Source organism: Manis javanica, unplaced genomic scaffold (assembly GCF_040802235.1).
Source record: "Manis javanica isolate MJ-LG unplaced genomic scaffold, MJ_LKY HiC_scaffold_30, whole genome shotgun sequence".
In the NCBI taxonomy this organism is placed as follows: Eukaryota; Metazoa; Chordata; class Mammalia; order Pholidota; family Manidae; genus Manis; species Manis javanica.
Window position 1 is genome coordinate 826,786 of NW_027332176.1, and position 59,908 is coordinate 886,693.

The 59,908-nt window shown below is 47.9% G+C and overlaps 1 pseudogene; it reads right to left on the reverse strand.

Annotated features, from left to right (window-relative positions):
- Positions 1–32,942: 32,942 nt before the first annotated feature.
- LOC140847662 (laminin subunit beta-3-like) lies at positions 32,943–58,520 on the reverse strand (annotated as a pseudogene).
- Between the last annotated feature and the right edge of the window lie 1,388 nt (positions 58,521–59,908).

A 59,908-nucleotide genomic window follows, 5' to 3' on the forward strand; every position in this document is an offset into this window, starting at 1 on the left:
GATCCTGTTTCCTGAGTTTTAGGGGCCCTGGAGACAGTTGTTGCTGGTAATGAAAGGCCCTGCTTGTGGGGTCCAAGCCTGACATGGAGCAGAGGCCTGCCCCAGAGGTGCCAGATGGCTGCTCAGGGCTGGTGTCCTGGCTGAGTGTGTGTGGGTCCAGCCCACCTGCCCCTACTGCCCTCTCACTGGGTGGTCTGTTGCTCCTCCCATAGCTTCCTCAGGTCACCGGTATGGCCTTGTGGGGTGTCCACAGGCCCCAGGAGCCCACATACTGCTCTGCCTTGGGCCCATATACAGAACATATCCACAGGCAGCTCGGTCCCCTCTGTGTGCATCCTGATTGCGGGCTTGTTCGTGGTGCAACTGCCCTCCCAGGCCCTGGTTCAGGCCTGGCCAGGCCCTTCTGGGTCAGGGACTTGGTTCGTGTGAGGGGGACACTGTCTACAGTGGTCAAGGGGCAGGGTGTGCTGTTGGCTCCAGGACACCCCTCACCAAAGGCCTCCATGCATCTAGCCTCCCCATGGACACAGGTTGGGTTGGCAGGTACCTGCAAGGCCTCTGGGCAGCTCCCCAGATGCTGCTCTGTGTCCATCTCTACCCTTCTGGTCACTGCCTGCTGTGGGGTGGTGGCTGCAGGGGCCACAGGGCATGAGCCGTGTCCTGGGCCCTGCACCCCCATCTTTAGTCACTGGGCGTGTCACGTTGCAGGGCCAGGTCTGCTGTGGCCCCAGGGGCAGCCCAGAAGGTATTAAAGGGAAAAAGATCCAGCATTCTGGCTTAAAGCCATTGTCTGGGTCCTCCTACCTGTGGCTTCCCTGCTCACTGGGAAGTTTGGGAAGGAATTGCATCACTGGGGCTACAGCCCCTGGGGAGAAGTGGGCAGTCTCGGGCCCTGTGCTTGCTCCCTCGTACTGCCATCCCTGGGTGCTGGCAACAGGGTGGCTGGGCAAGGTGGACCAGGGAACATCTCAGTGCCATGAGTGAGGAGGGTCATGGGTACTAGGGATACTTGCTCCAGGCCCAGGGTCTTCCTGGGGACTCCTCAGGTTTTGCTGAGAACAATGAGCTCCACACCAGGCCATCTGGCCCTGCAGGCAGGTCTTTGTGTGGCCCCCTGGCCTGACGCTGAGCACAGTCTCCAGGCTGCTCATCCCTTGTGTGGGAAGTGTCTCCCCTTGGTGAGTGATGGGCGCTTGAGCCCCGTGGGCCCTCGATGGTGGGATTATGTGACTGCCAGCCAGACACCCCTCTGCTCCTGCCCTCTGCCCTCTGCTGCTCATTCCACTGCAGGAAGCAGAGCAGACCTGTAGCAGGCCAGGCTGGTGCCCAAGGGAATAAGAACTCACCTGTGTGTTCCACATCAGTCTCCCATTCCTTCTGCTGGGGGTCAGCTTGGAGAACTCCCCCAGCCGACCAGGAAGGCTTCCAGTTTGGGGGAAGTGTTACACAGCGGGCCTCCAGCAGCTACCTGCAGGCAGAGGAACAATAGGCCTCACAATTCTGAGCAAGGTATGAGGAGGTGGCTTTCTTTCCCTCTTTTTGGAGAAGGAATGTGTTGGCTGGTGGGATGCAAGGTCCAGGCGCACACCCAAGGGGACTGCTCTGCAGGGAGCATTTCTAGGGGACTGTGGCCAGAGACAGAGGGCCAGGGGCAGGGGCTGTACAGGTGAGCCTGTGCCTCAGCCCCGGCTGCAGGCCGGTGATCCATCACGTAGCCAGGTGTTCTGAATGTGGGACAGGCTGGAGAGCCTGGCAGTGAGCAGGGAGTCCGTCATGCACGCCCGCCCAGTCTCTGACCTCAGCCTGCACAGCTGCACACCGGGCAGCCAAGGGAGGCTAAGCCACCGCCATCTGTCCCCAAGGGGTGGAGAAAGTGTTCACACTCACCCATCTGACCAATCCCTCACTTTGTGAGCTGCACCTTTCGACATGGGTCGCGCAGGGCCGTGTGAGTGTGGCAGAGTTGGGCTCATTGTGCAGGCACCTCTAACTGGCTATGGATATGAAACACAGTGGTGCCAGGCAGTGGCAGAAACTGGGGGCACAGCCATTCCAGCCAGTAGTGGGGCTTGGTTCCATGCATGGCCCTTAACGGGGGCATGGGCCCTGACACTACACAAGGTGCCAAGGGGCACTTGAGTCCCGCCACTTCCACCCCTCCCCAAGGCCCGGGGCCAGGGTCACAACCCATCCCCTTCTGTAAATTGCTCTCACAGTGCCTGATTCTGGGCTCCATCAGTCTTTCACTGCACATCACAAGCGGACCCCATCCCCAGAGGCCCCTCCACCTTGCCAGTGGCTGTGTAATGTGGCTTTGTGGATCCACTGGGATGTCCTATGGGCCCCCCATGCGTGGGCACCAGGGCAGCGCTCTGGCAGCTATAACGTGCTCATGGCAGGGGCTGCTTGTGCCGGTCCCCCTCAGGCCCCACTGGACCTCCGGGGCTGCCTGCCTCTCAGGCCTCTGCTGCTGCTGGCCTCCTGGCTCTGCCAGGTGAGAGGCGCACTGTGACGTGGCTCTGGTTTCTGCCCATGTGGCCCTCAGGAGGAGGTGAGCAGCCTGTTGCCATCACTTGGGAGCCATCGTGAGCTCTCTGTTCACATCATTCCCCATTTGGCCTTTTAGAAACTTCTCCCACGTTAAGAAAATTAGAGCTTTAAATGTCCCGTTTTGTGTTTCCCTGAGTTTAGGTGACAGATTGTTCCCAGGATGCTTGATTTTTGTGTTGTAGAATTTGTTACTTTTTGTAAGTGCTTTCTGGGATGTGTCCCACTTAGAAAGGCTTTTCTCTGTATTCTGATAATATAAAAAGTATGTGTTTTCTTTATACCTAAAAGTTCCATTTTTGTGAACAGTCTGAATCGTTTGGAAGTCATACTGGCATGAAGTGTGAGATGGGGACCGGTTTAATTTTCCCCCATCTGTCTACATCCTGCTTTCAGAATGACTTGCCTCTGACTAGAAATCATCAAGGTGGTCATGTCCCATGCATATTTGGGGACTGTCTTAATTGTTAGAGCATCACAGTTTCATTTAGGGTTTCATAGCTGCTAGGGTTACATCCTCTTGGGGCTCTACTACAGGCTTTCTCATTTTTCCACAGGTGTGAGAGTAAGTTGTCTAGACCATACACCCCTGCACACCTCCCCTGGCCTCTGTGGGCACTGACTCATCTCGATGCAGCATCCTGGAGGCATCCTCAAGAAGACATGACTGCTGGGGGCCCGTGAGCTGGGTGGGCACTTGGAGGCCCTCGACCTCCCCATCCCTGGAATGGGGGTGCTACCTGCTCCATCCCCATAATCATTTAGACTATGTCTCATAAGGCTTTGGGGCTTCCTGAGTCTTGGCCCACCACCCAATAAAGTAAACCAAGCAATGAGCTCACAGACCCTTGAGGAGGCCTCCAGGGTGGCGTGTGCTCACGCCTTCCTGCATCTGTCTCAGCTCACCTCCTTGGTGAGCCTTTCCCAGGGCCTCCGAGGCCCCAGCAGCTCACAGCCCCACAGGCCCAGGTGGACTTTTATCAGACCCCAGAAATGCCTTATCATAGGCATTTGTTGTTATATCTGCATCCACCAGAGTGTAAGGTGGAAATTGTTTTACCATCTCTGAATCCCCAGGGCTTAGCATTTTGTATGGTAGTTACCTGCAAATACTTATTGTTAGGCTGGAAAATAGATATACAGGGGGGTGGAAAGGGAAAAAGGCCAAAAAAAAGACCCAAAATGAATCAATTAAAGCTCTAAAAGCCAAGAGCAACTTGGCCTGGAATGTTTGAATATTTCCCAGATAAAGGAAGGTACCTCAGCATAGCCCAAGTCTTTATTGTGTTAATCATGCAGGCCCAGCTTACTTTCTTTACCTTTACCTCTATGCTGATTTTTTACTCCTTCTGGCCCAAATTAAGTAGTTTGTAACCTAGGCAACTAATTTAGCATGCAGGCCCAACCATAAACAACATAGTGAAAGGCAGGAAAGATTCCATCTTAAAGGTTGTATTTTAATACCCAGAAAATTAAAAATGTAAGATTCTTAACTTTTTAGCAAACAGACAATTGCTCAGCCCCCCTTGGGGGCTGGACAAGCAGCCTGTTTGATCTGCTCCCAGACCAAGAGGCTGGTGTCCCAGGGAGAAATCAGAGCGGGAACTTCCTTGTGTTAAGTTCATTCTAAGTATTCAAAGCCCACTTAGCAAGTCTGCACTCCCAGCCCTTAGTCACATTCCTAAAGAATCCTTAAAAGGGGAAACCCCCAACATTTTGGGGTGCTTCTCTCTCTGAGGTCACCCGCACTGAGTGCATAACCCTTTACCTTTAAACTCTCTCTTTTCAACCTTTCAGTGCGTGCTCCTCTCTGAGGTCACCCACACTTTCTAAGTGTGTAACCTTTTAATCTTAACTTTCTCTCCAACCTTGTAGGGTGCCTCTCCTTGGCTGTACTTTTTCTCTCTTTAAGTAACTTTAAGTGAAACTTTTACTCTTCTTCACTACTGTGCCTCTGCCCTTCCATTCTTTGTTGTGGCGGGAACAAGGGACTGAGAAAAATGCGCACACTCCCCCAACATTTATAAAGTGCCTGAATGAATGAATGATTTCCTGCCCTGTACCTAAAAACACTTTCTCCACCCAGCCAAACAGTGCATACAATTGTAATAGATATTATAATATGATATTTTCTTCTTTTGGTTCAAGAATTGGTGCTTATTAATGGATGAAGGCTCTTCAGATGTTTCAGCCTTAGGGGAGATGTATGGATGTTAGGAGAGATGATTGCTATGGGGCCTAATAACGGGCAAAGGAAGGGGAAGGTGCAGAAAGGTAATCAAAAGATGAGAGACCCTCTCGTCCAGTTTCTTAGCAGAAACTCGTCAAAGCAACAGCAGCCATTTGTGGTACTTCTTCCAGCTTCCTTCCTGCTGGTGAGGAGGAACTGAGAGCCACAAGCTCTTCACACAGCAGGGCATTCTCCTGGCATCTCAGAGTGGAGCTGGGGTCAGACTCGGGGAGACGCAGCTTGAGCTGGACCAGCACAGGCGGCCAAGGGAGAAAGCTGAGCTGCCAGGAGGTGAAGTGAAGGCTGCTGGGAGGTGGAGGCTGCCGGGAGATGGAGGCCAACTCAGAACGAGTTTCACAGGAGTTGGGGAGTCGGCTGCCATGCTGGCAAATGACAGTTGGGCAACAGCCCTCAGAGGAGATTCCCCAGAGATCTTCTGACTTCACTGATTCTATATGACCTGCTGACTGCAAAATGGGGAGCCTTGAACAGCAATGGCAGTTTTCAAAGGCAGCTGCTGACTCCAGTGGGCACCCCACACAGCATTGTTTGCCGGAGCTTCCAATGACTTACTCATGACAACAGGGCCAGAGAATCCTGTTCTAAACAGGAAATGAGAAGAACGCCAGATCTGTGAATAGGAAATCGTGCATGAGGAGGAGTCTGTGTCCGTATAGTGTGGAATTTGTAGTCCTAATTACATCAACGGCTTTATTGCAAGATTTGCCAATTTTTGCAGCAGAAATATGATTTAAAAATGCCAAAAAACAGTTATCTTTTTATTGTCTCCTTTCTGCTTATTCTAAACCATCTCGAACCAACAGTCCTTTATTTGCAAGGATTGAGGAAAGGCAGGAATTGGGGTAATCATAAATTACATTTGATAGATTTATTGATCAATATAATTTATTGCAGTGTAACAAACAACAGAAATTGAAGACATAAGGAAATTGTGAATTCACAAAAATATTGGAACTTATAAAAGTTTTCTGTTAAAGGGAGTTACCTGTTCTATTAACACCAAAGGAAAACTTCTCCACACAATTCCTGGCGCTGATCACGGCTCCCTGAGCAGCAGCACCGCAGGAGCCTGTAACCCCACGCAGCTCCCACCACGTGCAGCCTCTCATTCTCAGCAGCAAGCCAAGGAATCTACCGAGCAGCCTGCTGTCGGCATTTATCCTCAGTCATTCTCACGTCTGCTTCTCCAAGTATGATGCATTTCATAAACATGTTTATAAGCCAATGATTTGTTTCTGGCACTATTTTTGCTTCTTTTTACACAAAAATTCATTCATGGAGAGGAGGTATGTTAATTGTCTCATTGTTAAGTGACCTTTCTTACTATGTTGTTATGAGATTTTACAGAGCATGTGAATAAGCATGGTCTAAAATCAAGCTGCAGGTTGGCATTTTAAACCACAACAGTCAGAAGTGAAGCATCCAGCCGAGGGGGTGGGAGGGAGACCCCCTCAGAGCATTCCCTGAGGACATCCCAGAGTTAAATAGCATCAGGAAATAGCTCTGAGTGTCTCATGATCTCCAGATGACAGTGTGGTGTTTCATTTTAAGGCTATGTGTTAAGATGGAAAACCAAACAGAGCTAATTCAATTTGGTTTATAAAATAGTCTATGATTGAGGGGAGATAAAAAGGAGGGAGGCTGAGAGGGAGACAGGTAGAGAGGACACAGTCTCTCCTGACCAGGCTGGAGCACCCCTCTGGCTCACCCACCACACTCTCTCACCTGCCCTTTTCATGGGGTGTCTTGAGTAATAGATGAGGTGGTCTCTGTGTAGAATTCCTACAACAGCTCACGAAATGTCCTGAAGCAGATAGACGATGTAATAAGAGGTCTGCCGCCGAGCCCTGTCTTGGCGCTGTCCTTCATAAGATGCAGACTCATACGCTCCGTAGAGAGGAAGCCAGTACTGACACGGGGAGCAGGGAGCGTCACTTGAGATATTTGAGGTATTTACATTCTGTGCCATGTTCCACACAGCTTGCTACAAGAAAGCATACACAAAAATGCCAACATACTGTAGTAAGAACAAAGAATCAGGGCTAGGACACAAAACCTGATAGGAGATGAACACCCAGGGTTAGGGACTTATGTAAGGGACAAGCCAGGAAGATGAGGCTATGGCTACACTCGAGTCTTGTTTGGTTCTGTATTTCCTGGCAGGACAGTAAAGCAGGATGTGTTGCCCACGTGTGGCACAAGCTGACCGGTGGAGCTGGCCTGCTGGCACACGCCCACCTCTCACCTCTGTGCTGCCTGTGGAGAAGCCCTGCAGCAGAGGGCCCGGGCCTTAGGCCTCATGGCCTGTGAGAGCTTCTTGACGGTGGCGTTTCAGCAGTGGCCTATTGGAGGCAATGGCTAGGGACAGAGCTTCAGGCCAGGGGCAAAGAAGGTCTTCAGGCATGCAAGGGTCTTCTGGTGCTCCAGGAGCATCCTGACTCCCTCTGGTCCTGGCCTGCACCCTGTGTTTACATGAGCACATGAGGAGAGAGAAAACATAGGGCTGCTTTAGAACACAGCCCAGCAGCCTCGTGATACAACAGGCCCTTTAAGAAGCTTCCAGAAAGAAATGGCCTCCTGGTGGGACCTCATCCCCCCAGTGACTCAGGGGCCAGGAAGCTTATACCCTGAAGCCCAGAGCCAAGGATAAATCCCATTGCTCCACTGCCGACACTCCATTGTGTCTGACTTTTTATTTAATGTCCAGCCAGAGACTGACATGATACACTTCTATGTTTTCATCCAGAGAGCAAACAAATACAAGTCTTTGAACAAGAGAAAACAAAAAGAGACAAATGTGGCTATTGTTCCTCATCCAGAGTTAAATAACATCAGGAAATGGCTCTGATGGGTCTCAGAGGGTCAGGCTCTAAACCCCAAAGAAGATGCTGAGGCCATAGCGGTGAGACAGGGACCATGGATGCAGTCAGAATAGGGTGAGGGCCTCTGGAGGGGGCAGGGCGGGATATTTGCAGTCAGCAATGTAACTACATGCAAAGAAACCCCCCTGCTAAAATTCTATGTTACATTGAGCTCTAGAATCATTCTTCAGTGAAATCAGTTAATGTTCCCCAGATAAAGAAGAGTAGCATGTGTTTTATTATGCTAACCATTTATAATCATGTGTAAGGTTCTCTTTAGCATACTAAAAGGCCCAGGCCTATGTGCTGTCTTTCTCCTTCAGATCTGATGAAGTGATTTTGCCAACTGTGCAACTAACTTAGCTAGTAAGCCCAGGCATTAACAACAGAGTAAAAGGCAGGAAGGATTCCACCTTAAAGATAAGACTGCGTTTTAATATCCAAGAAGTTAAGACGTGAGAAATTCTTAACTTACTCTTTAGCTAACAATACCTCAGCCCACTTTGAGGAGAGGGCAGATGATGCAAGTCCGCACCCCTAAGTTTTTTGTGTGTTCTTGAAAAATCCTCAAATGCCTATAAAACCCCCTAGACAATGCACCGCTACGGACTCTCTTGTCCCCTCCTCGCGTGAGCCGGGAGCTCTGTCCTTTCGCCTTCTCTCTAAATAAAAGCCTGTACCTTGCTCCCCTGCCTTGACTGTTTGTGAAGTTCATTCTTCAGCTCTGCAAACAAGAACCCTGGCATCAGTGGGAGACTTACTTCCCAGGAAACGCAGGGAGAGGTGAAGAGAAGCATGGAGGCTTTGCCTGTCTCTCTTGACATTTTCCAGGTCTTGCTGTGGGGATCGCGGGCTGTGGCAGGAGTTCCCATCATGTGCCCAAGGCCACGTCCGTCACCCTGCAGCCCTGCTGCTACGTCCCAAGGCCCTCGGTCTCTGCCTCCTTCATGCGAGGAGGGATGACGTGGGTCCTGTCTGCACAAGGGACCTGGGGAAACATCGCAGACTCACCACTAACAGAAACAAAAATGCCCTATCTCGTTTACTCTTCACTCCAACCCATTCTAAGGGCCTCTCCATCCCCATTTGGTATGTGAGGAAACTGAGATGTAGAGATTGCGTAGCTTGAAAGTGATTTACAACTGTTGGGGGAGTGTGTGTATATCCTCATCCTTGTCCCGCAGCAACAAAGAATGGAAGGGCAGAGATACGGCAGTGAAGCAGAGTAAAAGCTTTATTTAAGGTTACTTAATGAGAGAAGAGGTGCAGCAGGCAACCTCAGCTAGGAGAGGAGCCCTGAAAGGCTGGGGAGAAAGTTTAAGATTTAAAGGTTACACACTTGGAAAGTGCAGGCGACCTCAGAGAGGAGCGCCCCGAAAGGCTGGGAGTTCCCCCTTTTAAGGATTCTTTAGGAATGTGACTAAGGGATGGGGGTGCAGATTTGTTAAGTGGTCTTTTGAATACTTAGATTTAACACAAGGAAGATCCCGCTCTGATTTCTCCCTGGGACACCGGCTTCTTGGTCTGGGAGCAGATCAGACAGGCTGCTTGTCCAGCCCCCAAGGGGGGCTGAGCAATTGTCTGTTTGCTAAAGAGTAAGTTAAGAATCTTACATTTTTTACTTTCTGGGTATTAAAATACAACCTCTAAGATGGAATCTTTCCTGCCTTTCACTATGTTGTTTATGGTTGGGCCTGCATGCTAAATTAGTTGCCTAGGTTACAAACTACTTAATTTGGGCCAGAAGGAGTAAAAAACAGCATAGAGGTAAAGGTAAAGAAAGTAAGCTGGGCCTGCATGATTAACACAATAAAGACTTGGGCTATGCTGAGGTACCTTCCTTTATCTGGGAAATATTCAAACATTCCAGGCCAAGTTGCTCTTGGCTTTTAGAGCTTTAATTGATTCATTTTGGGTCTTTTTTAGTGGACTTTCTGGCCTTTTTCTCTTTCCATCCGGCTCATTTCTATTTTCCTGCCTAACACAACCATTAAAAGATGACTCAGGATGCAATCACGGTGCCTCCTGTCCGGGGTGGAAGTGGAAATGGCAAAAGCGCCCCTTTTAAAAAGACATGTGTTTCCTACATTTTCGAGTTGCTCCTGAGTAGCAAGGGGGTGGAAACCTCCAGAAGGTGTGAGGTAGTGGATGGAGGCAGTGTCCCTGGGGGCATCAGGTGGATGGGATTTGCCATCAGTCCACATGGCATCCCTGGGAGGCATCGGCATCCTCCCCATTTGCACACAATGGGCTGAAGCTTCTGCTCCACATGGGCCTCAGGCCACGCAGGCCGGAAATGGAGTTGCTGCAAGGAGAGACCTGCCCACTCTCATCAGCTGCCCCTGAACTCTCCCTCTCGTGGAATATGCCCCAAGCTGCACTGTGTGCCTATTATTTACTTAGTGCTCACGGCAGCCTGCCTACCTGGTGTGTCACTGTGCATTTACAGCCCCCTAGTGTTAGAGCTTTGATAGGCCTCATGAAATACAGTCTCTTTACTTTTCAATCCTTGCATCGTTTCTAAGTTTTGGGCATTCTGAGAACAGTCATGCAGGGGACACATTTTCCGTTTTCACAGTATTTCAGTTCTGGGTCTGAAAGACCTAGATTAGAAGAGGAAAAAAAGTTAAAAAAAATGCGGAGAAGATTAAACTTCTCTTTTTTTTAAAAGGAAAATGGAGAAAAGCTTATTTCTCAGTTGATTCAACTATCCTAGGAAACAAGCAGTACCTCAGGTCACCTCTTTACATCACTGCACATGACTGCAGACAGCCTCCCCAATGTTACCATTGGTCATTTGAGGCTGGCACTGAGGTTATTCTAAATAAAGTTTGATTTTTTCATCTCACCATGATAGAATTATGCGTTTGCACCTTTTATGACTTTATGTTCTTGAAATTAGCTGTGAATCAGGAATAAGCTTGCCTGGAGCTGCTGCATTTACTTGATATTGTAAAGTGAGAGTCACGTGTGTAATACACATGTCTGAGTTGTGCTGTTCTGTGAAAGTTTGCAAATAAATCTTTCTGAACCAAACTGAAAATGTAGGATCTTCCTTTTGTGGGGCAAGGTAATGCTCAGAAGAATGTTGGGGGCCGGGTTCTGAACTCTGCCTCTGCTCCTCACAGTGGCATCTGAGGCCCTGCTCTTGGGGAGGGTGAAGTGGTGAGCGTGGGCCTGAGAGACTTCCCGCTGATTGGCAGGGTTCTGGGTTCTGTGGGAGGTGGGGGTGTTACTGCCTAACAATTCATTAATCTGTCCATGTGTTTTAGGCAGTTTTCTGGGTTTGTGTTATATTTAAACAGTTTTAAAAAGTTGGTTTGCTTTAAAGAGACCTACTGTGGACAAGGCAGGGTGCCAAGCTCCACAGGTTTAGGATCCTTTGTGTATGTTTTGTTCAGAGTTGAATCTTCAGCACCTAGAAAAGTTCCTGGCGTGTAGTAGCGGCCTGATAGCTATTTGTTGAAAAAGATTACAATGGATGAAAAAGTCATTCATTCACTCTTTCCTACATTGAGATGGGATATTCGGTAAACTACAGGTGCCAGCAAGGATTTAGGTTCATACAGTAGGTCTGGGTTGGGGCCTAGGGATCAGAATTACTATTAATTTTTTATCATAAATATTTTCTAACAGACAGGAAAATAGAGAATAGTGATTGCACATATATCCATTACCTATATCAATAGTTATTAATAGTTTTCCCATGTTTACATCATCAACTTTTTAGCCAAAATATTTTTAAAAATTAAATGGACACCATGAAAATCAGAATATTTTGCTTCCTAAAATCAATACCATTGTATAGTTAACATAATTAATGGTAATTTTCTTTTTTCATCATCCAATACCTGATCCATATTTAAAATTTTCCAATTGCTCCAAAAAATGTATGTCACTCCCACTTGAGTCATACTCCCCACTGTGTTTGGTTGTTCCATCCCCTGTGTCACTTATAATCTGGAATGGTGCTCCCCCGCCCCTTTCTCTGGCATGACATTAACTTGGTGAAGAGACCAGGCCAGCTGTCCCTCAGAATGGCCTAGTTTCTGAATTTGTCCAGCTGCTGAATTTGTGGTGGCATTTACATTATTTCACTTACCCATGAATTCCCTGTAACCTGGAGTGTGGATACAGAGGCTGGATTACATTTAGGGTAAACATTTCAGGCAAGTCATCATCATTGATGCCGTATGATAATTGCATTCCCTCATGAGGCACATCTAACTGAGTCTTTATCAGTAGCAAAGACAGCCTCACGTCTCCCTCGTAAAGTTCTATTTCTCTTTTTAAACCATCAGATAATCTGTGGAGTCAGATTTGAGCAGCACTAGGGGCTGCAGCTCTCAGGCAGTGTATCACCTAAGCTTAATCATCCATTGATGATTCTTGCCTCCACTAATGACTTCGCCAGGGGTTGCAAAATGTGGATTTCTTAATTTCTATCATTCCTTTTGTATTCATGTCTTTGTCAGACAGTCTTTGTCAGAAGGAAAGAGCAAGGGAGAGATTTAGCTTATCAACTGCTTCTTCTGGAAAGGCAAGGTATATAGTTATGCATTTGAATTGTTCCTTTAATAGTAAGGAAGAGACCTCAAATGTGTTTTGCCTGTTTTGTCTTTGGTTTTCTCTTTTCTGAGTATCATTTTATAGATTTACTGGGTTGAATATAGTCAGTGGATTTCATTCATTTTGAAGCTGCAATTTTCCCATCTTTGGCCTGTAAGAGCCCCTTCAAACTGCCTCTTTCCTGGCCCAGGAAGGTGTCCCCGGCTCACCAAGTGCACCCCCTCTCCCAGACCCAGAACCAGCCACTTCTCTAAAGAGCCCTGGTTCCGTTCCTGGGGAAAGTAGTTAGACACAGAACTCTGGCTCACTGCCACTGGGTCATCAATGCTTCTAGGCACACCAATGGGCAAATATAGGGGATGTGCTGCCAATGGGCTTCAGCCCCGGGCAAGTTCGCTATGGATTCAATGTGACCAAAGAAATTGACAGCAAAACATTCTTGAGGTGGAAGGGTTATACCCAACTTTATTTCCAGGTAGCAAGTCAGTAACTAAAATCCTGTTCACTCAGAGTGAGTCTGCATGCAGCAAGCCAGTCTCTGCCTCAGGGCCCCCCTGTCCCAACAGCCATCCTCTGGGCCTCTCTGCCTGTGCAGCAATCCCACACAACCGTCCCCTGGGCCTCTCTGCACAGTCATCCTGCAAAGCCATCCTCTGGGTCTCTGACCTCAGCGCTGCCACCACTCCAGCCTCTGTTCTGCACTCCTGTAGCCTAGAAAGACAAAGTGAGAAAAAAAACCAAAAAGAGCCTTGGGAACCACAGGTAATCTAAAGAGGTTCATGGGAAATCAAACTCCTGAGGCCTCACAGAAGACCCCAGGTATTAGAAGAAAATGTTATATTTTTCAGCTTTAAGACTATTTTTTTTCATGACCCAACCAAAGGTGTTAGGGAATTGTTTACCATTTTATATGCAGATGGGTTTACACAATACAGCTTCACATTAGAAAATGTTTATCACAGAATAAGAAACTGTATCTGACTTGTAAGTGCTATATTGTTTCAAAAGTGGTTTTTTTTGATAGGGTGTCTCTCATATTTATTGATCAAATGGTTGTTAACAACAATAAAATTCTGTATAGGTGAGTCAATGCTCAATGCACAATCATTAGTCCACCCCCAGCCTAATTCTCGTCAGTCTCCAATCTTCTGAAGCATAACAAACAAGTTCTTACATGGTGAACAACTTCTTACATAGTGAATAAGTTCTTACATGGTTAACAGTACAAGGGCAGTTATCACAAAAACTTTTGGTTTTGATCACTCATTATGAACTATAAACAATCAGGTCAAATATGAATATTTGTTTGATTTTTATACTTGATTTATATGTGAATCCCACATTTCTCCCTTTATTATTATTATTATTTTTTTAAAATAAATTGCTGAAGTGGTCAGTAGATGCAAGATAAAGGTAGAAAACAGTTTAATGTTGTAAGAGAGCAAATGTAGATGATCAGGTGTGTGCCTGTAGACTATGTGTTAATCCAAGCTACACAAGGGCAGTAAAACATCCATGGATGCAGAATATTTCTCTCAAAACAGGGGAGTGAGGTTCTAAGCCTCACCTCTGTTGATCCCCAGTTTCTCACCTGATGGCCCCCCTGCGACTGTGCCTGTCTTAGGTTGTTCCTCCCTTGAGGAATCTTACCCGTCTCTGGCTAACCAGTCATCTTCCGGGGCCATACAGGGAGATGCAAAGTTGGTAAGTGAGAGAGAAGCCATATTGTTTGAAAAGGTTAGCTTTTTACTTCTTTGCAGATTTATGCCCTGTGGCTTCTATGCCCAGCATTTGTCTTGAGGTATCTACAGCACTTGGAGGAATTATGATACTCGGTAAATTCGATATGAGGCACGAATTCTATTTAAGGGTTGTAATTAGGAAGGAAGAAGAAAAGCTATAGAGGTAGCATATGGAAGAAAACATGGGAAGATTGATTATTTCTTTGACATATCTTCTTGTAGAGTAACTTCAGCATGTATAGGTTTTAAACTACTAATTAAATTGTGCACACACATTGACATAATAGGAATACAGCTACATAATCAAATCAGACCTACAATTACCAGCCATCTCCAGTGAAACCACGAAAACCAGTCAGGCACCCTAGGCATTTGTGAAAATTTGTCTATGATATAATGGATATTGTCCAACTGTACTTGAACATTCTGGGAGAAATAAGACAAATTAAAACAACCCATTCCTGGGGACTGTTCACATCCCATATGTTCTTTTAACAGTAGATAGTCTGTAGTTGTAAGATTTTGGAGCGCTACAACTTGCACTTCTCCTAATTCTTGGTTGAGTTCCAACAGTATAGATCCAGTCAAACTTGTTGTTTTACTGAAAGCACAGGCCAGCTTAGATATCTCCTTCTTCATTCCAATGGCAAGTCCAGGAACCAGTGGGATGGATGCAGCTACAACTGCAGCATCGCCTGGATCTTTGTTGAGGTTTTTTGATGATCATCTTCTCGTATGAGTCTTCCAGAGAGTGCTGATGTTGGAAGTTCTTCTTCATATCGTATCTTAGTTCATTTTCTGGGTAGCCAAATTAGGCTTTGATCCTCTGTTAGTCCATTCTTGGGTTCTGTGATTCCACTACTGTTTTGTTCCTTCAGTTTTTCCTTTGTTCTTATACTCCATGGATGAGTGAAATCATTTGGTATTTCTCTTTCTCTGCTTGGCTTATTTCACTGAGCATAATACCCTCTAGCTCCATCCATGTTGTTGCAAATGGTAGGATTTGTTTTCTTCTTATGGCTGAATAATATTCCATTGTGTATATGTACCACATCTTCTTTATCCATTCATCTACTGATGGACACTTAGGTTGCTTCCTATTCTTGGCTATTGTAAATATTGCTGCGATAAACATAGGGGTGCATCTGTCTTTATCAAACTTGATTGCTGTGTTCTTAGAGTTAATTCTTAGGAGTGGAATTCCTGGGTCAAATGGTAAGTCTGTTTTGAACATTTTGATGAACCTCCATACTGCTTTCCACAATGGTTGAACTAATTTACATTCCCACCAGCAGTGTAGGAGTGTTCCTCTTTCTCCACAGCCTCACCAACATTTGTTGTTGTTTGTCTTTTGGATGGTAACTATCCTTACTGGTGTGAGGTGATACCTCATTGTAGTTTTAATTTGCATTTCTCTGATAAATAGGGATGTGGAACATCTTTTCATGTGTCTGTTGGCCATCTGTATTTCTTTTTTGGAGAACTGTCTTTTCAGTCCCTCTGCCCATTTTTTAATTGGATTATTTGATTTTTGTTTGTTGAGGCATGTGAGCTCTTTATATATTTTGGACATCAAGCCTTTATCAGATCTGTCATTTACAAATATATTCTTCCATACTGTAGGGTTCCTTTTTGTTCTATTGATGGTGTCTTTTGCTGTACAGAAGCTTTTCAGCTTAATATAGTCCCACTTGTTCATTTTTGCTGTTGTTTTCCTTGCCTGGGGAGATATGTTCAAGAAGAGGTCACTCATGTTTATATCTAAGAGGTTTTTGCCTATGTTTTCTTCCACGAGTTTAATGGTTTCATGACTTACATTCATGTCTTTGATCCATTCCAAATTTACTTTTGTATATGGGGTTAGACAATGGTCCAGTTTCATTCTCCTACATGTAGCTGTCCAGTTTTGCCAGCACCATCTGTTGAAGAGACTGTCATTTTGCCATTGAATGTCCATGGCTCCTTTATCAAATATTAATTGACCATATATGTTTGGGTTAATGTCTGGAGTCTCTAATCTGTTCCAGTGGTCTGTGGCTCTGTTCTTGTGCCAGTACCAAATTGTCTTGATTGCTATGGCTTTATAGTAGAGCTTGAAGTTGGTGAGTGAGATCCCCCCTACTTTATTCTTCTTTCTCAGGATTGCTTTGACTATTCGGGTCTTTGGTGTTTCCGTATGAATTTTGAATTATTTGTTCCAGTTCATTGAAGAATGTTACTGGTAATTTGATAGGGATTGCATCATATCTGTATATTGCTTTGGGCAGGACAGCCATTTTGAATATATTGATTCTGCCTAGCCATGAGAATGGGATGTGTTTCCATTTGTTACTTTATTCTTTAATTTCTCGTAAGAGTGACTTGTAGTTTTCAGAGTATAGGTCATTCACTTCTTTGGTTAGATTTATTCCTAGGTATTTTATTCTTTTTATGCAATTTTGAATGGAATTGTTTTCCTGCTTTCTCTTTCTATTGGTTCATTGTTAGTGTATGGGAAAGCTACAGATTTCTGTGTGTTAATTTTGTATCCTGCAACTTTGCTGTATACCGATATCAGTTCTAGTAGTTTTGGGGTGGAGTCCTTAGGGTTTTTTATGTACAATATCATGTCATCTGCAAAAAGTGACAGTTTAACTTCTTCTTTACCAATCTGGATTCCTTGTATTTCTTTGTTTTGTCTGATTGCCGTGACTAGGACCTCCAGTACTATGTTAAATAGCAGTGGGGAGAGTGGGCATCCCTGTCTAGTTCCTGATCTCAGAGGAAATACTTTCAGCTTCTCGCTGTTCAGTATAATGTGGGCTGTGGGTTTATGATATATGGCCTTTATTATGTTGAGGTACTTGCCCTCTATGCCCATTTTGCTGAGAGTTTTTATCATGAATGGGTGTTGAATTTTGTCAAATGCTTTTTCAGCATCTATGGAGATGATCATGTGGTTTTTGTCTTTCTTTTTGTTGATGTGGTGGATGATGTTGATGGACTTTCGCATGTTGTACCATCCTTGCATCCCTGGAATGAATCCCACTTGGTCATGGTGTATGATCGTTTTGAGATACTTTTGAATTCGGTTTGCTAATATTTTATTGAGTATTTTTGCATCTACATTCATCAGGGATATTGGTCTGTAATTTTCTTTTTTGGTGGAGTCTTTGCCTGGTTCTGGTATTAGGGTGATGTTGGCTTCATAGAATTAGTTTGGGAGTATTCCCTCCTCTTCTATTTTTTGGAAAACTTTAAGGAGAATGGGTATTATGTCTTCTCTGTGTGTCTGATAAAATTCCGAGGTAAATCCGTCCGGCCCGGGTGCTTTGTTCTTGGGAAATTTTTTGATTACTGTTTCAATTTCTTTGCTCGTAATTGGTTTGTTTAACTTTTGTGTTTCTTCCTTGGTCGGTCTTGGAAGATTGTATTTTTCTAGGAAGTTGTCCATTTCTTCTAGTTTTTCCAGCTTGTTGGCCTATAGGTTTTCATAGTACTCTCTAATAATTCTTTGTGTTTCTGAGGAGTCTATTGTGATTTTTCCATTCTTAATTCTGATTCTGTTGATTTGTGTTGATTCTCTTTTTCTCTTAATAAGTTTGACTAGAGGTTTATCTATTTTGTTTATTTTCTCAAAGAACCAGCTCTTGGTTTCATTGATTTTTGCTATTGTTTTATTCTTCTCAATTTTGTTTATTTCTTCTCTGATCTTTATTATGTCCCTCCTTCTGCTGACTTTAGGCCTCATTTGTTCTTCTTTTTCCAATTTTGATAATTGTGATGTTAGACTATTCATTTGGGATTGTTCTTCCTTCTTCAAGTGTGCCTGGATCGCTATATACTTTCCTCTTAGGACTGCTTTCCCTGCGTCCCACAGTAGTTGGGGCTTTGTGTTGTTGTTGTCATTTGTTTCTATATATTCCTTGATCTCTTTTTTAATTTGTTTGTTGATCCATTGATTATTTAGGAGCATGTTGTTAAGCCTCCATGTGTTTGTGAGCCTTTTGTTTTATTTGTAGAATTTATTTCTACTTTTATACCTTTGTGGTCTGAAAAATTGGTTGGTAGAATTTTAATAATTTGGATTTTGCTGAGGCTCTTTTTGTGGGCTAGTATGTGGTCTATTCTGGAGAATGTTCCATGTGCACTTGAGAAGAATGTATATCCTGTTGCTTTTGGATGTAGAGTTCTATAGATGTCTATTAGGTCCATCTGTTCTACTGTGTTGTTCAGTGCTTCCGTGTCCTTACTTATTTTCTGCCCGGTGGATCTGTTGTTTGGGGTGAGTGGTGTGTTGAAGTCTCCTAAAATGAATGCATTGCAGTCTATTTCCCCCTTTAGTTCTGTTAGTATTTGTTTCACATATGCTGGTGCTCCTGTATAGGGTGCATATATATTTATAATGGTTATATCCTCTTGCTGGACTGAGCCTTTTATCATTATGTAGTGTCCTTCTTTATCTCTTGTTACTTTCTTTGTTTTGAAGTCTATTTTGTCTTATATTAGTACTGCAACCCCTGCTTTCTTCTTGCTGTTGTTTGCCTGAAATATGTTTTTCCATCCCTTGACTTTTAGTCTATGCTTGTCTTTGGGTTTGAGTGAGTTTCTTGTAAGCAGCATATAGATGGGTCTTGCTTTTTTATCCATTCTATTACTCTGTGTCTTTTGATTGGAGCATTCAGGCCATTTACATTTAGGGTGACTATTGGAAGATACGTACTTATTGCCATTGCAGGCTTTAAATTCGTGGTTAGCAAAGGTTCAAGGTTAGCCTCTTTAGTATCTTACCACCTAACTTAGCTCGCTTATTGAGCAGTTATATACACTGTCTGGAGATTCTTTTCTTCTCTCCCTTCTTATTCCTCCTCCTCCATTCTTCGTATGTTGGGTGTTTTGTTCTGTGCTCTTTCTAGGAGTGCTCCCATCTAGAGCAGTTCCTGTAAGATGCCCTGTAGAGGTGGTTTGTGGGAGGCAAATTCCCTCAGCTTTTCCTTGTCTGAGAATTGTTTAATCCCGCCATCATATTTAAATGATAGTCGTGCTGGATACAGTATCCTTGGTTCAAGGTCCTTCTGTTTCATTGCATTAAATGTATCATTCCATCCTCTTCTGGCCTGTAGGGTTTCTGTTGAGAAGTCTGATGGTAGCCTGATGGGTTTTCCTTTATAGGTGAACTTTTTCTCTCTAGCTGCCTTTAAAACTCTTTCCTTGTCCTTGATCTTTGCCATTTTAATTATTATGTGTCTTGGTGTTGTCCTCCTTGGATCGTTTCTGTTGGGGGTTCTGTGTATTTCCATGGTCTGTTCGGTTATTTCCTCCCCCAGTTTGGGGAAGTTTTCAGCAATTTTTTCTTCCGAGATACTTTCTGTCCCTTTTCCTCTCTCTTCTTCTTCTGGTACCCCTATAATATGGATATTGTTCCTTTTGGATTGGTCACACAGTTCTCTTAATATTGTTTCATTCCTGGAGATCCTTTTATCTCTATGTCAGCTTCTATGCGTTCCTGTTCTCTGGTTTCAATTCCATCAATAGCCTCTTGCATCTTATCAGTTCTGCTTATATATCCTTCCAGAGTTTGTTTCATTTCTGTAATCTACTTTCTGGCGTCTGTGATCTCCCTCCGGACTTCATCCCATTTCTCTTGCGTATTTCTTTGCATCTCGGTCAGCATGTTTATGATTTTTATTTTGAATTCTTTGTCAGGATGACTGGTTAGGTCTTCCCCCCTCTCTGGTGTCTCTGTGATCTTGGTTTGCCTGTAATTTTGTCTTTTCATGGTGAAAGGAATAGTTTGCAGAGCTGGGACTGGTGACGGCGGCTGGAAGAACTTCCCTTCTGGTTGGTTTGTGGCCTTCCTCTCCTTGGAGAATAGCGACCTCTAGTGGCTTGTGCTGGGCAGCTGTGTGCAGACAGGGCTTCTGCTTCCAGCCCAGCTGCTATGGAGTTTATCTCTGCTGTTGCCATGGGTGTGGCCTGCCTCAGGCTGCTGCTCCAAAGTGGTGGAGTTGTGTTAGAGAGGGAGCGGCCAGGAGGCTATTTATCTCTGTAAGGGGCCTCCATGCTCCCTGCCGCCCAGGGGATTAGAGTGCCCAGAGATCCCCAGATTCCCTACCTCTGGACTAAGTGTCCCGCCCTGCCCCTTTAAGACTTCCAAAAAGCACCCGCCAAAACAAAATGACCACACACACACACACAAAAAAAGAAAATGGCCGCCCATTTTTCTTTATTCTCCAGTGCCAACCTCAGGCACCCGCTCACCGGTCTTACTGCCCTGTTTTCCTAGTATTGGGGTCCCTATCCCTTTAAGACTTCCAAAAAGCGCTGGCCAAAACAAAAAAACAACAACATCAACAAAAATGGCTGCTCGCTTTTCTTTTGTTCTCTGGCACCGGCCTCCAATACCCACTTGCCGGTCTTGCTGCCCTGTTTCCCTAGTATTGGGGTCCCTGTCCCTTTAAGACTTACAAAAAGCACTTGCCGCAACAAAACAACAACAACAGAAAAAAAGAAAAAAAGGTGGCTGCTCGTGTTTCTTTTGTTCTCCGGCACTGATCTCCAATACCCACTCGCCGGTCTTGCTGCCCTGTTTCCCTAGTATTGGGGTCCCTGTCCCTTTAAGACTTCCTAAAAGCACTCACCACAACAAAACAACAACAAAGAAAAGATGGCCGCTGGCTTTTCTTTTGTCCTCCAGTGCTGGCCTCCAGTACCGCTCACCGTTCTTGCTGCCCTGTTTCCCTAGTATCCAGGGCCCTGTGCTTGCACTGTGTCTGGGCTCTGGTGTGGATGGCTGGGGCTGGGTGTTCAGCAGTCCTGGGCTCCTTCTCCCTCCCCCTCAGACCTCTCTCCTCCCACCAGGAGCTGGGGGGAGGGGCTCTCGGGACCCACCAGGCTTGGGTTTGTATCTTACCCCCTTTGCGAGATGCTGGGTTCTCGCAGGTGTTGATGTGGTCTGGATGTTGTCCTGTGTCCTCTGGTCTCTATTTTTGGAAGAGTTGTCTTTGTTATATTTTCATAGATATATGTGGTTTTCGGAGGAGATTTCTGCTGCTCTACTCATGCCGCCATCCTGGCTCTGCCCCCAGAAATGCTATTTTTGTATGTTAATTGTGTAACTGAAACTTTACTGAATTCACTAATTAGATTTAACAGTTTTTTGGTGAATCTTTAGGATTTTCTATATATAAAATCATGTCAACTGCAAATGGAGACAATTTTACTTTTTCCTTTCCAATTATGACACCTTTTATTTATTTTTTCTGCCTGATGCTCTAGCTAGAACTTCCAGTACTATGTTGGAATAGGAGTGGTGAGAGTGGACATTCTTTTCTTGTCCCTGATTTTAGAGGAAAAGCTTTCATTCTTTCAACATTGAGTATGATATTAGCTGTGGGCTTGTCATATATGGCTATTATTATGTTGAGATATGTTCCTTCTATGAAAAATTTGTTGCGAGTTTTTATCATGAGTGGATATTAAATTTTGTTGAATGGCTTTTTTGCATCTATTGAGAAGATCATAGGATTCTTTTCTTTTATTCTCTTAATGTGGTGTATCTCATCGGGTTTGCATATATTGAACCATTTTTGCATCTGAGGGATCAATCCCACTTAATCATTGTGAATGGTCCTTTTATGTGCTGTTAAATTCAGTTTACTATATTCAGTATTTTGCTGAGAATTTTCACATTTATATTCATTACGAATATTGGCCTGTAGTTTTCTTTATTAGTATTGTCCTCTTTTTGGTTTTGATATCAAGGTGATGCTGCCCTCATAAACTGAGTTTGAGAGTATTTCCTGCTATTCCACTTTTTGGAAGAGTTTCAGGACTGGTATTAATTCTTCTTTAAATGTTTGGTAAAATTCACCAGTGAAGACATCTTATCCTAGAATTTCCTTCATTGGGAGATTTTTTTATTACTGATCTGATTTGTGATCCGTGACATTGATATCTGTACATTTGATTAATTGGGCTCCTCTTCCATATTTTACAGGTTTGCCTTGGCAGAGACAGTTCTCCACCAGTCAGTTCTGTTGGGATTTCTGTGTGTGTCTGCTGGTAATGTGTTTTGGCAGGTGGGGTGTCCTATTACAGACTATTTTTGGGTGAGGCAAATGTTTGAGCTCTGAGGATGGGGATGGGGGTGCCACAGGCTAAGAACAGTTGGATAGGTATACTGGCTTGGTTCCCCATGTAGGATGGTCTCCATGATTGCCTGAAATTTCTGGTCAGGTGTATGAGATGGTTGGGACTAGGTACTCTGCTCAATAGTACATGGGGTTATGAGTTAGAATCTCTGCCCTGGCAGGGAAGCAGGCCATGATCCAAGGCCTATACAGCTTATTGTTTTGGGGCCCAAATCGGTGTTCACTGAATTCCCCAGTCTGGTGAGACCACCACTGTTGCTCTGCAGATGGGGGAAGCCACAGTCTGTACACTCTGTTCAAGGGCTACTATGCATTCACTGCTGAATGGGCTATGTAGTTTGCTGTGTGCTCTGCTTAGGTTTTCCCTGGTCAGACAAGCTGAAGGATATATTCTGATAAGCAGGGATATGAATCAGATTCCCTGCCCAGGTACAGTGGGAGAAACAGCTCTAAAATTGGTAAAATTCTTTGTTGTCTCAAATCAAGCTGACCCATAGCCCAAGTTTCCTGGCCAAACAGGGTCACTGGCTTTGCTGTGCAAACTATAGGCCCTGTCTGCCCTTCTCAGCTTGACCACCACCAGGTTACATAGCTTTCAGGTGGTTCCACCAGACTTGTGGTCAGATGAGGCTGGGAGACACTCTCCACAGTACATGGGGCTCTGTCTCAGCCACTGCTCCAGGCCACACTCAATTTCCAGCCTCTTTGGTTGGAAGGGGCCAGGAAGTACCCTCGACCTTGGCTATGAATTAATCCCCCTGCCTGTACATAGCACAGAAGCCTTCACACCCAGTGCTGGCTTTACTCTGTGGGTGATCAGCTGTGACTGCCCACCTCTCAGCTAGAATGAAACAGGCCATTCAGTTTCAGAGTTGTCACCTGCTCTTCTGTTCCTTTGGGGCTGAAAGGCACTCTAGAGAGAGTGGCTGGGCCTATGACTCAGCACCTTGCCTGGACATGGGCAAATGGGGCTCTAGGGCAATCAAACTCATTTGAGGATCTGAATCGGGCAAATATGCACTCCTCCAAGTTCCCAGGGCAGAGTATGCCCTAGCATTGGTTCGGCAGATTAGCCAAGCCAGTGGTTGGGGTTACTCCTTTGGCCCTGCAGGAATGAACTCAGTTGGCCAAGATCCAGTGCTGGTTGTTGCAAGCTCCTCTCCCCTGTCATTGTCAAATGCCTGGTGGCTGGGCCCCAGAGAATCCCCTGCAATCTCTGTGGCACAAGAACAGAGTACGGGCTCTCAAAAGTGATGCACAGTGCTGGGGGAGGCTGGTCGTTGCTCTGGGGATCTCTTTGCCTACTAGAGGAGCTTGGGGGTTAGGAGGAGACCTCTCTGCGTGGTGCTGCACTGTCCTGGGGGATGGGTAATGCAGTCAGTGTGTAGCTGCTCCTTACCCTTCTAATGCAGCTCTCCTGCATTAGAGGTACAGAGGGTGCTTCAGCGTCTTCCTGTGTTCTAGGATTCTCTCAGTGGTGTCTTGTGTTTGAATAGATGTTAGTTTTTGTACTTGTGAAGGGGAGCAAAGTCAGGAACAACCTATATTGCCATCTTGCTGATGACACCTGGAAATTTGTACTTTTAAAAGACAGTTGAAACCAGAAAAGAGCTTCTTGGACCACCATCCTACCTGTCACCTATTAAGTCATATACTGAGAATTGACTTTATGTTCAGTCTCATATCAGAAGGTAAGAATTCATTAATAAGCTTATGTTGATTATCATTTCTCAATTTTAATAACAAAATAAGGGACATTATGAATATTTTTTAATTTTATAAACCTTGATTTACTTACTTTAGATAAATACTCCTATATAACATTGATTTCTTCTGTCATCTAATATTATTAGAAGACTGATATTACATATTCAGGAAATAAAGTCTAAAACCCCTCCCCAGTTTATTTTGGAGTCACTTCTACATAAACTATACATTAACTATGTTCTTTAGAGCATTATAATATCCTAATTTAGGCATTAGATTTTTATTGGAAAATAAATTATACATGTTTAATGTGTACAACTTATATAGAGATATACAGATGGATTATATATATACTTATGCAAAGATTGTGAAATAATGACCACAGATAAGATAATTAATACATCCTTTAGCACAGCTGGTACTGTTTTCCTTTATCCCTATGATTTTTTTCCCCTTTCTTTTTCCCTGCCCTTGTCTCTCCCGTCCCATCCATCCTCCCCAGTCCCTTTCCCTTTGGTAACTGTTAGTCCATACTTGGGTTCTGTGCTTCTGCTGCTGTTCTGTTCCTTCAGTTTTCCTTTGTTCTTATACTCCACAGATGAGTGAAATCATTTGGTACTGGTCTTTCTCCACCTGGCTTATTTCACTGAGCATAATACCCTCTAGCTCCATCCATGTTGTTGCGAATGGTAGGATCTGTTTTTTTCTTATGGCTGAATAATATTCCATTGTGTATATGTACCACCTCTTCTTTATCCATTCATCTACTGATGGACACTTAGGTTGCTTCCATATCTTGGCTATTGTAAACAGTGAAGCAATAAACGTAGGGGTGCATCTGTCTTTTTCAAACTGGAGTGCTGCTTTCTTAGGGTAAATTCCTAGGAGTGGAATTTCTGGGTCAAATGATATTTCTATTTCTAGTTTTTTGGGAACCTCCATACTGCTTTCCACAATGGTTGAACTAATTTATATTCCCACCAGCAGTGTAGGAGGGTTCCCCTTTCTTCACAACCTCGCCAACATTTGTTATTGACTGTCTTTTCGATGGTGGCGATCCTTACTGGCAGGGGTGATATCTTATTGTGGTTTTAATTTGCATTTCTCTGATGACAAGTGATGTGGAGCATCTTTTCATATGTCTGTTGGCCACCTGAATTTCTTCTTTAGAGAACTGACTTTTCAGCTCCTCTGCCCATTTTTTAATTATATTAATTGCTTTTTGTTTGTTGAGGTGTGTGAGCTCTTCATATATTTTGGATGTCAGCCATTTATCGGATCTGTCATTTATGAATGTATTTTACCATACTGTAGGATAACTTTTTGTTCTATTGATGGTGTCCTTTGCTGTACAGAAGCTTTTTAGCTTGATGTAGTTCCACTTGTTCATTTTTGCTTTTGTTTCCCTTGCCTGGGGAGATATGTTCATGAAGAAGTCACTCATGTTTATGTCCATGAGATTTTTGCCCATGATTTTTTCTAAGAGTTTTATGGTTTCATGACTTACATTCAGGTCTTTGATCCATTTTGAATTTACTTTTGTGTATGGGATTAGACAGTGATCCAGTGTCATTCTCTTACATGTAGCTGTCCAGTTTTGTCAGCAACATCTGTTGAAGAGACTGTCACTTCCCCATTGTATGTCCATGGCTCCTTTATCATATATTAATTGGCCATATATGTTTGGGTTAATTTTTGGAGTATCTGTTCTGTTCCACTGGTCTGTGGCTCTGTTCTTGTGCCAGTACCAAATTGTCTTGATTACTGTGGCTTTGTAGTAGAGCTTGAAGTTGGGGAGCAAGATCCCCCCAACTTTATTCTTCTTTATCAGGATTGCTTTGGCTATTCAGGGTCTTTGGTGTTTCCATATGAATTTTTGAACTTTTTGTTCCAGTTTGTTGAAGAATGCTGCTGGTAATTTGATAGGGATTGCATCGAATCTGTATATTGCTTTGGGCAGGATGGCCATTTTGACAATGTAAATTCTTCCTAGCCAGGAGCATGGGATGAGTTTCCATTTGTTAGTGTCCTCTTTAATTTCTCTTAAGAGTGTCTTTTAGTTTTCAGGGTATAGGTCTTTCACTTCCTTGGTTAAGTTTAGTCCTAGGTATTTTATTCTTTTTGATGCTATTGTGAATGGGATTGTTTTCCTGAATTCTCTTTATATTAGTTCATTGTTGGTGCATGGGAAAGCCACAGATTTCTGTGTGTTAATTTTGTATCCTGCAACTTTGCTGAATTTTGATAATAGTTCTAGTAGTTTTGCAGTGGGGAATCTTTAGGGTTTTTTGTGTACAATATCCTGTCATCTGCAAATAGTGACAGTTTGACTTCTTCTTTACCAATCTGGATGCCTTGTATTTCTTTGTTTTGTCTAATTGCTATGGCTAGGACCTCCAGTACTATGTTGAATAACAGTGGAGAGAGTGGGCATCCCTGTCTTTTTCCCCATCTCAGAGGAAAAGCTTTCAGCCTCTCACTGTTTAGTATGATGTTAGCTGTGGGTTTATCATATATGGCCTTTATTATGTTGAGGTACTTGCCCTCTATGCCCATTTTGTTGCTAGTTTTTATCATGAATGCATGTTGAATTTTTTCGAATGCTTTTTCAGCATCTATGGAGATGGTCATGTGGTTTTTGTCCTTCTTTTTGTTTATATGGTGGATGATGTTGATGGATTTTTGAATGTTGTACCATCCTTGCATCCCTGGGATGAATCCCACTTGATCATGGCATATGATCCTTTTTATGTATTTTTGAATTCAGTTTGCTTATATTTTGTTGAGTATTTTTGCATCTATGTTTATCAGGGTATTGGTCTATAGTTTTCTTTTTTGGTGGGATCTTTGCCTGGTTTTGGTGTTAGGGCGATATTGGCTTCATAGAATGAGTTTGGGAGTATTCCCTTATCTTCTATTTTTTGGAAAACTTTAAGAAGAGTGGATACTATGTGTTCTCTGTATGTCTGATAAAATTCCAGGGTAAATCCATCTGGCCCAGGGGTTTTATTCTTGGGTAGTTTTTTGATTACCAATTCAATTTCGTTGCTGGTAATTAGTTTGTTTAGATTTTATGTTTCTTTCTGGGTCAGTCTTGGAAGATTGTATTTTTCTAGGAAGTTGTCCATTTCTCCTAGGTTTTCCAGCTTGTTAGCATATAGATTTTCATAGTATTCTCTAATAACTCTTTGTATTTCTGTGGGTTCCATCATGATTTTTCTTTCCTCGTTTCTGATTCTGTTGTTGATGTGTGTTGACTCTCTTTTTCTCTTAGTAAGTCTGGCTAGAGGCTTATCTATTTTGTTTATTTTCTCGAAGAACCAGCTCTTTGTTTCATTGATTTTTTTCTATTGTTTTATTCTTCTCGATTTTATTTATTTCTTCTCTGATTTTTATTATGTCCCTCCATCTGCTGACCTTGGGCCTCATTTGTTCTTCTTTTTCCAATTTTGATAATTGTGACATTAGACTATTCATCTGGGATTGTTCTTTCTTCTTTAAATATGCCTGGTTCGCTACACACTTTCCTCTTAAGACTGATTTCGCTGTGTCCCACAGAAGTTGATTCTTTGTGTTGTTGTTGTCATTTGTTTCCATATATTTCTGGATCTCCATTTTAATTTGGTTGTTGATCCATTGATTATTTAGGAGCATGTTGCTAAGCCTCCATGTGTTTGTGGGCCTTTTTGCTTTCTTTGTACAATTTATTTCTAGTTTTATACCTTTGTGGTCTGAAAAGTTGGTTGGTAAGATTTCAATATTTTGGAATTTACTGAGGCTCTTTTTGTGGCCTAGTATGTGGTCTATTCCGGAGAATGTTCCATGTGCACTTGAGAAGAATGTGTATCCTGTTGCTTTTGGATGTAGAGTTCTGTAGATGTCTATTAGGTCCATTTGTTCTAGTGTGTTGTTCAGTGCCTGTGTGTCCTTACTTATTTTCTGTCTGGTGGATCTTTCCTTTGGAGTGAGTGGTGTGTTGACGTCTCCCAAAATGAATGCATTGCATTCTATTTCCTCCTTTAATTCTGTTAGTATTTGTTTCACATATATTGGTGCTCCTGTATTGTGTGCATATGTTTATAATGGTTATATCCTCTTGTTGGACTGGGCCCTTTATCATTATGTAGCGTCCTTCTTTATCTCTTGTTACTTTCTTTGTTTTGAAGTCTATTTTGTCTGATACTAGTATTGCAACACCTGCTTTTTTCTCCCTGTTATTTGCATGAAATATCCATGTGAGGTGATTTGTGAATAATTACAAAAGCAACCAATCAGCAAAGTAGGTAAATAACATCTTGAAACACTTCCTTTCTTCATGTTACACACCTGTTCAAGAAGTCACTCTAGCTCCCCACTTCCTGCCAGAGCAAACTAGATTCCTTTGTGTTTCCCGGTTTTCCTTCTTCTGGGCCTGACCCTTTATCTCCAACTTCATTTCCCAGGATTCCCAACACACCTTCTCTATTCCAAAAAGACCTAAAAGTTATCTTTCTCTCCTTCCTTTCCTCCACCCCACATATGAAACTTTCTAAACCACACCTCGCGCCATGTCATTCTCACCACCTAGCATGTCCTGCGTCTTGCCTTGTATGTAGCATCCTTCAGGATCCCGAGCTGCCTCTGCCCTTTTGTGATGCCCTGGCTCTCCTGCAGTGCAGGCAGGCCTCCCCATCTCTCTCTATTAATCACAGGTCTTACAGTGTTCAATGTCTTACTCTAGTTCAAGGCAAGCAACTTGGCTGAATACCTACTCTGAAATCCCATGTGGATTAGGGCCATTCTGTTACTTCTCTGGGTAGCACTACAGGTAGTACCTAGAAAGTAGCATGCACATGGGGAGGGTCTGGGAAACACTTCGAGATGAGTGAATAAGAGTCTGAGGGCACAGGAAAAGGCTGCCTGTATCTGGGGCCTCATTCAGGAAGGCTTCCTGGAGGAGGTGGGTTTTGAGCAAAATGGATATATTCTGTAAAAAGCCAGATAGTGTGTATTTCAGGCTTTGCTAGCCATACCCTCTCTATGGCAACTACTCAGCTATAGTTGGAAGAACAGAAGCAGCCATAGCCCATTCCTGAATGAATGGGAATGTGTCCCAAGAGGACATTATTTACACAAGCAATGGGCAGATTTGGCCACAGGCTATAGTTTGCTGACCCTGCTCTAAGCAAGTCTTTGGTTTTGCCAAAGCATAGGCCCCCTCTGACCAGCCCAAGGAGACAAAGGAGCCCTGGTTCTAGCCCTTTCCTTCTGTGGACCACTCTCCTTCTGGGGCACTCCACTCAGCTTAACCTCAGCCTGCATTCACAGCCCCCAGGCCAACCCATGGCTCCCATAGGTACCCACTAGCCAGGCATCTGCTGTGCATCCATAGAATTGATGGGAACACAGCCCTCCACCGAGACATCTACCCATCTGTCAGCCTCCAGCTCCAGAAGAACTTTGCCAAGAGCAAGTGGAGGGTAAGTCGTCCTCTCCAGGAGGTGGGCATGCTGTTCTGGGATGCTGGAGGCTGGGCTGGGGCAAGGGCTGGTGTAGGGGCTTCCTTGGGTCTCCCCAGCAGACACTGGAAATACCTTCTCTGGTCTGAGCTCTGCCTCAAGAAGCTGTGTGAACTTTGGACACACTCGGCCTTCTCTAAGATGAGAGTTAAGCACAGAGATTTCTGGGGCACAATCAAGGGGAAACCTTGAGCCCTGTGGCCTCTGAAGCTGGAGACAGCTAGGGGTTCGTCTTGTGTCTCCTTACCAAGCCTTCAACACAACAGCTGTGGTACATCACATGAGGAAGTTGCACATGAACTTGCACAGCCCAGGGGGCTGCCCATGTATGGAGAACAGGCCACCTGCCATGCAAGCCTCAGAAGCCTCTAGCCTCAGCTCCCCTGTGATCACCGTCACTGAAGCACTCACCCTGGAGCAGAGTGTGTGGCTCCCTTCCCTGTTCTTGCTGCCCTGCCAGCACATCCTCCGACCCAGCGCCCCTGGTGGCAGATCCCTCAACTGCCTGGTCACTGGCTTCCTGTGCATTAGCCACAGCCTGGTGCCCATGCAGCAGGGGCCCCTGACTGCTGGGCCCTGTGGCTGCTGCTCCAGCTGCCTGAGCATTGGGAGCAAAGAGAAGTCCTCCCACTGCTCTGAGCCCACACTCCTCAAAAAGGGTAACAAAAACCAGTAAGTATTTACAGCCAAAGACAGAAGGCTGGCCCTGCTCAGCCTGGGTCCGAGAGACCTCAGGCAGTGGGGCTGAAAGAAATTGAGCAGAGTAGAGACAGCTCTATGGGAAGAGCTCTGGATGGAGGGCAGGGGAACTGCTTCCAGGCCTGTCCATGCCGCTCACTAGCTCTGCAGCCATTGACAGTCAAGTCAGTCAATGTTTGTTTCTAGTTTGCTCATCTGTAAAATGGGTTAATTGAATTACATTTATCTACCTAACCTGCCTCAAGAGATTCTATAAAGGTTTAGTAAGCAACAGGGATTATAAGTGCACATGGAACACCAGGTACACATGAGTGATGACTATTAGGCTCTTTGAGTTTCCAGGGTGGCCATGTTGAGTTTCCAGGGTGTCCGTGTTTGGGGAGGAGGAAGGGTGCTTGATGGTTGTATTTTCTTTACAGCAAGGGTTTGTACATGCAAAGCCTCCTAAAGGGGGGGCTGAATGGGTGCCACAGGCACAGAGAAGCATCCCAGCCCCTCTTCCTTCCTCCAGTTCTCATGCCTGCTGCTTCATTTTCTTAGCAGGAACTACAAATCAGAGGTCATGGTGCCAGTCAAAGCCAGCGGCAGCTCCCACTGCCAGGCAGGGAAAACTGGAGTCTGTCTCCTTACGTGATCCCCAGCTCATCCTGAAGTTTTCAGGTGAGAGGACTAAAGACAGGAGGGGCTGGCGGTGGGAGGGTCAGGAGAGCTTCTACCCAAGAAGGAAAGCCACATCCCAGAGTATGGAAGACGGAGTCTTAGGGGTACCAGAGGCAGCAGCCCCACCCCCACCCTGAACCCCTTTGCCTTGCAGGAGAGATGTTTCACTCTTTTCTGCCCCTCCAAACCTGGCACCAACTCTGCAGTGGGAGGAAGAGGGAGCAAGCAGAGCAGGGCTAGGCAGGAGCAGTTTCTGGTCAGAAGCATCTGACGGCTGCCACCTGGAGAAGATGCTCTCAAAAGGCCCAGGAGTGAGCCCCAGTGTGTGGAGGCCTCGCCTGCCAACAGGAGGAGCAGCATCTGAGGCTCCCAGGTCCCCCTGACCTGCCCGCTCTGTGCCCCACACCCTGCGTGCCATGGCTCTGTGCAGTGCACGTAGATTGCTCTTGCCAGGTCTGTGTTGTTCGTCATGAAAAGCTTCCTAGGCTGGCCAGGCTGTGTCACCTTCTCCAAGCAAAGCCATGTGGACCACCTACCCAGACTCTCTGCTCAGCACACCCTCACTCCTCCATCGTGGCCAGAATGGGTTCATGAATGTCAGCGCCTGCCCATCCACATGAATGGCAGGCAGCTCCTGGTCTGTGGGCTCTCAAGCTCAAATGCTGAACTCGGATAGGCTCCTGACTGCACCGAGACCAGGCCACCCTCCTGCCAGCACACTTCCGAACCACCTCCCTCCCTGCCCTCGTCCAAAAACAGCACCCAGCCTCCAACATGACAAAGAAAGAAATCCTAGGTATTGTAAGGAGTTATTATCCTGGCCAGATGCCCTCCACACACACCCAATCTAGTAAAACTGGAAGTTGACTAGTTTAATTTCAGCCAGTAATTCCAATCCCACTTCTGCTCCCTTCTCTCCACAAAAAGCAGGCACATCATTCTTGTCCCTTCCCCCTCCCCAGTTTTCTTGCCCCCTCCAGCCTCCTGCTCGGTGTTGTGCTTAATAAAATATACATATTTTTCTCTATGAGGCTTCACTTTGTTCTTCTCCAAGGCAAAAGCAGTTCAGGGACTTCTGAGCCTATGCAGCTGATGTGGACTGGGAGCCTATGGGGCCAGGCACCCAGGGCCAGGAGCTACACCTGCTGACGCACTAGCTCCTCAGTAGCCCCTCGGGTGGGGTCTGTTGGAGTCCAGGCAGTTGGCTTCAGAGTCCTTTGTCCTAATGACGGTACTAGATGAACATGAATCTGAGTCCCAGCTCTGCTCTGCCTTACCACATCTGTGGCCTTGGGGGAGAGACTCAGCCTAAGGGCCTTGGTTTCCCCACTTGTCACATGGGATCACCAACACCACGGACATGCCAGCACACTGACATGACATAGACGGCATGTCCAGCACAGTGTGCTCAGTAACTAACATGATTATCAGTCAAGAAGTTAAAGTTAATGAAGTCCTAGCACAGTGCGTGCCTGAGCCATGGTTATCACACAGTCATGCCTTCTCCATATTTGCCTGCCCCCCACACACATACACACAGAAATACACTTTCCTTTACTTCTCTTTGAGATCCCAGAAGACACAGATTCTGGTCTGAGCTCTGCCTCAAGAAGCTGTGTGAACTTTGGGTATGTTACTTTCCTTTCCTGGACTTCTACTTCCTCGTCTGTAAATGAGAAGTGGAATCACTGTGGACAGATGAAAATGGCTCCTCTGGTTTCTCAAGGATGGACGCATCAGGCCCTGGGGCAAAGGGGTCCAGTCTCCCTAAGTTCGGGAGGTCAGCAGGCTGGACTAGAGTGAGGCAGGCTATGGCTTCATACAGCTCTAAGCCTTGACCGTGGGCAGAGGAGCACCCAGGAACCCCAAATGGGAGACAGAAACAAGTGACGAAGCTTTATTTAATGGGGACACAGACCACTTTCCCTCTTTCTTTCCACAGATGTTTATTGGGCTTTTCATTTGTATATCATTTTCCGTTAAGAGTTTGTGTTGATCTAGGATTCAGCCTCAGTGGAGGATGAAGGGCAGGCACACTACTGCCCTTCCCAGCCAAGCTTCCCCCACATGACACGGCCCCGCCTCCACCATCTGGGTCCCATCAGCTCAGGCTCAGATGCAGCCCAGAATGATCTCAACAGGTGCACACCAGGGGTTGACCAGGCTGTGCTTTGGGCTGCATATAAGTTCCCGGAGCTGGAAAGTATTCCAACCCAGTCTGTCCCCCAAAAGCACAGAGGGCAGGTGAGTGGGGCCAGGGGCTGGGAGCCGGAGCATCACTTGCAGGTGGCATAGTAGAAGCATGTGCCCATTGATGTGGTTGTGAATCTCCACATATTTCTCCAGCCCCAACAAGTCCGCTGAGTGAAGCATGACGGCCTGGCTCCCCTGAAGCAGCTCCAACTCCACGTGTGAGGATAGATGGAACCGCAGGGTGGAGGAGCTGCTAGTGAGGAACCCACAGGCCCCCGACCTTTTCCTCTCCTCCCACCCACCTAGAGGCAGCCCCTGCAGGAGAAATCACCTCCAGCGCTGTCTGGCCTCTGAGGCAACTCTCCCCTCGGCGTACCACCCCCCGAGTACGCAGGGAGGATGTGAAGTTCTCTGCAGTGAACTAGCCCGGTCTGTTCCTCCTGTCAGGCTGCGGGGGGGAAGGAGGGGGTCTCCTCCGTCGTGTTCATGAGAGCTCCCAGCCTCAGCCCTAACGTTTCCAGGAATAAGCTGGGAGCGCACTGCCTCCCAGGGCTCCACCTTCAGGCAGCTCTAGATGTTAGGAAAGTCTTCTCGTTAAGTCAGAATCTGAGCACTCCTTGCTTCCACCCAGTTGTCGAGGTCTGTCTCCTAAGGGTATGGGAACATATTTGCTCTCTCTTCCACATGACAATCCTTCAAATGCCTGAAGCCGCATCTTCTCCAGGTTAAGCCTCCCTAGTTCCTTCAGCCAGTCTTCCTCTGATATAATTATAGAGCCCTTCCCTACCTCTGCAACCTGGTCACCCTCCCTGTGATATGTCCAGGTTTGTCAGTGTCCCTTCTGAGGATGTAGCAGCCACCACAGAACCCCACCCCACAGGTGGGATCCTATCAGCCAAGTATAGCTGGGTTGTTACTGGGCTGGCATTATTAAGCCAGCCAGCACCCCTACGGATCTATGGGTGGATAAAATATTGACATTTAACAGCCGCTGTCCTACTCCCTGGTCCCCACTCCCATAAGTCCCCTCTGCGAGAACTTTCTGATCATCCTGCAATTAAGGATAAATCCCTGCAAGCAGGTAAATGCCTATCCCAATGCTACAATCTGAGCCTTTTCTGGTAGGCAGGCACATGACACAAATAGTTAATAAATGTTTTTAATATCATCCCTGAACCATTTCTCCCCTTATTTTGGTGGCTGCTTTTTGTATCTTTTTGCTCTTTTGGTAGCAGCAAGATACTGCTGACCCATGACACTACTGAGCCAAGTGTCTGGAGTCTTTTGCAGGTGAGTAACAACTCATATTTTCTTATCACTTACCAGTAATGACATATTTTCAGCTACATTAGGCACTGAGAAGCCAGGCCTCAACTGAGCTGTACCTGTAGGGTTAAGCCCAAACGAGGCCAGAGTGGGAGATATTTCTCCTTACGTACTTTCATCCTGTACTTTCAGGATAACCTTTCAGTTCTTCCGACATTGCCATAGAACACAGGTTCTGTTACCTGTTGTATCATCTGTCATCCACAGTGTTTGATAAGCAAGTTCTCTATCTTCCTCTTAAACACTCACAAACATGGGCAGGGCACATGCTGACCCAGCCCCGAGGCCCCTCCCCCTCGGTCTGCACCCCTCGCTTCACCCTTCAGGTCTGGCTGGCTGCAGCCTCGTGTCTTCTCTCTGCCAGCTCGCCAGGCCAGCCTTCTCTGTGCTGTCCACCTGGCTGGTCAAATGGATCTTGTCTGTTTTATTCTAAAATCCAGAGAAATTCTGTTCCTGGCATTTGCTGGGCACACTTGTGCAGAGACCCAACCATCATGTCTTTAGAAATTAAATGCCAGAAATGCCTACTGTCCTTCCTGAGGAAGCACAGAACCCTTTGGTGATGGCCACGTTCATTATGCATCTGCCAGGGTGAAGACCCTGTTGCCTCCAGGGCAGAGTCTGCCCTCCTCCCCCAGATGTGGAGGCGGTCCCCTGGGCCCGCCACAGTGACCCCACACTGCTTCGCCCCCACCTGTTCTGTCCTCCCCAGCCCTCCTCTCCTGCGGGTTGCGCCTGCCCTGCCCTCCACATGCCTTGTTCCTTCCCACCCACCTCGTCTTGACGCCCCTCCTCTTCCTCACAGCCTCACCCAGGCCTGTGCATCCTGCCAGGCCCACATCAAACCTTATCTCGTCTCAGCTTCGCCTGTTCGCTGACATTATTCATCACCTGAACCCCTAGAGGTCTTGTTATTTAGGTTTCTATCACAGACCCCTCGTTAAATACAGCTTAATGCCTCTTGTGGACAGTAAGAACAATGTCTGCCTCTGGAATGCAAGCCGCAGGGCAGGGCAAATCTCCCGCACATCTCTGCCTTCCTCCAGCCCCATCACTATGCCTCCTCCTCACCAGGTGCTCAGCAAATCCCGACTGGTCTCACCCCCTCAGCACTGCGAGCTCCGGCAGGAGGGGGCCACAGAAGACCCGGGCTGGGCTCAGCCTTCGGGAGTGCCCAGGAGACTGAGCCCCTGCACCATCCCCTCACCTTTCATCCTGTCCATCATCTCTGTGGTCTCCCCAAACAGTTCCTCTGCCTCCGTCTTGATACTCAGGATCCGGCTGCCCTGCTCACCCAGCATGGGGCTCTGCCCCAACTGGTCCTTCAATTCTGCATATTTTTTTATTCTTTCAAATCCCTGAAAATTATAGGACAGTCTCTGTGTTGCCATCATCACCATCCAAAGTCCTCAAAACCTTCGTGGAAGCACGTGGTATTACCCAAATCCACCTGCAGGTCAAGCCTCCTTATATTCTGCATGGGTTGGTTTTGCTTATAAAAACCCCTAGGCCACAAAATGTAACTAAACTCCTGTATTTCCCTCCTTCCATCTGCGCCTCCTGTCCTTTCACACCTCACTTGCAGCAGAGTACCAGGCACAGTTGTCCCTGAATTGTATACATAGCAGCCTGGCCTTTGGGCTGGGACCACAACTGCCAAAGTTCCTGGCAAACTGCTAAAAATGCTGGAGACATCGGGAATGGCACTTTGGTCTTCTCTCTGATGTAACTCTAACACCAATGGGCCCGGGACAAGACAGTGATGCAGCGAGTGTCTGTCTGGGCTAGGTAGCCATGAGAGGGGACAAGCTTTGGCCTGGGTGTCAAGAGACCCATGGGCCTGACAAAGTTACCACTTCATCTGTAAAAGGAGTGGGATTGGACTAGATAATTTCCAACATGCTTGAAGGAGCTACCCCAAAAGCAACCAGAGGTAGTTTCGGATTTGTCCACGTTTGGGTGAATCCTGAAGCGCCACGCGGTTATTCTAGAACAGCTGTTGCTCTAGTTGCCTTTGAGCCCATGGTCTTATAAAGTGTACAAAGTCTGCTCCTGCTCAGGCCCACACGCTGTGCTTCCAGGACTGCCTCTGCCCTCTCTGTACCTCCTGGGCACTCAGTGCCTGCTGGCTGGCCCCCTCTGTGAGCTGCTGGGCCTGGGCTGCTTGCACTCGCTGCTGCCCTGCCTGGCTCTGGAGCACCTCCGTCTAAGCTTGGAAGTCACCTAGCTGCTCCTTCATGCTGGTCACCAGTCTTTCTGCTGGCCCCAGGACCTGCTGAACCTTTTGAAAAGAGGGAGGCTGGGGGTTTGTGGTGGGTCTCATAAGCAGTAGCTGTCATCCTTTCCTCCAGCGCATCAGGCAGCCAAAACTCTCTCCAACCAGGTCATTGCTATTGCCCCTTCCCTATCCCCTCTGTACCCTCGCATCCAGGCCTCCTCCTTCCCCAGAAGCTGAGCTGATCCCCACCCCACTGCAGCTCAGCCCCTGCCCCTGCCTTCTGCACCCGGCCCTGAGACCAGAAAAACAAAAGCTCAAAGCCAGTCCCAATGCTTATAACCTTTCTTCTTTAGGGTCCCAGTTCAGGTGCCATCCAAGTCGCTTTCTGACATTTTCTATGCCTTGTGCCTGAATCTGTCTGTTCATTCCCAAATATGCGGGACAGAAGCCATAAAGCCTCACCTCAGCAATCCTGTCCTGCATAAGCTGAAGGGAACAGCGGGTGGTCCTGGGCCTCCTGCAGCACCATGGTGCCCTGCTGCAGGTTCCCCACCACGTCCCCACCTGGCCCTCCACTGCCTGGGCTCGGCTCCTGGAGCCACAGAGAAGGAGAGAGAGGAGAGAGACGGAGTGAATAACAAACGAATAGTTGGGTGGCTCAACTCACTCACCAGGCTAGAATATCCTTCCCAGCAGAGACAACAAAAGGAATATTAACTCAGTAGCATATTCATCCCAGGACCCCACCTAGCAGACATGACAAATGAGTTATGTCTGAGATGCCCTTTGGGCCTGGTTTCCAATATGGAAGACAGGACTGTGTGATGTTTCACCTGGACACTGTGTGAGCCCCCTTTCTGCTCCCCAGCCCTTGGTACCCACCTGACCTGCAGAGGCTCCTCTCCCTCTCCCATCAAGCAGAGAAGTTGGGGAGCAAAATGCAGGCCCAATCCTGGGCAGGCAGTTCAGGGCCCAGAGCCATACCTGGCCTTCTCAGCCTCATCCTGGAGCCTGTGAGCCCAGGCGATGTCCTGCTTGGTTTGGGACAGCACCAGGCCCACGTTGGGGAGCCTGGCTGCAATGGCCTGGATCCCACTCATCCTCTTCAGGACTGTGGCAGAGTCTGTGGGCAGCCACAGGGCCAGCACAGCCTCTCTGACCTCCTGCATGGTGGCCACGTCTGTGTCAAGGTCTGGAAGATAGCAGCCCATCAGACTGGGGGAGCCCAAGCACCTCCCCGAAGGTCAGGGGCCTCTCCGGGCTGAGCAGCACCCACAGGAAGCTCAGTCCCTGCCCTGGCTGCTCCATCCCAGGCACACTCAGGTGCCCATTCCCGGAGAATTTCCAGGAACATTGGAGGAGAGGAGCATCAGCACAGCTGTGGTGACTCAGTGTCTGATGCCATGGGAGCTGTAGGCCAGGGAGAGGAGGTGATGCCAGGCAGCTGGTACCAAACAACACTTGGAGCACAAACATAATCAGCCCTGAGCTGGGGAGAGCCATCAGGAACTGGAATTGCTTCCTTGGCAGTAAGACCCCTTCCATGGGCCCCTCCTCAGGCCAGAGTGGTCATTTTTGCAAAGGCAGATAAAGATTCTCAGGTCTCTGCTCAAGTACCACCTTCTCATAGAGGCTGGCCCTGGCCAACCGATCTAGAGTCGCAACCTCCAACCTAGGCCATCCCTCCTCTCCTCCTCCTCTGCTTTATCTTTCCCCGTAGCATGTATCACTTCCCACATGCCAAATGCTTTACTCATTGTGGGTAAAGTGAAGGTTCCTGTGGCCAGGATTCTCACCTGGCCCTGGTTGGCTAGCTCACTACACATGTGTGGGCAATGCATCATTACTGGCTCTATATAAAACAGCCCTGCCAGGGCTCTGCGCGACATTGTGGCATGGCTGCAAGGCTGCAGGCAGAGCTGTGCAGGCAGAGAGGCCCAGAGGCAGAGACTGGTTTGCTGCGTGCAGACTCGCTCTGAGTGGATGGGATTTTAGTCATCAACCTGCCACTGTGGAAATAAAGTTGGGTATAACCCTTTCACCCCAAGAACGTTCTACTGTCATTTCTTTGGTCACATTGAATCCACAGTGAACCCATTGGCAAGACACTCATTTTCTGGTGTTTTGTCTGTTACCCCACCAGGACAAAGCTCCATGATGGCAGGACCTGGGTTTCATCCACGACTCTATCCCCAGGCCCTAGCACAGCGTCTGACTCTGAGAGGCACTCTATTTGTAGACTAAATGAATGATTGAAAGATCTCCAGACCCAGGCCTCTTTTACTATTCAAGCAATCTGGGACAGGTCAAATGGCTTCTGTGGGATCAGTTTCCTGGTCTATGAAATGGCCATAACAGTCCTCCACCTGAAGGTATGAAATGAAACAATCAATTCACAAAAATTTTACCACCCAGTTCTGGGTCAGAGAAAGGCCAGAAGTACAGAGATGGCATCCTCCCCGCCATTTTACCCTGTTCCCTTCTGTGGATTCTACTGGTATTGACCTGGGGGCACTCACCCACCTCAAAGGTTTCCCCTGGACTCGACTTCCTGCGAAGAGTCTTACTCTGCAATCAGAGAGTTTCCTCACTGGCTACCTACACGGGCCCCAGCCCCAGTGTCCTCCTTGCCAGATGGAAGGACATTCCTGGAAGGCAGAAGCCATGCCCCGTTCATTGCTGTGTCCCTTCAGAGCCAGATTCGCACACTGCAGGGGCCCAAACCATGATTATGGCTGAGTTCATGAAGTTGGTTTATCTCCAGCTGCAGGTTTGCACAAGGACCTCCTCCTAGAGATCATTGACCTCTCATCTAATGCAGAGCCCTACACCCAGAACAAGGCTTACTGTGCCCCTTCCCCAGAAAGCCTCCCGCAGTAAGCACACTCCCAAATAGCTTGGGCTCTCCCTTTATTCTGTGTCACTTTGGCTGTGCCCTCAGGCGTGGTCTGAGTTACACTCATTTTAATGTGCATCGAGTCTCAGGGTGGGCTTAGCAGACATTATCCACTGCTCCAAATGGCTAAGATTGAAAATCAGATTAGATTTGGTCCCTGCCCCATGGAACTCGAACCTGATGGGACAGACAGGCACATGACCAGGGAAGCACGACCCTGAATAGGATGCTAGGATGGCCACGTGGGTTGGGCACTGCCTCCCTGCATCCCCAAGGAATTCCACCCTGACCCTGCCCCCACCACCCATTCTGGGGCTCTCTGGGACGCTGACCCCAGCGTGGCTTCAGGCAAGCCCGGGGACCTCAGCAGACCCTTCCTGCCCATCTCTGACCTGCCATCCACTCATGAGGGGTCTTTGGCCTGTTTGGAGCAAGAGCACCACTACAGTAGCAAGAAAGCCACTGTTGTTAGACTAAGCCCTCAGCTCACATGCCAAGCAAATTCCCTGGCAGGGTTGAGAAATCTAATAATATTAACTCGTATTCCTGAGGCACCTTTGATTTTTCAAAACACATTTTACATCAGTTACTAGATCCTCAGAATATATGCATGAAATACTAGCATCCCAGTTTGCAGAGGCGACAGATGAGGCAAAGAGAGCAGCGACTTGCCCAAACTCACACAGGTTTCCTCTCTCCTGTCCAGGGATCTTTCCATTCCCCAGGGAAGACGGGGGATCTGGTTCATTTATTCTTTCCACCAATGCTGGGTGCTTTTCTGAGTCTGTCCTTACCCTGGATGCAGGTGACAGTGAACAAGACAGATGGCCATCCTTGCCATTTTAGAGTTTAGAGTCTAGTTCAGAGACAAACAGCACATGCGTAGATGAGTGAATTCAACAACCACAGGCTGGAAGCAGTGCAATGAAGGTCAGACAGCAAAGGGGAAAGGATGGGAGGGGAAGACCAGAATGGAAGGAGGGGAGGTCAGGCCAGGGCTTTCTAGGGAGATGTTACTTAAACTGAGGCCTCAAGCACAAGAACCAGCAGCCTTGGAAAGAGCATTCCAGGCCGAGAGCAAATAAAAGTCTCCAATGCAGGCAAGGGCCTGGCCTGTTCAAAGGTGGTCAGCGAGCAAAGAGGGGAAGACGTAGTTCACACCTTGGAGGGGAGCAGAAGCCATGCGAGGAGCTGGGGGTGCATTCCCAGAATGAGGGGGAGCCAGGGGATGGTTTTGAGCATGAGTGGGATGTGATCTCCCTTACATACTTCCCCAAGATGTGTCAGGCTCTTCTGCTGAGAACCAACTGCAAGGGAGCCGGAGGGAAGACGGGAGAACCACGAGAGGGCGTGGCTGCCATCCAGGCAAACGGTGGGGGCCTGGCCCAGGTGGCACAGAGGCCAGGGCAGGAGGCAGCTGGCTGATGAACTGGATCATGGACAGGGAATGGGAGGACTAGGGACAGACAGGCCATACATGAGCTGAAGGGCGCGTGGAGGCCAGGCTCACCAGAGAGGAAGTCCCGGACCTGCTGGATGAGGTACCTCATGCGGCTCAGGTCTTCCTCCATCTGAGAGTGGCTGGTGCTAACCTGGGTCTCCAGGCGCTGACCATCAGACTGCACCTGCAGGGCGGCTTCCTCGGCAGCCCTGGTCTGCAGACACACTCGAAAGGTCAGGAATGGGTGTGGCCCCAGGAGCACATCTCACCTGCCCCCAAGGATTCTGGGGAACCTGCTCCCCAAGACCTACCTGGGAAACATTTGTAACTAATTTGTTTTGGCCCCAGAAGAAATGATGTGGAATCAGGTTTAAAAAGCCCAAAACATTGGCCCCAAACTCTCTCACTTGCTGTGGGGCCTCAGATAAGTCACCTAATCACTCAGACTTTGGTCTCCTGCCTGTACAATGGGACTGACTTGCCCAGGAGGCTCTATCCCCTCTGCTGTAGTGCTCACCCCACCTTGGCAGCACCTACTATCTTCCTGGTCTGCTGAGCTGGATGTTGAAGCCCTGCAGCTGCTTGGCCACCTGCCCTGCCACCCAGAAGGCCCCACCTGCCCTGGGGAGGGCACCTATGCAGTGGGAGCCACAGGCCGCAATGTTGTCTTGGGGACACAGCTCTCCAGGGAACCCTTATGGGGTGCAGGCTGCCTGCTGGGAGCCCCCACAGAGCTGTGGAAAGAGGGGGACATCAGAGAGGGTACCCAAGGCTCCTCAACAACCACCCATCCCACACCCAGGGGACAAACAGCCAGAATTCTCCACGGCAACCAGGCACCAGAAACTGGTTTCCTTGGCAGCTGCCAAGCATGCAGTGAGGAGCCAAAGAACTGGAGGGGTTGGGGGTAGGGTGCCTTCACATTGCCCTAGTGGGAAACATGTAGCAGCGGTTGGTGTGTGACAAGCTGGGCCAGGGGCTCCAGGCAGTGGCAATCCATGCCAGGAGTCACCTTGTTGATGGTGGGGGTCAGATCAGGCAAGGAAGCCATCTCCAGCTGCAGGGCCTCGAGCTGGGGGCCCGCAGCTCCTGCTCCTCCACCGGCCTGTGTCGCCTGCCTCTCTGCCTCCCTCCGGCTGCCCCTGAGCTGGAGCAGCAGGCGGGAGCTATTGGAGACCTGCTGGGAGGCCTTCAGTGACCGCTGGTAGGCCGCAGTCAGTATCTGGAAGGCCCCTGCGGCAAGAGGATGGGAATTGGGCCACCCTGAGCCTGGCGGCAGGGGGATGGACGAGGAGGAGGTGCGGCATAGATGGCGGCGGGAGGCCTCACCAGAAAGATCGGCACTGCCGATTTCTTCCGATTGCTTCCGACTGCTCCGATACATAACGAGGAGGTGACTGAAGCTTCAACCCACACTGGCCAGGTCCTCCGGGAGGGACAAGATCTCCTCTAGGGTCAGGTCGGGCTGCAGGCCCTGGAGACTCCGCCTGGGATGGGAGACGAGCCTTCACTAGAAGAAAGGAGGGGGTTCTCCCCCCGGAACCAGCCATGCCCTTGGAGGAACTGAGTCAGGAGGAAGAACTTCAGCCAAGGCAACAGAATGCAGAGCCCTCCAGTCGGACAGAGTTGTGTAGCACAAAGGCTGGGAGGGCTGGCAGGACCTCCCTCCATCTGCAGGGTTTGGGGACATCTATAAAGACCCCTCCTTCCTTGAGATGTGTGATCTGGACACTCCGTTCTCCTCCACGCCCCCACAGCTGGCTTCCTCAAGGAGCTCACCCTGACGCCCTCCTCTTGGCTGGCTGCACACTGACTTCAGCCGCCCACCGCCTGATGAACTGGATCCTGGGCAGGGAGAAGGAGGACTACCCACCAGGCTCCCAGGTCTCCCTTCTGCAGCCCCCACTCCCCACTGAGCTCCCAGAGCTGCTGCCCACTGCTCATCCCCACCGGAACGGGGGTCAGCGTCCACCCGCCCTGGTCCATGACCCCTGAGCTTTTGTCCTCCCTCCGCATCCCCTCTGCAGCCTGACCAACCACCAGCACCCTCCACAGCCTCACACTCTCCTCCTCCAGGCCTAGGTCGGGCACGGACATCCTTCCAAAGACCATCCTTCCACACTTGCATTTTCAGCCTACCAAATACCTATGGACTCACTGCTCAACTTTGAGACTTAGGTCAATCACAGTCCTGGATGGATCTGGGCACCAATACTCAGCAAGGGCTCAGGGAATGCAATGTAATTATAGAAGCTTCCAGAACCAAATCTCATGAACAAGATGGCTCTGCCAGTAGGAGGGGGCTGTGCGGGCCTCCTCCCAATCCAAAGGCAAATGCAAGTTATTTTTAGAGCTCCTGCCTCTCCGATGCCCTCCACCAGGGTGACTAATGCAGAGCTGACTCTCCTACAGGCAATGCTGGGGACTTGAAAGAATGCCGGGCTTGGGCTCCTGCCTGGCCTCTGAGGCCCTGCTCTGCCCCTCAGTGGCCATGTGGCTCTGTCACAGCACTCATCTGTACCTTTTTCCTCATCTGCAAAATGGAAGTCATAACACCAGCACACCAACCTCACAGGACTTGCAATTGTTAAAAGAACAAGCATGAAAATGCTTTGTAACTGCAAAGGGCTGAACCAATGGGAGCAAGGACAAGTGTGCCCCTTATGTGCACCCATGTGGCTTAATTCTTCTAAGTGCATGGCATGGAAAGGAATTACCCAGTGGAGAAGATGGCATTGGACAACTGGGCCACCTCCTGCTCTGGGACTGCAGTGCTGCCGAGGACTGCTTGGATCTGCTCAGTCCTGCTCTCTGCATCCAGGATCTGGGGGGCCAGGCTGTGGTCATCCAGGCCCAGCCCAGGCCACAGGCTAGCGCTGGAATTGCAGAGGCTACTGAGATGTTTTGCCTGCTCCTGGAGGGCAGTATCATAGGTCTGAAAGCAAGGGTGGCAGGCCATGCACACTGGGTAGCGGTTGCAGAAGCCTCGCTGGCACTGGTCACAGTGAGGTCCGGTCAAGCCCTGGTGGCAGAGGCAGCGACCCGAGCCCTTGTCACAGCCTGGGCCTTGTGTTCCCCGGAAGTCACAGTCACAGGCTGGCGGGGGAGAATGAAGGTCAGGGCTGGGTCAGGGAGACAGCACAGCTGGTGGGAGAGCCCGAAGTGGAGGCCTGACTTCCAGCTCCTTCTACCTGACTTAGAATAATGGACCGTCAAGGCTGGAATAAAATCACAGTAATGACAGCAGAGAAGGCAAGACTTTGCTCAGCACCCACTCTGCACTGGGCTGCTCTGTGCCCCACGTCCATACCCACATGACATTTGACCTTCACAACCACACCATGATATTCAGCCACCCTTCTTTTCCCATTTTTATAGATGAGGATCTGAGGCACAGAGAACTTAAGTGCAACGTGCCTTCCAGAAACTGGGGCCTAAAGAGGGGAGTGGCTCACTCCTGTCACCAGGGAGGTGGAGGCTAAGCAAGACCAGACCTGGGTCTGCTGGCTCCATGTCCCAGGCTCTTGTCACCACTTGTCAACCTGACTCTGGGGAGAGAACACCTTTCCCCCTGAGGACTCACTTTCCCCGTCTATGAATAAGGAAGAAACATCCTTCTCCCACTACTGGGCCTTAGAGGTGGCTTCTGGGAAATTCTTTCTCAAGGATGTAGGCAGAAAAGCAGCCGTCCTGTCATGCAGACACAGGTGGCCTAATCAGCCGGCCCTAGGGGTGGGGCCCAGCCAACTGGCAGGGGCAGTAAGGGGAGCATGTGCCACATCAGGTGGCAGGGCATGCACCCCTGTGCCATAGAGAAGGTCCTCCCATAACACAGGCCCATACGCCCCCTGCCCAGAGCTCACCCCAGCTCATCCCACAGCCTCAGTACCCACCCCCCAAACCAGTGGACACCCACCTTGGCACTCAGTAGCTGCATCTCCATAGGTCCTGTCTGGACACTGGCGGATGGCCGCAGCACCGCATGTCAGGCCACCAAACCCTTCCAGGCAGGGGCACTGCCCTGTGAACTGTGGGGGACAGCACCATGAGGGAGTCACCCAGAAGTCCTGGCCTTGCCTTGGTACAGGGGAAGCGGTCCACATCCCTGGTCAGCAGACAGCCCAGGATTCACCAGCTGCCTGCAAGCTGGTGTGCCCCCAAAATAAGGGCTTCCATCAGAGGCAGGCTCTGAAGTCAAAGGCCACAATGACCCTGCAGAAGGTGTGGTGAATATGGCATTGCAGAAGGCCCTGAGCCAAAGAGGAAGGGAGACTGGGTGGCCTTCCAAAAGGGCAATGAGGGCAGCAGCAGACCAGCCTGACTTTGGGGAGGCTCAGGGCAGTGTGCAGGGGAGACAGAGGCTGATGGGTGCGATCCTCCCCTGCTGAGGGGCCCACGGGGACACCCCCACCCTGCACCTGGTTGCACTGGGGGCTGAGGGCATTGTGTGGGTCGCAGGCACACGGCTCACAGCCCCTGCCACTAGTCAGCTTCCAGTGGTGGGGAGCACACTGGTCACATTTGGGGCCCACCACATGGGGCAGACACAGGCAGCGCCCACTCTCCTCATCACACGGCATGTTCTGCCGGGACCCCAGGACGCTGCAGTCACAGCCTGCAGGAGGGAGGGCTACTGAGATCTTGGCAGACAACCAAAACTCACCCCCAGAGGACATACATGAGGGCGGGGGCCCAGCCTGGGAAGGAATCAGGCAGCGTCGTTCCCTCCAGATAACCTGTGACTCACAGGACCACCGCGCTTTCCCACGAGGGCCCGCCCTGGCAGCTTGGCCACCCGCCCTCCTCCACCGGCTGCCATCCCGCCTTCTAGCCCAGGCAGGTGCTGCCACCTGCTGGAATCCAGTGGCACAGCACGTGGCGTCCCAGAAACCAGGGCAAGTCCTGAGCCTGGTAGCCCCAAGGGCCATTCCCAAGCCGGGCCATGCTGGGTCCCCCTACTCACGGTGGCAGCCCTTTGTGTTGGCGTGGGTGAGCCCCGTAAAGTCCGGCTTGCATAGGTCACAGCGCTCCTGCTCCTTGCACATGCACTGCCCAGTCACCGGGTCACAAGGAGCCCCCTGCACATGCTCCTTGCACAAGCACTGCCAGGTCACTGGGTCACAAGGAGCTCCCAGCACGGCCCCATATGGATCACACTCACAGGCTGAGAGAAACGGCCACCACAGTCGGAATAAAGAAGGAAAGCAGGGAGTTACAAGGAGATTGAAGGAAGCCAGACTGCCTAGTTCAAATCCTTAATCCACCACTTACTGTCTTATAACCTGACAACTTTAGTCAAGGTTCTTAACTCCTCCACATCTCAGTTTTCTCATCTGTAAAATGGGGATAGTTATACCATCCCTTAGACTTCTGCAAGGAAGAAATGAGTAAATGTAAAGCAGGTGGAACAGGACATAACACGTTAAGTCCGATAGAAGTTTCTGTTGTCATTATTTACTGAACAACCGCCAGGTGCCACACAGCTGAGGACTGTCCCGTGTTGCCTTATGCAATCCTCATGAGAACCCTGCAAGGTGAGGACAATTACCCTTCTTGTACCAATGAGGAAACTAAGGCCCATAGATGTTAAGGCATTTTCTCAAGGTCACACAGCAAATAAATTCCAGAAACTGAAGTCAAACTCAAGTCTTTCTCCCCCTTTCCATAAACAAGTCATATCAACAGGAAATGAACCCTGTTGATGAAGCCCTCTCCCACACCCACACTCAGATTTTTTTCATGCTTAAATGCAGATTCTTCCTTCATCTAGGTCTTTCCTGATTTTAAAAAAAACAGCCTAAATATGATTGCTTCAGTCCACGTTGCTCTCTCCCATACAAGCCGCTGGCCCTGGTGGACTTGTGAGGTCACCCCTGAGTGTTACATCCACATATTCATTCAATAAACATTCCTGCAGCATCGACTATTTGCCTGTGGTTGTGCTAGGGCCTGAGGATATAAGACATAATCCCTGCTACAGAGGCATGGTCAGTGTTGGAAGAAAGAAAAATACAGAGCAAACCATATCACATGGTAAAGGCAAAGGCATATGTATAGATAAGGTGCTTCCCCCATTTTCTCATGCATGTACAGTTTATGTAACCAAACAGTGTGTGTACTTCCTTACAGCAAAAACTATATCATGTATTTACCTTTTTCTCTCCCTTGTGCAAAATAAGGGCTACACAATGAATGATTTACTGATTGATTAATGGTCCAGCGAGGTTGGGTGGTTTGCTTGGAAGTGCACAGCCAAGTTTAAAAAATGGCCCAAAGTCCTGACACGCAGCCAAGCCTTCCTCAGGGCTCTAATGTCCCCCAAGGACATTTCTCTGCCATGCCCAGAGCGGATGGGGAGCAATGGGCAGAGGAAACGCTGGGTCCCCATGGCCGTGACTCATGGATACAGGTCTCCTGAATGGGAACACCAAGACGCCGGTTCCGGAAGTAGTGCAGCTGACACCGCTCACAGTTCCTGCCCTCAGTGTGGTCCCGGCAGTTGTTACACACACCTCCATGTGTACCCTGGCTGGCAGCAAACACAGCTGGGTCAAAGTGACACGTCTCTGAGTGCCCGTCGCAGTCACACCCTGAAAAAGGAGATTGCCATGGCTGGTGTTATACCAGCACCACTGCCACTCACAATGGTCCACATGGACTCAGGGGCATCTCCTGCAACTCTGCAAGATGCTCAGGTCTGCGAAATGAGGAGGCTGGGTGATTTATTTAAGGTTGTATGGACAGTAAGGAAGAGTGTAGAGTAAGAACTCGGGCCTCCTGGCTCCCTGTGTGGGGGCTAACTCAGGCATAACGTCCCTGTTGTCCCCCATTTCAGTGGGGTTTGTCCCAACTGTCCCCCATTGCCACCATGGGTCTCCTGCTAGGTCACTGCCTCTCTCTGGGCGGGGGATCCACATCTGTGCAGAGGAAAGCCCTGACTCCAGGGGCCCATCTGAAATAGGAACCAGACATGTCCTACACAGGATATGATGTACTTGGGTAAGTGTAGGAGCTGATAAAGGTTTTCAAAATTACTTTGCCAAGAAGCCCTTTGTCTTTGGACAGGAAGCCACCACTGTTCTTCACTGCAGATTTTAATAAATGTATTCATCCCACTATATATTTTAAAGTCAACCTTACAGTGTTTTTAGCAGTTACAATTAACAAACTAAGGAAAGAATTCAAGTTTACATTAAACTACAGTAAGAGAGTATACCAAACATTTTGATGTTTTATATCTATCTTTTAAAAAGCAGGCATTTGCTTTGTGCCAGTCACTGTGGTAGGCACTTTATGTTCATTCAATTTTCACATAATACAATTGTTTTTCTTTTACAGTGGGGGAAATCAAGGCTGAGAGGTTAACTAATTCATCTAAGGTCATAAACTATTACATAATGAAAAAACTTTGTGTTCTCCTCTGCATTTCTGGGAAGGAGACTCTGAAATCGAAGCTGAAAACCAATGCGGGGACCTTCCTTAAATTTCTCCATTGTTTTGATGTATTTTATTACAAGTAAAAAATGACATTTCTGCCTACAAGACCATTGAAAATGTTTTTCATTATAAAATTAAGTTCTGCTAGATGTCTGGATCTGGCATTTCATGAAGAATCAAAAACAAAGGTTAAAATGTAAGAGAAGACCTGGCACCCTGAGTATGTGAAGGGCACCACTGCCCAAAGCCCCCTCTCGGATCGGGAGGTGTCCCCTCTCGTCACAGTGAGGAGTAACACACGGACAGCAGGGGTGACATAGGTCACAGGCTCCTTCCCTCGGCCAGGCCTAAGACTACAGGAGTCACTCCACAGCCGGAGTGGGTGGACTAAGGGAGGGCCATGTGAGCAGCTGCCAGGAGGGGGACGGTCGGCAACACACTTCTAATGGCTGAGGCCAGAGGTCGCAGACCCAGCGCTGAGGACCAGAGTGCCTGACATGGCCGACCCTGAGGCCTCGGAAGGACACGGCTGGGATGCGGCCAGCCTCCCACAAAGCTCCAGAAGCTGGAGACCCAGATCTGCATGCGGGGTCCCCACACGCTTAACACACAGCTGGGGAAAGCACCAGCCACGCGGAGCAGGCCCGCACAAGGACTGAGCACGTGCCCATCAGTTTCTGACCTTGGTTTAAACAGTTACACTTGTGAAAATGCGACACATGACCAGCATCTTCAAAGATGAGGTGTAAAGCAAACTAACAGACATCAGCAGCACTGACTTTGTTGTTTCCATAAATACTGTGCTTTCAGCTGGAGCACCATCATGGGCAATACCAGGTTGCACAGACGGAGAATCTTCGCATGACGCAGCCGAGGCTGACAGCCTCTGTTACCAGACCGCCAGTGAGACCTCAGATGCTTCAAGCAGCAATGCCAGTCTTTTCACTGCTTTTCTCAGTTGCTTAGGAATTAGTTTTTCACGAGAATGTCCATCCTAGGATGTTGTTTTTTCAACTGTTATTTAAAAATACTTTAAAATTCTCAGTTTTGATTTCTGTCTCAGTGAAAAGCAATGGATCTGTGCCCAAAGGGAAGGTTCTGGCCTTTGGCCATGCTCTTTGCTTAATAGCGACCCTCCCTGTCCATAGTTTACACCTGGGACTTACATTTACAGGTCTACAGGAAGTTTCAAATAGTTAATTATGTTAACAAGTTCACAACTGCTGATTCTTTCACTTATACTTGTCAACAGTGTGTGTGTTTAAACAGCTGAGTCATTCAAAGGCATTGCCAGGCTGTTCCTGGTGTGTTAATTCAGCGTCTACCCCGGCTGAGTACACACCTTACCTCTGATCAAACATGGGGTTCAATGTTTTCTTTGACACGTGTGTTTTCTCCTTCCTGACCCCCTCTTGTCTGGTAACAAATACATGCGGATGTAGGGGTCAGAGCCATCTTCCAAGAAGGCAATGAGATTCCTTGTAACGCAAACCAGAGAACACTAGACATTAGAACCCAGGCAGATAGCTCCGTCACACTCGGGTCCCGGCTCTGCTTTGTTTTCATCTGCACGCTGAGCACAAGGAGTGACGCCTGCCTCTGCCTGCTGCCCCTGCTCCTTCAGCATCTTTGCTGCAGGGGCGTCTGTCTCCATGTCTTGAGCCTGGAGTTTGGGGGATATTCCGTCACCTTGCTCTGCTTCCAACACAGAAACTACCACTTCCCACAGAACTCGTACTGTCTTCTCCTGATGAGGCAATGAGGTCAGCCTTACGGCCAAATAAAGTCACCTCCCAGGCCCCAGGGCAGCAGCCGTGCAGCATGCTGCTTACAGGACTGCTGAGTGGCACTCAGCCTTTCTCTGTGCCTGCTTGGTGCTGACCCCAGTCTCTATCCTTCAACCCCTGAACCCTTCATAGATGAGGACTCAGGCTGCTGTCTGGGCCAAAAACAGTCCAGTGTTGAATTACACGCACCCACTTCAGGCCATTCACCTGGTCACCACCTGGGTCAGGTTGGGGTATAGAACCAGTACCCTCTGGGTGAGCCACATCCTGCACCACCCACAGCCCTCAAACAGCAAGCTCACAGAAGGTGCACAACAAATAGGGCTGAACTGAACTCCACATTTATATAAACAGTTAAGTGTCACTAATTTTATTTTCCTATGTTTCCACAGCTTTTTCTAAGATTTGAATATTCATATTATTTATTTATATCGATTCTGCTACCACCTGAGACAAGTTACACAAAAGGAAAAATCCGGTCACCTCCACCCATCACCAGCCATCACACAAACTGAAGCATAACACAAACAAAACCCCTGTGCAAGTTAGGACAGACCGGTCCCGACTGTGGGGAGAAAGGACATGTGTGCCAGAGGGGCCGATGTCCCCCGGCATCCTCTTTGTGGAAAGACTATGAAAGTGCCCGTCATGACCCCATAAACTATTCTGGAGCTGTAAATTGACATAAACCTACTCCTGGAAATTTAATCCCCAGAAGACGCCTCAATAAAACTGTGTTCACTACTGTTATGTGTAACACAGACATTCTAACCACCATGCAGGGAATGCCGTGTAGACCACAGCACAGCACTACAAATAGGACATGCTTAGGAGACATCAGAACAAAAGCAAGTGAAACACTGAGTACAGGGTCACAGGACAGTCTCCAGCAGTGAGAAAACTGGCTATCGTTACCAACCTGTGTGTCTATTTGCTAATGTAACCAGGCTGACTGATCTTCTTGCCCCCACCTCCTCCCTGCCTGAGAGGGGAAGGTCTCTAAGAACGTTTTAAAATGGCAGGGGTACAGGTGTACCAGCCAAGAGGTTTTTGTGATGATCCAGGCAAGCAAGAAAGGGACACAGTTGTTGTGGTCCTTCTGCTTGCACAGCACACAGGCACCCAGGAGGCTCAGGGAATGAATGAGCAGTGATGTTACCAAAGAGCACCTCTGAAACACAGGACTGGTATCTTCCTGAATTTGGGCAAAAAGAGACCTGACTGGTGGGTAATAGGAAGAGAGGTGGGGTGTGCTCATACCCCTACAATGAGACCTGAGCAGAGGTTTTGGGGAAGGAGCCAGGACAGAGAGAGCTGGAGGTGGATGGGATCTGAAACTAGGCAGAAAGGACTGAACTAAACAGAAGGCAGTGCTTTCCCCTGAGCCTGAGGCTGAGGGCAGGGAAGGAAACTCCAGAGCTTTGTCCCAGGACACTCACAGCATGCTCTTTCCTCTGAGAAAGCAGAGCCTTTCACTGAGAACCGTCTGCCAAGAAGGTAAGGAAAGAGGTTAACATGAAGAGGTCACAGGAGATTGAGGGGTATGGAGAGTAAAATACTAGCAAAATCCTATAAATTGGGCCAGTTACCAGACTCTGAGAAGAATGAGGGGTGTCCTGCCTTGCTCGTGTGACTAAATACAGGAAGTTCCAGAAATTCAGTGGGGTCACAAAGGTGGCTGGGCTTGGAGGCTGATCAGTGTACAACATGGACACTTCTCTTCAGTGTATTTTATATCCTAGACTCCCAGGGCAAATACTTTATTGAGATGTGCAGAATTCTTTGTGTGGACCTGATTTCACACAAGTCTTCATCTAATGACTGCGATTCTACACCTCTTTAGAGGAAAGATGGCAAGATAGACAGGCTCATTCTCCTTCCTGCTAAAAAGGTAATTACTTGTTTAGAAGTTGTAACTTAAGTCTTGAGTGAAAGGTGGCATTAAAATATCAAGCTGTTGCATTGGAAACGTGTTGAGACTCACCATTTCATACGTTTATGACTTTTATAATGTAGTCTGGTGAAGAGTAAGAAAATGAAAACCACTTCCTTCCCTTGCTCAAGTGTTAGTGCCCTTGCCCCAAGCTGAGCGTTCCAGCCCCTAGAATAATGTTTAGACATGAGACACATATCCCCAGAGCCACATACAGATACACATACATTGTTATACACAGACTCACAGCTGAGAAGGCAGACTGTTCACCCACTTGGTCCCTGCTGTGTCAGCCACTGCTAGCCTAAGGATATAGTGATAGACATGGTAAATATGGTCTTGCCCTCATGAAACTTAAGTCCCAGCTGAATGACCGGTGAGACCTTGGCAAAGTTAACCAATGTGTGCAAATGTTTCCCCCGCCCAAAAAGTTCCCCTTAGCAGCAAGTCCTTGACACCTTGTGTCTATCAGGACTGTGTTAGCAGCAGTCCCCTCCTATGTGCACAGCACAGTGCTGGTGTGTGGGAATCACCATCTGTCCTGCATGGCTATCAGGTTGTTAGCCCAGGACCTGTTCTCATGGAGGGAGGCGACATTAGGCCGTTGCATGCACAGCAGACGCGTGGTCGGAACTGCAGGAGGCGCTCCAGCTTCTTCACCTGTGCTTTCTGCTGGCTTATCTGCTTATTAGTTCAGCATTACCGGGTCCAATGCCACATATAGAGCTATATTTTTTTCTTTGATTAAAGTATTTTCTGTCTTATAAATTGGTACTATTTGATTATTTTTCATCCAGTTTTAATACAACCTTGAAGTTGAACTCATCTGAGTTTCAGGAACCAGAAATGTTGATATGAAGGTATTATTCAGAAATTTAGATTTCTACCTTTATTCATGACTTTATATATCATAAAAATTCTTATTAAATGTACAAATATAATTTATATGTTCCTTGGTAATTTATTTCCTGAATATATATTTTTTTGACAGTTACTGCAGTGAGGGGCTATCAGCATGTGATTTATCCCTGGAGTAACATTGGTTAATAGCCTGATTCCTCATCATCAGACAAAACTGTGGGTTGTATCAGTGAACTTGTACGTGCTTTGAAATTGTGAATCACCTTCAGTGGATTTAAGTATAATTATGATGGGGAATCAATCATGTTTAAAAACTCACACAGTAAGTACACTGCAGAGCCGGGCACAGGTGGTCTCTGGGCCAGTGGCAGATGCCTGACTCCCTCACTGGGTTTCATAAGAACTCTGTTCTTATCTCTGCTGTGGCCATTACCACTTCATGACATGCATGGCATTTAATTTTTAACCAAAAATGTCCTGTAGTGTACTTGCCCTCTTGGAAGGAAGGTATCTGATATAGCTAAAGTCAGATTTTTCCCCCAACCCCCCAGCACTGCCTCCCCTAGACCCACACGTGGTCATCCAGCCTTGCTGTGAGCACTCTGTGTGCCAGGCTTTGTGGTGCCAGGGCCTGGCATTCTTTCCCTTTGGGCTCTGGTGAGGATGCAGACATGTGAGGACACCAGTCACTGTGGGTGGGCTCCCTGGCATCAGAGGAATGAAGTTCGATGGACGTTCTGTACGAATAAAGTTTGTAAGGTGATTCCTTGGGATCAATGCTTGGAAAGGGGAAGTGGCCAGACCTGGAAGAGGTGAGCTGTGAAGCCAGCCCCACAGCTGCTGCCAAGCCCTGGGGACACTGAGCCGGGCAGCTTTGCAGAGTGGGCCTTGCCAGCCTTTCTGCCCTCTGTCCAGTCAGTCACTGGACATGGGTGTCCCTGGAGGTCTCGTGACCTTGAGTGAAGCACCCTGGAAGCTGGGAAAAGCAGCTGTCCCCTGGGTGCACCTCATCCACTATGGTGGTGGCACGGGTCTGAAGTTCTCTGTCAGGGCATGCTTGTGGTGTGTGGGGCTCAGAGGAGGGGCTGGCTAGGGTGGAACGGTGACTTCTGGGAGAAGTGGCAGCTGAGATGGGCCAGACGGTGTGTGCCCCACCAGAGGGGGCAGGGGATGCGAGGCCCACATAGGACCTGGTGGGTCTGCCTTTGAGAGAGTGGCTGTGCAGGTCCGTGGCCAGACCCTGGGGTGTTTGCAGTGCTGAGGCGTTTAGATGATTCTCTGGAGGTGGTAGGGAGCCAGTGTAGGATTTTAAGGCAGTGTGTCTTACTTAGAATCATCAAGTTGGCAACAGTGTGAGGTTGCATGGGAAGGAGACCAGCTGGGCAGCTGTTGTGGGGTCCCCAAGGAAGATGAGTGCAGTCCTGGCCCTGGTGTCTGGCTCAGCTACTGGGTACTATGCATGAGATGAACAAAATGGGGCCTGGGGGCAGAGTATGTGCTGTACGTGGCCATGACCAGGAGGCAGTGGCTCTGTAGCAGGGATCTCCTGGGAGGCACGGACCTGGGAGTCCTCAGCTGGTAGGTGACATTCACATCCTAAATGTGGTATGAGAACTGTATGCAGACAGTGCCGAGGGTTTTGACCTCTGAGGAGGGCAGAGTGGAAGAAGGATGTGCTGTGGGCCTTCTGTTCAGACACATCCCTGTGCAATGTGAAAGGCTTCAGTACACTAAGTATGGCTTTTCAAAGGAACAGAGGAACATGCCAGAACAAGGATGGAACTTAGTTTAGTGTGCAAGCTTTCGGGTGCTGTGGGACTGGGCTGTCAGGTGGCTGTGTTGAGCTCAAGCCCTGCAGCCCCACTGCTGCATCAGGCTTGTCTGGGACAGGGAGCAAGGATGAGACTCTGCCCCGGACTCCCGATTCACTGCCCTCTCAGGGAGAGAGACTCAGAAAGCCCACCCGCAGCCCAGCAGAGCCAGGAGCCCAGAGACTTGAAATCTGAGCTCTGGTGTGGGTGTGATCCACACGCTGGTCCCAGGCCCATGACCCTGGCTGGCTCGCCTCAAAACACAGGGTGCCCACAGGGAGCAGCTCAGAAAGAAGAGCACGAAATGCCCAGCAAGGGGAGACATCACTGTGAATGGGTAGGATTAGCACCCCAAGACCTTGAGATAATTGTGCAATCCAAAGAACATTTCTAGAAATGGAGGCATTGTCTCAAACTTAAAAGTTAGTGGGTGATTAAATAGCAGTTTAGACATAGCTGAAGGATTAGTGAATGGGAAGATAGAGCTTAAGAAATTACCAAGAATTCAGTAATATAAAAAGAAACAGAAAACGGAGCCAGGACCTCAGAGGGAATGTGAAAGGCCTGTTATGATGCATCTCATGTGAAAAGTGATAAACATGTTAAGTGTCATTATCCTCATGGTTTTAATACTGTCTGTTAATCTTTGCTATTTTTTTCAGCCTTTCCCATGAAGATGATGAGTTTTGGGGGACCACACAAACACTGTGCCCTCAGATCTTAATCACTTTATTGTTGGCACAGATGTGGTGAGTGTCATGTCTTTTAAATATTTAAAATTTAAAAATTCTACTCTGTAGATATTTTAAATTCTACTTTTTAACTCATTCTTTGAGTTGCCTGGAAAATATCTTCACTAAAGGTTAACCTACTCTTTACTTTTATTATAATCTTGTTTAAATTGCGTCAGGAATAATAGCTTTATCCAGCCTTGCACCTAACCTTTTCCTTAGTTACTTTTGCATCTCTTACCCCTAGGGCATTGTAAGGCATGGCACCAGACAGGGTCTGAGGGAGTCTGCCAGACTGTTCGCACCCCAGCATGGTGGTGTGAGACTGGTGAAGGTGAATGTGATTGACTTTTTGCAGTTTGGAGAACCAGTATTCCTGGTAAGAAAGTGGCAGGAGCCATGCCATTCAAGCTGTGTAGCAAAGCTCAGGCTGGAAGAAGACCCCCACAAAGCAGGGGCCTTCGCAGCTGGCTCCCCCTATTACCCACCTTGATGTTGCTTCTTTTTATTATACTCTCGGCTTTGCTTTGACCTGCCTTTTGGCTAAGGCTTAACTAACTTTCACTGAGCAGTGTGGAAAGGATGAGAACATAAGTTTCCCAGGAGCTTTTCAGGACAGCGCTCCTGAGGAATGGAACACGCAGGGGCCCAATGGCGATCTTGGCATAAAGTACCAAAACCTACTGTTAGTCAAACATTGACCACCCCATTTCCACTGAGAATACCCCCCCTCCTTTTATTATTACAATGCTAGTGAAACTAGTAATGGAGAGTTTTATAGAAATAGAGTTACGAGAGAATATTGAATTGAATACACCCTGTCTGACACTTCATCAATCTTCCCATGTTTTCTTCCCTCTGCTACTTCTATAGCTTTTCTTCTTCCTTCCTTCCTAATTACAGCCCTTGACTAGCATTTGCGCCTTATATGTGAAATTACCAAATACCGTAATTTTTCAAGAAGTAAAGATACTGCAAGACCAGTGCTGGGCCGGGAAGCCACAGGGCATACATCTGCAAAGAAGTAAAAAGCTAACATTTTCAAAGAACATTACTTCTCTCTCACTTACCAGCTTTACATCTCCCTGTACGGCCCCGGAAGATGGCTGGTTAGCCAGAGACGGGTCAGATTCCTCAAGGGAGGAACAACCTAAGACAGGCACAGTCGCAGGCAGGGGGGCCATCAGGAGAGAAAATGGGGACCCACAGAGGTGAGGCTTAGAACCTCATCCCCCACCAGTTTTGAGAGGAATTGTCTACACCCGTGGATATTTTGTTGCCCTTGTCCAGCCTGGATTAATACCTAGTCTATAGGCACAGACCTGATCATCTACACTTGCCTTCTTACAGCACTAAATCATGCTTTCTATCTATATCTTGCATTTACCTACTACATCAACATTTTTAGAATTACATATAAAGTATAAAAATCAAATGAATAATCATACATCATATTTGACTTGATTGTTTATAGTTCAAGGTTTGTAGTTAATACAGAAATAGTTTCTGTGATATGAATGCCCTTGCGTTGTTCACCATGTAAGAACTTGTTTAGTCCCTTCGGTAGTGGAGTCACGGAGACCTGTGTCTTATGTCAGGGAGATGTCGGTCTCCACACAGAAGAAGTGGAAATGTAGTTTGCTGCTTACTGTGCCCTATAGAGGGGTGTATAATGAAGATATGAGTTTATGATTTCAGACTGATTATAAATTTATTAAAACTTCAAAGAATATTTTTGTGGGAAAGAATCCTAGCTAACTGTGGCAGTAGGTGACCTATATATCACCCTAAGCTGATAGACTCTGTAGTCGCTGCTACATACTGCAAGCTCCTATGGTCCCATGCACTACTTAGAAACTGTGTCGCATAGAAACGTAAAACACAGTAGAGTCCATGTTGCTAGGAAAAGTTTCGGTCAAGGAACAGAAAAACGATCACCTGTCTAACACTTGACCAACCATGAATAGATTAGAAAGAAGAAAGAAAAAAAGCTTGCTTATACCTATTAATCAATTGTCTATACCAATTAATCAACAGAACAATAAAAATAATCATATCCTTGTGCAAAATGGTATAAATAAAGCTGTCATTGGCACTTTGTCAAGAGATCACCTCCATCTGACTCTGTGTCCTGTCTCTCTGTGCACTGACTCTGTCTCATCCTTTTGGGCTTCACCCCCCCACCCCCTGCTGGAGCTGGACTCCGGCAAGAAAGTCTGTTTTAAAGCACCAGTTCTATTGGGGGAGCACACCACCTGGCCATCTGCTGGGATTTTAGAAGTCGGTCATCAGCAGTGTGTGTGGAGCACACCTGCACACCTCGCTCCTCTGAGGTCCACCCGTGCGGTCAGTGCAGGTCCTTCACACAGCTATGGGATGGATCAGATGTTAGAACATTTTATTTTGACATGATTTCAGGCTCATAAGAAAGCTACAGCAGTCCAGTTCTCTGTCTGCCCCACATGCAGGCTCCCCACATGCCACATGTTTGCCACCTGGCTGCATCCTGTCCCTCTGTGGGTGGGTTTACAGGTCCACCCTGAACAGATTGGTGTTGGTGTTCTCAGAGCAGGACCACCCTCTGCAGCTGTGGTCCTGTCCCCCACGGGTCTGACGGGGGTGACGTCCTTTGTGAGCAGAGCACTGTCCCGTCAGGAGCTCTGCATCTGCTGTGCCTCCTCAGGACCCTCTGACCTGGGCATCTCCTCAGGCTCTCCTGCCCCGGCACTGCTGATGGGCATAGGATGCACCTCTGAATGCACATGCTGGTCCGCATGGCTAGATCCGGGTCTGTGCCCTGGCCCGTGCCCACTGGTGCTGTGCTGTGGGTCCCACCCTTGCCTTTCTCATGCGGGTCCCGTGGAGACAGATGGGCGTGTCAGGAGCCCTGCTGCTCATGGGGCCACTGGCGGCCTTGCCCACCATTGATGGTGGTGTCCAGCCCCTGCTGAGGCTCCGTGTGGAGCCAGCTGTTCCCTGGGCTCCTAGGCACACATGCCTGCCTTTATTACGTGAATTAGCATGTGGCCCTTGACTCTTGTCTAGGTCCCAGTCACTGATTCTGCTACTCACACTGTCCCAGGGGGTGTCCTTTGCCGTCACTTGCAAACCCTTCTTTGCCATCTGGTACAGTAGCCCCTGGAGTCAGCCGCTTCTCTAGGGAGTCCTGGCTCCTGGTGGGAGAAAAATACCTGGCAACCAAGCTCTGGGCAGTAGACATGGTTGCTGTGCAGGAACTTTGATACCTACTTTGATCCCTGCCTGTCAGATGTCTCTGGTCCAGGTGACTTGGGCCCCCTGCCTCCCCAGCTGGGAAACCCGCTCCAGGTGTCCTGGTGCACTTGACTCATGTGCTCAATTTCGAGTACACAGATGACTCATGATTGTGCCTCATGACTCTGCAGCTTTTGAGTATGTGAAGGATTAAATATATTGAGGAAAAAGGCATCAAGTGTGTCTTTCTGAGCTAAAAAGTTTTTCTTTGTGGAAATTTCAATCCAAGGAGACAGTATTAACCACATTACTGGTACCCATGTATATAATTTTTCTAAAAAGGTGGCTTGTTTACTTCCATGGAGTTTGTCTTAATGGCATATGATCACATCAGCAATATTCAAGTTTGTTAAAAATAAATACTGTTTATGTATTCACTGAATTCATTAATTGTCAGCCATTTGGGAAAGGGGAGGGGTGCAAGTGTATCGAATCTCCAAGAGGACCACATTTGTGTGGTGAGGACAGTGGTAAGGCTCTCAGAGGTTCCCCTGGCTGCTGAGATGAGAGGATGAAAGGAAAATGAGCCGGGATCAGCAGTCCCTCCCTGCTTGGCCTGGTTGTCTAACACACCACATGCCTTCTACCTGCGGAATTTTATTGACATTTCTTGGTGCTGCCCCTTCAAATGTCTTGACTGTCATTTTGGGATTTGGGAAGCAGAAGAGAGAAGCTCATACATTCCTGATTGGCTCACTGTGCTCAGACTCAGCAGGTGCCTTCTCCCATTTCAGCCCTGTAGACAGCTCCTCCTGCAGGACTGGGCATGAAGCTCAGTTAACAGCAAGGCCCGCACCTTGGTGAGCATGTCCTCTGTGGCTTCTGCATGTGTTCAGTAAGCGAGCAAATAAAGGGAAGAGGTGCAGTCAGAGGCCTCTGGGCACTGGAGCCAAACCCTACCACTATGTGAGGAGTCCGGAAGTGAGCACACAGCTTTAACACCTATTGAGCTTTCATCATCAAAGCAGAAATTCAGCCTTTTTTGGTGACAGTGGTTGACCCTTAGTCAACAGCCAGCCGTCAGCAAGCACTACCTTATCACCCACCCACTCACATTGCAATCAGAAGGCTCTGGGCCTCCATGAGACCCCCCACTCCTCACTGCCTGGCCTTGAAAAAAGAACTTGAACTTAAAAAAGAGTCAGACCCCTCTGCGGCATCTCACTATGCTGATGGACAGTGACTTCAATTGGGGAGGTGAAGACTTGATTATATGGGTGAATGTTGAAACCACAAGATTGTTCATGTGAAACCTTCATAAGATTGTATATCAATGATACTTTAATCCAAAAAAAACCCAACCCAGAGTCAGACCTTTGTACCCCTCGGTCCTCC